This window comes from Glycine soja, chromosome 9 (genome assembly GCF_004193775.1).
Source record: "Glycine soja cultivar W05 chromosome 9, ASM419377v2, whole genome shotgun sequence".
In the NCBI taxonomy this organism is placed as follows: domain Eukaryota; kingdom Viridiplantae; phylum Streptophyta; class Magnoliopsida; order Fabales; family Fabaceae; genus Glycine; species Glycine soja.
This window is the reverse complement of record NC_041010.1, coordinates 35035036-35096347: the sequence shown is the minus strand read 5'-3', so window position 1 is coordinate 35096347 and position 61312 is coordinate 35035036. Positions and strand designations below refer to the sequence as shown.

At 34.9% G+C, this 61312-nt stretch overlaps 2 long non-coding RNA genes and 1 pseudogene across 2 annotated transcripts; 1 reads left to right on the top strand and 2 right to left on the bottom strand.

The window, feature by feature from the left end:
* Nucleotides 1–8142: 8142 nt before the first annotated feature.
* LOC114367521 lies at nucleotides 8143–16251 on the bottom strand. Its single transcript, XR_003657231.1, has 3 exons — nucleotides 16221–16251; nucleotides 13945–14770; nucleotides 8143–8638 (listed from the first exon to the last, which is right to left on the bottom strand). It is a non-coding gene; the product is annotated as an uncharacterized LOC114367521 (long non-coding RNA).
* Nucleotides 16252–29508: 13257 nt separating this feature from the next.
* Nucleotides 29509–32053, bottom strand: LOC114367131. Its single transcript, XR_003657124.1, has 3 exons — nucleotides 31972–32053; nucleotides 31481–31536; nucleotides 29509–29538 (listed from the first exon to the last, which is right to left on the bottom strand). It is a non-coding gene; the product is annotated as an uncharacterized LOC114367131 (long non-coding RNA).
* Nucleotides 32054–36307: 4254 nt separating this feature from the next.
* Nucleotides 36308–47956, top strand: LOC114368401 (annotated as a pseudogene).
* The last annotated feature ends 13356 nt before the right edge of the window (nucleotides 47957–61312 follow it).

Below are 61312 nucleotides of genomic sequence, written 5' to 3'. Positions count from 1 at the left end.
AAAGAATTTTGCAGTAATTTTAAAAAAAAATCAGGACCTTACCACACTATACTCACGTGTTTCTCTCTTTGATGGTAGTTCACTCGTGTTTGATGCTCTCAATATAGGCTTTTGTGTAATGTATTCCCTCTTGCCTTTTACCACTCGTGTTCACTCTTAAGTTACTGGATGGACCAAATTAGACACACAAGGTAATATAAAATAAAAGGAAAGACAATATAATTATCACAGGCCGAGTAACAGATTTGATTTGGGATAACAACTTGGATTTGATTTGGATAAAAGATCAGATTTGATTTGAATAATATATTAGATTTGATTTGGATAACAGATTAGATTGGATTTGGATAACAAATTAGATTTAATTTGGATAACAGATATGATAACAAATAAGATAATAGATAGGATAACATATAAGATAATAGATATGACAAGTAAACTTCAAATGCTCATAACTTTTGCTACGATTGTCCGTTTGAGGCCCACTATATATCAAAATGCTCATAATTCAGAGGAGAATCCAAATAAAGGGATTTGGTACATGATTTTCCACCAAAAAAAAAAGCCTCTAACTGCCTCAATTTCATGTTCAAAGATCAAACACTCGCTTTTTTTTTTCTTCTTTTCTTCTCTTTTTTTTTTAAAAAAAAATTCTGCAACTTTTTTTTTCTTTTTTACTTGAAACAAAACTCAAACAGATTTTTTTTTTACACAAAGTTTGAAAGACACATGAACAAGAACAAGAACAAAAACGTGACAAGAACAAGAACAAGAACGAAACAAAGACACAAACAAGAACGCAAAAAAGATGCAAACAAGAAAACAAATAACAGAACAAAGACAAAACACGAACCTGGACAAATTACAAAGAAAAATAATAGGATAGGATAGAACCTGTATCAAGAGCTGAAGCTCTGATACCAGATGATGTGATCCTGAGTAGGAGCGGATCGCTTGATACAGGCTATGGAGATTTGGATGACGCCACTTCCAGTGAAGGAAGATAAGTTTGGGTAGACGCCACAAGGATTACCTTTATAAGTCTGAGATTGGTTCAACAAGGAACCGAGAGAGAAGCTCTCACCAAATTTTATGAAAATGCCAAAAGTTTCTTTTATTGAAAACAAAAACCAATACTTATAGTGTATTTGAACAAAAAGATAAAAATAGACATGGGCCTTCTAAACAGTGTGGGCAAAAATAACATAAAATAAAAATTATTAATAAAAATAGAACATATTTATCATGGGCCTTCAAATTAATCTGGGCCTTCAGCAACAATTAATAGTCTGGATAATGTCTCTGCCTCTGGGCCTTCATCCTTCTCCACTCAGGGGCTTTGTCCTTCTCCACTTGGGCCTTCGTCCTTCTCCACTTGGGCCTTTAGCCTGTATTTGGCCAGTTTTAGGATTCTCATCATGCACTCTCTGGGAAGATTATTGCCTACAAAGAGTACTTAAATGAGTGTAATACTGAAGGACCAATAATTATTCTGCTTACCCATGCTAGAATTAAAGAATCACAAGGTATTGTGTTATGTGCAATTATTACATTATTATGTTGCTTAAATGTCATCTTATGTTCCTCTTTTTTCCTTTATAGGGTCATACCCAACAACAATAAGTAACTCATTAAAAGCTTCAAAATTACTTATAAACCAACCAATGCCCGAAATTGAAGAATTCAAACAAAGGTTTTTAGTTTTATGGTTGGGTTGGTTTGATTATGTTTGTTTTTGCCTTTAATATGAATTCTCATTTTGTAGACTTATCGAATTAAAAATCACAGTCCGCCCAGTTCTCACATCTTGCAGTCAAGCAAGTTCTCAACTTTCCGGTTCTAGCCAATTTTCAGCAAACGATAGATTTTTTTACAAAGCTGAGGCAAAGAGTCTTTCTGATATAAACAAAATCTTAGAGGTACTAGTATTATTTATGTTTTGCATTATTTTGTAAAAAAAAATCTTACTTATCAATCCAATTACTCTTTTCTTTTGCCCAGGAAATTGTTTGTGTAACCGTGGGTACCATTGGTATAATTGTTATGGAAAATCATTCATGGTGTTATGCAACTTGCATCTAGTGTAACAAGAAAACTAATATAGACAATACTCCCTTCACATGTACATGCGGAAAATATAATCAGCAAGCTATGTTGAGGTGATTGATAGGCTTTTTTTACTTTACATTGCTTCTATGTACATGTTAATTTTTATCTATTCTTTCTGTTGTCAGGTATAGGCTTGAGGTCATGGTTTAACACAAGGAAGAATGCACAAAATTCTTGCTCTGGGACCGTGAATGCACAAACCTAATTGGTCAGTCAGTTGACGAAGTTAATAGGTTAAAGATAGCAGTAAGTTACTACATAATGGAAGATACGACTGAATTCTAGTTTTTTTTGTTTTTTTTTTCATGATGGATAAATGTAACTATTAACCTATCTTATAAGCTCTATGAAAGGATGGTGATGTTGATTTGAATGCTTCTCCAGAAGTACTTGATACAATACTGTGTTACACACTTGCATTTAAAGTCAAGGTTCAGCCAAAGTTCAGGAATTCTGTTGTTTTAGAATACTCATTTGACTCATATGTGATAAACACCATAGTAGACTTACTACTAGATGCTGAAGTACTATTTTGTGGAAATTTTATATTGTGTAAATTCAAGCTATAATTTATAACATGTTTAACCGATATTTTAATACTCAGCGCCATACATAAATATTATAGTTATATTCATTTAATCTTTTTTGTTCCCACTATGTTTATGTATATGATGTAGGCACCTTGCAAGGTTCATTTTCCACTCTCTGATACTAATGATCATGAGACCATATGTACAAAATTTAGCTGTAATGTTATTTATAGAGCTTAATAAAGATGTATTGATAGTGTGTGAACCTTTATATTATCAATTAGTAAAAAAATTGTTACTTCACATTGTGCATGCGGCAAATATAATCAACAAACTGTGTTGAGGTGATTGATAGACTTTTTTTTACTTCACATTGTTTCCATGTGCATCTTAATTTTTATCTATTTTTTCCGTCGTCCAGTATAGACTTGAGGTCATGGTTTTAAAAAGTATGGTTAACATAATTTGTGACATAATTATTATAAAATAAATCAAGTTATCGTATACAATGATTTATGACTTCTCAATATGGTGATTTATAACTTGGTGACTTCAATTGTATGGGTATGGGCAAAAAATTGGATGCATCTTTGCATGTATTATTTGCTTATTTATATATTAAATTTTTACAATAAACTGATGAATTATACAAATTATAAAATTGTAAAATAAAAAATTTTAAAAAATATATAATGGCATAGGCAACGTAATAAAAATTAAGGACAAAAAAGTAGTGAATAAAAAAAATAGATACAATAATATTATCTTTATTATTTTATAAAAATTTAGATAGAATAATTTTATCTTTACTATTTTATTTTTAAATTATTTTTGTTATAACAAATTAAATATTAACACAAGATTTTAGCACAGAGGGTAAATAATATATTGATAAAGTGTACACAGTTTCATTCTCTCAATCCAACACAATCAATCAAAATTTAGTGTGCGTATTCCTAAGTTTATTTTAGGACATTTTAGTATTATAAACCTAACTTTTGATAAAAAAAAATTAAAAAGAATTTATTTATGTTTGAAAGTTTATTGTTAAAAAAGAAAAAAACATGTTTGCAGCTGGCATACTTCTGCCATCCACAGAACCTCCTTTAATTTCAGTGTCAACAAACACATGCTTGATGGAATTATTGTTAACAATAAACCTTATATTATTTATGTTTTTCTCCTGATAAAAAAGTAGGACAAGAACATTGTAAGAAACAAAAAAAAGAACATTAAAGCTTTTATCTTATTTATATTTACATAGATTTATATAGATATATTATATGATTCACATTTTATAAAGTTTAGCAATCCTTTCATACTTTTATCATGCTTATAGAGACCTGTGTCACCGAGCAAATGTGCACTGTATTTAATTCCTTTCCATTCTCCATAGTAAGTACGTTTGCCTATGCCGTAGCGTTGAGACCTCCTAATTCCACTAGCCCTTCTAATACCACAAGATGACCACCTCCTTATCCAAATCCATAAACCAACTATAATAATATATACAATAGTTTTTAGTAGTATAAGAAATTTTATATAATAGATACAACAATTTAAGTAGTATAAGAAATTTTATATGAAAGTTTATTCAAAAGTTTGATTTCTTATCAAAGATTTTGTATTATTAATCAATTATAAATTTTTTCCAATATAACTTATAAATAATTATACTAAAAAATAAATAAATTTATCATATATGACAATTTTGTGATTAAATAACAACATAATTTGTGCAAATATGATTCATTTATTAAATTATAGTAGGAGAGAGTTAAATTAACAAAGTTTATAAGTCATTTTCATTCATTTTAAAAGAGTATATAAATATATAAATAGTTTGCTAAGACCTTCTAATACCACATGGTAGTCTTCTTATACAAACCTAGAGATGAAATATAATAATAGCTATGACAGTTTTAGTAATATAATACATTTTATATGAGAGTTAACTCAAAATTTTGATTTTTGTTAAAGTTTTTGTATCATTAATCAATCATAATTTTTTTCCCAGTATAACTTATAAAACAATTGTTATAAAAAATAATAAATTTATTATGATAATTTTGTGATTAAATAACAATATAATTTGTGCACATCTTATTCATTAATTAAATTATAGTTGAATAAGGTAAAATTATCAAAGTTTATAAGTTATTTTCATTTATTTTTTTAATAAATAAATTGTTGGTCCAATTATATGGCTTCAACTATCCTATGTTGTTGACACGTTTCTTAAATAAGGGCAAAATGAGAATTTTGAAAACTGAGAAGAGAAAGAAGAAAACAACACAAAAGATGCATTTTTATTCATAAAAAAATAGTTTAAAAAAATACAAATAACTTTTTATACTAAACAAAAAAAATAGCGGAGCGAAATGGAGCAACCCGTGTGTATGCACGGGTAAATGACTAGTTTAAGTATAAGATTGATGAATAATTATATAAACTTTTGGATTGTATATCCTCAATAATAGGGACATATTCAAGACTTTGTTAAAGGGAAGGTTGATTTTTTCTTTCTTTCTTTGATCAACACACAATGAAAGTATGTAAAAAAACATTATGTATAATGATATAATTTTGGTTATATAGAGAGAGTATAAACTAATTAATAAAACAAAATATACAAGATCAATTTAATTGATATGATTTCTATAAAATAAAAATCATAATCTCATATTTATGCAATTCTTATTATGACTCTATCACATCATTCACATGTGAGATCAATCAGAATTTTTTATAATTAAGTAATCATGTTAACATGAATATATGTGTAGAATAAAAAACTGTGAAATCAATCATCTTAGAGGTTTCAAAAAGCAAGAGAGAAAATAACTCTAATAAAAAATTAATTAGTTTATATCAATGTTCTTAGAATTGAACTGGTCATTGAACCAATAAAGGTACTAGTTCAAGGGTCAATGGTTCAATTGGGATCGAACTAGTTTTAATAAAATATTTTTTCAAATATTTTAATATAATATCATAGAAATATTAAACAAAAAATAACATAATGAGTATAAATTGATAATAATAAAAAGTAAACTTTAGTTAAAAGTGTCATAAGTCATAACATATAGCAAATCGAATCCAACATAATATCTAAGTTCACCAATACCAAATAAAATTCAATAATAACTTCAACTAAAGTCTAAAAGTAATTGATTCTTAAAAAATCACTATAATATGTTAAGGTTAATTCCTTCAAATTCAGACATGTTAGGAATAACATCTTCATTAGTTGAAGCCATTGAACCACTAACATCACCAGTGTCAACTTGAAACTCCATAGTGTCAAGATTATCATCATCTACTTAAATAACAAGTATAACGTGTTCAATTTAACTAAGCAAGTAAACATTCACCTTCATGATTTATTGATGATTCACCAAATGGAATTGCACTCTCATGATACAAAGCATTCTTAAATTCATCTATATCAAGGTTAGGAGGTGTTTCTTCCTCAATTACCCAACAATCAACATGGTCAATGGATTCATAGTCAATAGGAACATAACATGTCTTCTTGTATCGGGACCTAGAATATAAAATCAAGCATCACAAATATAAAAAGAAATCAATTATGCTAAAATAATGTAAAAAATAAATGTTTTGAATTTTGTTTTGTCATAAAGAATTAAAGATACCTATCCTTCAAATGCAAGTTATAAGTAACATAAACTAAATCATTTAGTATTTGATGTTCTAGTCTATTTCTTTTCTTGGTATGGATGTGTTCAAAGACACTCCAATTTGGCTAAGAATGCGAATTGTCATCTTTTGCAAAATTGGAGCACTAGTCCCAAACACTAACCACCATTGATCTACAAAAATGTATTTAATTATATGACAATAAAACACAAATATACAAAAACATTCAAGTATAAAACTATAAATTGCTAAATTAGTGCTTACCGGGTTGTACTGTCTTTGATATCGTAAAAGCACTTGGGCGACCAAAAATTTCTCATCGCTCCTAATATATCTTAGTCTCACTAATGGCTTTAGTCAAGTCTTGACAAAAAGCTCTTTTTTCAAGTAGATCAACAACTGATTCCGTGACCCTTCTCTTGTCACAAAATTTCTCATCATACCTGAATATGGGGTTAAACCAATATGTTGTTGCATGAAGTTTGATCTTCAAATGTTTATCCCATCGAGCCTTAATAAGATTTGTATAAGGCTCATACAAAGCTCTTTTTTGCCTAAACATCTCCTTTATGACATTTTTGGCCTTTTGCACGCCTTTATAAACATAACCAAGAGAAGGTTTTTCATCCCCATCTATAATTCAGAGTAAACAAATGATGGGAGCCACAAGTTTTGCTATCACAAAACAATCATTCAGAGTAAACAAATGATGAGAGCCACAAGTTTTGCTTTCACAAAACAATCATTCCAAATTTTTTGATCCAAAATAGTAGCACTAACAGTTTGTCCTGCTACAGTCTTTTGTAACTTGTGGCTAGTGAAATGCCTGTCCACAACTAAGGCTTACAAGTCTTGCTTGTGGTCATAAATACTTTTCCAAGTAATGAAAGTAGTAGCAAACCGTGTTACTCTTGGACATACAACTTTTTTTTTTCCAACTATCTATTTTCCTTAACCAGGATAAGAAGACCATGTGATTATATACAAATACAGTTATCTTGGAAGCCTTTGAGGCAAGCTAGCAGTGCCCTTCAAAAGAAGATTCAAACAATGAGCAACACGAGGAGACCAAAAAATTATCCCATATTTTTCATGTATCAATCTACCAATAGCTACATAATTAGTTGTATTATTTGTCACTATGTGAACAACATTTTTAGCTCCAACCCACTTAATAACTATTAACTCCTTGGCAAGTGTATCAATTCATCCAAGTAGTATTTTAAAATGGAAAGATCAAGTGTCGAGTCTACAAGGACTTTGACTGTACTTAGAGTTCGTACATGTCCAACTTTTAAGAAAATAATGAATTGAATTGAATATTTTTTGAGTGATGACGCATAAATATAAATTCGACGTGCAATAAACTACAGAGCAAAGCATGTGCAAGGGTGAGAAAACAAACACTCGAAGCAGTGAAATGACGGTTGATGCAGAATTATGAACATGTTGGGGGCTCAGACTATCAGAACTACTCTTGATGGGTTAAGGATTTTTCTCTACTTAATGTTATTCCAATTATTACCTACATTCACTAACCTACTCTAGCCATGATTCCTCATGTGAGAGAGCCTAAATTACCTTATTTCATTCGTAATTCCTTAAGAGTTACGTCAGACAATTTGCATTACGAGAAGAGATGCATAATTTAGGCTAAATGATATCATTCAATCCCTAGAGATGGACTACCTAGATGTTCTTTTCAAGTTCTTGGGAAATAAACATTTTCCAATGCCTAAACCCTATAACACTACATGAGCATGAATGATCAACTCATAAACATGATAATGAACACAAAAAAGAGATATTAATATCAAAATAACATTAAATAGATAGTTAGAATCATTACATCAAGAGTGTTTGGTTGTTGAGCTCCCAACAATGGGAGGTTAGCCTCTCATTGTCATGAGAGGCTTGCAAATACAAAAAAGGGACTAGAGGAAATGGAAGTGGGTGGAAGAAAAATGGAAGAGAGATGCTTCAAAATGAGTGGGTTCCCTTTCTTTCTGTGCCTTAACGATCTCTTCCATTGCTAAATGAATGAATTTTAAGTTCCATCCTTTGTTCTCTTTAAAACACAGCACAATCATGTTTTCTGAAATTGACTGTGCACTAAGTCAGATGCACGTGCTGAGTGCGCATGTCATGTTTAGCTGGCTTAAGTGACCATGCACTAAGTCGTTGGGTGCACGCTTGCACATGATAGCTGGCTTCCAAGGTGACTTCTTGCACAAAGCGGGACTTCTTGGGCTAAGTAGTCCTGATGCGTTGAGCGAGGTTGTCATGCTGAGCGTGAAGCTCCAATTTTTCAATCCTCTTCCAAGCCTTTTATTGTATCTCTACAACAAAATACAACCAAAAACACTATTAATTGACTAACTTTAACATCTACTGGATAAAAACTCAGAAGAAACTAAATTCCTAATGTTTTAACACAAAATAAGTAATAAAAGAAAGAAAAATTAGATAATTACTATGTGATTTAAATATATAAATTATGTATGCATAACAATTATCAGTAACTTCACAAAACAAATTGCACAATGTCTTAGCATCTTTCACAACATCTGATGTGTCAACAGATTTGACAAATGTTATACCTATGAGAAGTGAAAACAATAAATTAAAAAGTTGGGAACCGCATGTGTTGGGACTACTAGTGTTAGAACTAAGGTATTACTTTCAGTGTGAGGCTTTTGAAGAAAGCATAACCTAGGTTCCTTCCGTCCTTGGGTGTTGCCCAGTGGCTTGGCCACCGACGGAGTGGATCTTTGCTCTCTACAAACATTGGGGTTCCTTCTTCGATCCTAGGGAGTTCTAACTGCCTCGGTCTCTAAAGTTTTTCCTTGTTTTTCCCAATCGCGTGCCGTATCACTTTTTCTCATCTTGGGCTATGAAATAGTTGCCAGTTAAAACTGCTCTTGATGGGGAAGAACAAGGGTCGTCAATCGCACTTAGCTGTAAAGCAAATTATGGTGAAGGGTACTACCTCAGGTTCACGTAAATCCCAAACATCTGATACTTCTGGTCTGGCTGGTTTCTTGGATGTTGTCCAAGCAAATCAGAATGCTTATACTGCTTCACAGAATAATCTTGTAGGCAAGGTGCTCGTAAAAAAGGCAGGGACAAGTTCTGCAAAAACTGATGATGTCGCACACCAAGTGTTTGATAATTTGTCAGAATGCAATGCTAAATCTGAATCTTTCCCAGAGGTTTCTTGCACCTTAGGGGACAATGATTCAACCACTGATGATGATTCATCTCACTCCTGTGGCTCTAAGTCATCACCGCAGCTAGATGACAATAAGGCTCCCACTCCTTGGGTCAATCTTTTCAAAGATAACAGAAGCCCTTCCAAAGGTTTTGGAATGAAGTTCTCCCCTCCACCCTCTGATGATGAAGTGCTGTTGGAAGAAATTGATTTGCAACCCCTGGAAGAGGCTTGGGGACATAGCCTTATTGGCTATGTGGCTGGTTGATTCCCAGGAAAGAAAGCTCTGCTGGATTGTTGCCAAAAATGGGGAGTCAAGTTTTCATACTCAGCTTATGAAAGTGGTTGGCTGGTGTTTAAATTTGAGTCTGAGGACGATCTGAACCAAGTCCTCCCTGCAGGCCCTTACTTCATATTTCAAAGACCCCTACTGCTGAAGGTTATGCCAGCATTCTTTGACTTTGGCAATGAGGAGTTCAGCAAGATCCCTGTCTGGGTTAAACTCAGAAATCTACCTCTGGAGCTTTGGAATCCTCAAGCCTTAGGGAAAATCCTGTCCAAGATTGGTTCGCCCATTCGATCTGACCATCTTACTGCTTCTAAGTAGTCTATTTCTTTTGCTAGAGCTTTAGTTGAGGTTGATGCTTCTTTGGAGCTCATCGATGAAGTGCGATTTAGACTTCCTACAGGGAAGACTTTTGTGCAAAAGATTGAGTATGAAAATAAACCTTCTTTTTGCACTCACTGCAAGATGATTGGGCACCGCCTCACTAATTGTAAAACTGTCACTGCAAATAAGCATGTTCTCATCACAGCCTGCCCCACCTTGGATCAGCCACAAGTGGGTGATTCAGCAATGCCCCCACATACCAATACAGCAGGCCCCTCTGATAATCCAAAGAATGTCCAGACTAATCTGTTTGTCCCACCTCACAGAAAACATGTTATGGTTGCAAATCATGTTCCTGTCCTTCAGAATTCTTTTGACCTCAAAGAAACAGGGAACATTGAGATGGATGATCCTATAGAAGAGGGGTTTGTTCAGGTGAAAACAAAACACCAGAAAAAAGGTAAAAAAGTGCAACTTATAAAGACAACCCGTATTGAGGATATGCAAGCTGATAAAGAGGAAGAAATCATAAAGTTGTAACTAGGGTCGAGGAGGTTTCCTCTTGTCCAAATCCATGATCATTGCCTCTTGGAACATCAGAGGATTTAATTTGCCTCTGAAGCATCATACGATGCAGAGCTTCCTTCGCTGCAAGGAAATTAACGTCATGGTTGTGTTGGAAACTAAGTTGAATAAGGCTTCAATTGAGGAAATCATGAGAAGAAATTTTGGTGATTGGCACTTCACCCATAACTTCGCTTCTCATAATGCTGGCAGAATTCTTATCCTCTGGAAGCAGGATAAGATTCATCTTTCTGTTTTGGAGTCAAATGCCCAATTGATTCACTGTGCTATTGATTGTAAAACCACTGCCAAGCGCTTTCATGTTTCATTCATCTATGGTCTTCACTCCATTATGGCAAGAAGATCTCTTTGGATAAATCTGAATAGTATCAATGCTAATATGAATTGTCCCTGGCTCCTCATTGGTGACTTCAACTCCATTATGTCTCCCACCAACCGTTTCAATGGAGCTGAGCCCAATGCTTATGAGTTGCAAGATTTTGTTGATTGCTATTCTGACCTGGGGTTGGGGAGCATCAACACTCATGGCCCCTTGTACACATGGACTAATGGCAGGGTGTGGAGCAAACTGGACAGAGCTTTATGTAACCAGGCCTGGTTCAATTCCTTTGGAAATTCTGCTTGTGAAGTTATGGAGTTTATTTCTATTTCAGACCATACTCCTCTAGTTGTCACCACTGAGTTGGTAGTGCCTAGAGGTAATTCTCCATTTAAATTCAACAATGCTATTGTGGATCATCCAAATTTCTTAAGAATTGTTGCAGATGGCTGGAAGCAAAATATTCATGGCTGTAGCATGCTTTAATCAAGCGCAACAGACACAGCCAGTTTATTGCTGCCATAAGGCTAGAGGATGGGCATAACACTTCCTCCCAAGATGAAATTGCCCTTGCTTTTGTGAATCACTTTAGGAATTTGTTTAGTGCTCATGAGCTGACCCAAATTCCTTCCATTTCGATCTGCAACAGGGGTCCTAAGGTTCCCACCGATTGCTTTGCGGCCTTACTTTGTCCTACTTCTAAGCAAGAGGTTTGGAACGTTATTTCTGTGATGGATAACAATAAAGCTCCTGGGCCAGATGGTTTCAATGTTTTATTCTTCAAGAAGGCTTGGAATATCATTGGTGATGATATCTTTGCAGCGGTTAATGAATTCTTTACAACTGAAAAAATTCTAAAGCAGCTCAACCATGTTATTATTGCACTTATTCCTAAGCATGATCAGGCCTCCCAGGTTAACCATTTTAGATACATATCTTGCTGTAATTTGTTATACAAGATTGTGTCTAAAATTCTGGCCAACCGCATAGCCTCAGTGCTTGAGACTATTATTGGGGAAACTCAAACTGCTTTCATTAAGAACAGAAAGATGATGGACAACATCTTCCTAGTTCAAGAGATTTTGCGCAAATATGCTCGGAAAAGATCCTCTCCGAGATGCCTCCTGAAAATTGACTTGCATAAAGCTTATGATTCCATTTCCTGGGAATTCTTGGATTGGATGCTTAAGTCCATTGGCTTCCCAGCCCAGTTCTGTACTTGGATCATGGAATGTGTTTCTTCCACTTCCTTTAGTGTGGCAGTCAATGGATCCATTTATGGTCACTTCAAAGGACAGCGGGGTCTTAGACAAGGGGATCCTCTCTCCCCTTATCTGTTTGTGCTCTGTTTGGAGTACTTTTCCAGAGATATGAACAGCCTCAAGGATGATGCCAATTTTAAATTTCATCCCTACTGTGTAGGTATTCAGCTATCTCATTTGGCTTTTGCAGATGATATTATGCTTCTATCTAGAGGAGATATCCCTTCTGTGTCAACTATGTTTGCCAAGCTTCAGCACTTCTGTAGGGTTTCAGGGCTTTCCATCAGCTCTGATAAATCTGCCATATACTCAGCCGGTATTAGGCCTCATGAGCTTTCTCATATTCAGTAGCTTACTGGATTTAGCTTGGGTGACTTCCCTTTTAGATACTTGGGTGTTCCCCTTTTATCATCTAGATTAAATGTATGTCATTATGCTTCCTTACTTTCCAAGATTACTGGCCTGATTCAGGGATGGAGCAAGAAGTCTTTATCTTATGCAGGTAAGTTAGAGTTGATCAAAGTAGTTATTCAAGGAATTGTGAATTTCTGGATGGTGATTTTTCCTTTGCCGCAATCTGTTCTGGACCGAATCAACGCTTCGTGCCGTAATTTTCTGTGGGGAAAAGCGGATATTGGCAAAAAAAAGCCCTTGGTTGCTTGGTCAGTAGTTTGTTCTCCGAAAAAAGAAGGGGGTTTAGGCCTTTTTAATCTCAAGGACTGGAACCTTGCGCTTCTTTCCCGTATCCTGTGGGACTTTCATTGTAAGAAAGATTCTCTATGGGTTTGATGGGTTCACCATTACTATTTCAAAGGGAGCGATGTGTGGAATTACAATACTTCTTCATCAGATTCAGTTTTGATAAAGAAAATCATTCAAATAAGGGACTTTATATCTCCAAAGAGCTAAGTACGGAAGAGGCCAAAAAGAGGATTCAATCTTGGAGCACCAATGAACAATTGCTTGTTGGCAAAGTCTATGAATACATTAGAGGTGTCAAGCCTACTGTTAGTTGGTGTTCTGTTATATGGAACCCAGCAATCCCCCCTAAGATGTCTTTCATTCTGTGGCTTGCTAAAAGGAACCGGCTGCTTACTCTTGACAAAATTGCTTTTTTGAACAAGGGTTCCCTCTGCCCTTTATGTTCAAATGAGGCTGAGTCAAATGCTCATTTGTTCTTTTCTTGCAGGAAATCTCTCCAAGTTTGGGCTTACATTCGTGATTTGGCTCCTTTCCGCAGGCGTTTCACTTCTTTACAGCGCATTACTGACTCTTTAATTAGGGGCAGATCCACATCAGGTGTTCAAGGAAAATTACGTTGTCCGGCTATAGCAATTACAGTCTACTGCATCTGGCTGTCTAGGAACAAGCTGATTTTTGAAGATTATCAATTTTCTGTAATAGAGGTTATTAGCAAGATTAAGTTTCTTATGTATAGACAAGCGCACCTGTTGCATTTGTTTTAGCATCTTGATATAGGCCTTCTTGTATTAGGGAGGCTTTTGATTTTCTCTAGCTGCGGGGTATGTCCCGTTTATTGTTGTATCATTTTGGGTTTAATATAATTTATATTTTCCCAAAAAAAATAAATTAAAAAGTTGGTGAGAGATATATGAAGTAATTATGCATCAAATATAAAAGTTTTACATATATTATACCTGTTGGACAATAAACTAGAAAGTTAATCAAAGTTCTTTGTCTTTGATTAGTCCAGCCATAATTGTGAATCCACCGTTAGCCCAATTTGCTTGATAACCTTCCACAACTAATTAACACTCTCTCTTGCAATTTCCCAACAGGATAATTCTTAAATCATGATAAGATGGACCTTTAAAACCTGGACCAATAGCACTAATTGCATCTAAAATAAGTGCATAGTATGGTGAATGTATTGCATTAAGTGGGATGCAAGCATCATACATCCATCAAGCACATGCCATGCTAGCTTTGCATTTTGCTTCCTTAGTTGTGAATACATTTTCATACCTACTTGGGAGCCAGGAGTAGTCCTTGTAGCAAAATAACTACTAGCTTCAACAATGGCTTTCTTTTTTCCTCTGTTTTGAGTAGTTAAGGGTGTCTTACTCTTACCCACATTTGTGGAAGGTTGGACTTCTTGTACTTCATCTTCAATAGTGTCATCTTTGTATGCATCTTCTAGTTAAACCCTCTTATTTTTGTCTTTGATTTATTTAATTAGTTGCTACATTTGGTGACTAATATCATGAAAGACTTTTTTGCAAGGAGCTATTTCACCCGGTATGCCCGCAAGATGTAGTTTCATTATGTATAAGCCACCTCCTCTAAAAGACTAAACACAATGCATACAAGTGTACACATTAGTTTTTCCCTCTTTTTTATATGTAAAATGCCCCATGCGGGATCAGATTTCCCACGAAATGCACATGAATCTTCTGTAGATTTCTTTTCAGATGACACATTATTGGGATTATTATCATCTGAATGAGCATTCACACTTGGGCCCTACACCACAAAAAGCACATTCAGAAATTCCAAATACCAAATCTAAATACATTTAGAAATCTAAATAGCAAATAGTAAATACATTCAGAAATAACCAATTGTAAAGTGTGTATTTCAAACACATTCAAAAATCATTAAGAGGAGTTAAAATCTAAAATTTGAGCAAAAACAAGAGGGAAAAGGATTCTTTTTTCATGCTTTATGTAGCAAAAACAACCATTATATTCTAAATAGAAAAAGGATTTTATTTCATGCTTTTTGTAGAGTCAGACACTAATGTGGCATTATTATGGATCTCCTTTTGTTTTTGACTTTTTGCTCAGACTCAAACACATTCAAGTATCAAATCTAAAATTCTAAATACATTCAGAAATACAATTAGAAATAAAACTCTAAAAGTACTATTAAAAAATTCAGAAATCTAAATACATTCAGAAATTCCAAGTTTTAACTGAATTATGAATTATCTCTCACAAGTCCCGCCTCTTTTCTTTTTAGAGCAAATTAAAGTTGATGTCTCTTTTTATTAAATCCTAAAAGTTTTTAATAAACCTAAATTACTAAATCCTAGATTAAGATGTGTGTGGTGTGGCTTTTATATTTTCCTAAACTAAAGAAGAAGAAAATAATGAGCCAACAATTATGGATACATAATAGTGGATGACATGTGAGAAATACTGGTAGGTTTGATTAAATATATGAATCTTATAATATTGAACTTTATTCACAACTATATGAGCTTAAGTATTGTCATAGATTTGTTTTCCTCTCTCATTGTTTCTTTGTTGATAATCTAACATTGTTGTGATATGTATGTTGAAATTTGGAATAGATTAACTTGAGATCATTGTTAGATAATCTTCATAGAAGCACCATTGCATTAACTTGTGACTTATTTGTGTATACTATCCTTATTAATAGGATATAGTGCTTAAATTAAAGAGTTTTCGAATAATATGTAGTTGAAAATATTTTAACTTATTTTGAGTTTATTTCTTTCATTTAAAAAAAAATTAGTTTTAACAAAATCTCTGTTGACTATAGCCTATTCTTTTGAGTTGATTATAGAGTAGTAACTTAACTACAACTTTTCCAATAGAAGGATATGGCTCTAATTTTTAAATTGCTAATTTGTTTAATACTCTAGTGATCTAAAAATGAACACTAACATCTTCACATAAAGGGAACAACAAGTTATGAAGGACGATTAAGTTGTCATAGGGATTGAAAATGCAAACTAGCTAGGGAGTATTTTGCATAAGACAATGGATTTGGTTATGAAGGACGATTACACACACAAGGGGTGAAAGCTCATTTCTCTATAATTGGGTCGAATAGAGATAACATAGTTGCTTTGCTTTGGCTACCCACCCTTGCAATCAGTGTTGATTCTATCAACAGAGATAAAAAGTAAAAATTGGCAAAAAGAAAGCCCTCATTCAAAAAGTACCTTGAAGAGATTCATGAAAGAACAAAAAAATCACTACTAGAAAATACACTTTCAACATCGGTTATTTAGAACATTCTACATCGGTTCTACAACCGATGTTGAAAGTGACGATGTTGAATGTATGAATGTTAACATCGGTTTTGGAGAACCGATGTTAACATACATATGACAACATCGGTTCTCCAAATACCCGATGTTAAACACAATGAACAACAGCAAAAAAAGTGTAGGCATGATGAACGTTGACATCGATTTTCCAGTAAAACCGATGTAAATATGTTAGTTTAACATCGATTTTCTAGAAAAACCGATGTTAATATATGCCCTTAACATCGGTTTTGCTAGAAAACCGATGTCAACGTTGATGATGCATACACTTATTTGGTGTAGTTCTTTGTGTATAACATCGATTAATTATAAATAACCGATGTTAATATTCAAATATTCACATCGGTTATTTATAATTAACCGATGTTAATGTACACTAGTTAACATCGATTTTCTACAGATAACCGATGTTAAAATAGAAACGCTGACATCGGTTATACACAAAAAACCGATGTTAATATACAAACGTTAACATCGGTTTTCTATTATAACTGATGTTGGTTATGATATTAACATTGGTTTTTGTTAATAACCGATGTTGTTTTCAAATATTTTTTTTTATATATACTTTCTGTTTTTACAATAAACCCAAAATTGTACCTGTCAAATGCAATTTCAGGAGACCCAATTCACAGCAAATAAACATTTTATTCTGCTTTCAAGCAGTTTTAATGATAATAAACATCAAATAATTGATTTATATATTATAAAGAACTATCAACAAATGAATTCAATGTTCACGTTACATAGAAAATGTAAAAAATGTCAAAAATGTTAAAAAATGTCCCTAAATCCTAGGCCTGATCTCTAATTCGGAGATAAAACTGTGCCCACTGGATCCGCAATGCTTTTAATCTCTCAGGCTCCAATGGTCTAGGGTCGTTAAAATACTGCATGATTAAATAAATCATATTAAGTTAATAATGTAATACAAATTATAAATAAATCGATTTTCTTTGAAATAAACTTACCGCTTCCCAATTATTTCTAAAAGTTCCTAAAATGATGGTGGACATCCAGTGCATGACATAGTAGCCGCACTCAGTAGTTCCTTTTTGTCTATTACACTAAATACATAATGAAATTTGGATATTAATTAAACAACTAGTGTACAGACACATAAATAAATATATATAAGTAGAAGTTTTATGTAAATGACGTACCTTGACGACAATCCACCTAGCAGGAGCCTTTGATTTAGGCTGTGGAGCATCATCAAGACCCTTGATAGCACTGTTCCATATGAGTAACAATTAAAAACTGGTGTTGTACGTTGAGGTATTACAATGCAAATGTATTGAAAACAACACTAACCTATTAATAATCCCCTTAAGGTAGTTGTCTGGCCTATTATGCAATGAACAAAACCAGACAACTAAGTGTTCCTTGGGCAGGATGACCACCATCTGCCAGTGTCCGCTACAGTGGAACCTAAAATGGGTTAGTACATTAGTAAACATTAATTAAATTTTGTTATTTTGTGACTTACCCATTTAGGTAGGCTCCAAGATACACATCGCGTTGTGAACTCTGCATCCAACTCTTTATGTAACTTTCAGATTCAAACTGCGATTGCCCAGACCTCTGAATGGACTGAGGCTCGAGGAATCCATAGATATCAGAATTCCCCGCTCGCATACATGTTTCAGTGAGATGCCTGTTTATGTTAAGTCAAAGTTAAATATTTATGAATTGAAAGCCATAACTTAGGTAAATAAAAGCCTTTTATATAAAGACTTACAGAATCCACAACTGTAACACTGATATGCTGAGACATTGACCATCGTGTACGATTTCGGAGAGGTCTTCGTGCTTTATGTACAGGGGGAAATCTGGATTAACGACCCCGAACACGGTGGCATCCCATATAACCTGATAAGGCCTCAAGAAAAGCTCTGGGATGGTCAATGTCATCAGATAAAGCGGATCATCGACCTCCGGATCGGGCTTCGGAGGTGGTTTTGGCGGAGACACAACTACCTGTTCATGAAACAAAGTTAAATAGCCTAATTTGAAAAGAAGAAACATATAGTAAGGACAATAAGTACCTGCTGTGATAAAGACTTGACCAGATGTGTCGGCCAAGCAAGGAAGGTGTGAAGTGCCTGCCCCACTAAGGAAACCTCATCGGTGGGTACAGGAACTGGAGCATCTGCATCTCTAACCTCCTCCACACTCACCTTTACTTGGCCAGGCAACAAAGGAGTGTTATGAACAATAGTGGATCCCTCATAAACTCTCCCGATGGCAACCAGGCGGGCATGATCTGCTTCTATGTACAAGCCGCACCTGTCAGAGTCACTGGTCTCAGGATCGTTTCCCGAGGGATCAACACAACTCTCCTTTGTGCTCACTCGAGGACCGGAGGGACCAGGACCAACCAGAGGCTCAGGAGGCACTGCAAGTCCCTGAGATTGCATCTGCGACTGAAGGTGGCTGAAGGATGCCATGACCTGCCTCATCACTTTCTCTGTGATGGACACCTCTAGCTGGTCCCTGATCTGCTGAGTCAACTGGTGTAATTCGTCAAGAGGCAGGGAGGAAGCGCTGCGGGACGTCCGTGGAGCCGATCCAAAGTATTGCTTGATGGTGACACCGGCTCCAGTACCACGGACACATCCAGGGTGCTCTGGACGTCCAATAGCAGCGGCCAGAACATCCTGATGTCCATGGGGGACGAACAATCCCTGTGTGGCCTGCTCCTCAAACGAATCCTGCACAGAAAACACACAGTGGTCATGGCATTCTCAAAATATTCAAACATAATTGTAATGGTTAGTTGAACATGACTTACAATCTTCTCAGCGATTTCCTTTGCGGCCTCAGTCGTCATCTCCCCTGTCTTCTTCGTGTGGGCCATCTTCCACTTCACGTGGCGTCTGACCGGGGATGGAGGGTCGATGACGCAATCAACGCTTCCTGACTGTGCAGCTTCCAGCATCTTCTTCTTGGTCTTCTCAGCCAGGAGCTTCTGCTCCAAATAATCATAACCCCCACGAGACAAAATGTGGGGGGCAGTATTCTGCTTCTGGATGGTCTGTGCCTTCATGCGCACATCCTGAAAAAATTAAACAATAATGTTTGAAATGGGTAGAATGAAGTATAACAACATCATGTTTAATATGAAAAACAACTTAAATGGCAAAGGAACATACCTCCCAAGAAGGGTCTCTGCGAGTCTGGCAAAACTGGGCCCACTTTTCCTTACTGATGCCGTATTTGTCACAGACAGTGTCCTCGACACCGTCCTGATCGGCTGCAAGGGCTCATTTCCTCGTGAGGTCTGATTTAAACTGCCTCCATCTCTCCCCCATGGTCTGTAATAACTTCCTTTTTCGTCCTACTGTCAGAAGCCTCTGGGATATCAAATTCCGCCTGACAACATGAAACAAAGTTTATTTGTTACAATAATGAAATTTTTTGGCTATTAATTACACACAATCAAATAAGAAAAGAGAAATACCTGAATATCCTCCCAAATCAAGTCCTTCTGAGCAGTAGGGACCTCCTTCCAGTTCTCGTAGGTGATGTCCACCTTATCACGTGCCACAATCCCCAAATATGTTCTTAATTTCTTCTTGTGGGGACCGTCGGCCTTTCCTTTAGCAGGATCAACATGCACCACTGGTCTTTCAACACCAGGTGGTCTAGTGGACAATGATCGTAGGCGTGAGGCTTTGCGTGTCCGCTTCACGGTAGACGTCGAAGCCGATGCGTCCGGAGTAGGAGGAGGAGGAGAAGGAGGAGGAGGAGGAGTAGTGGAGGCAGGTGGAGAACCCATGATCTTTTATACAATAACATACAAAATTGGATTAATGAAAAGAGGATTAGTGATAAGTTTTTTGTGGAAGGCAAAAGTATAAGATTATTAAACAAAACCCCACCACATAAGGAGACAAGACAAATTAACCAAAGGACTCTGAAAGATAGGTAGTTGTGCTTTTTAATTGTGATTTCATCCATGTTTTCTTTGATATTGATTTTCTTAGGACTTCATCCATGTTTTGACAGCATTTGATTTTCTTTTTTGCAGAAAAGAAAGAGGGGAACGAGCAACAATTTGAAGGTTGTACATTCAGGAACTAAAGAATTCAAAATAGCTAGTAATAAGAGGGATTTGTTTTTGGGATTTTCTGAGCACCAAGAGCGGCTACGCAAGAAGCTTGCACTCGAGGAGGGAAGGATATTTGCAGCTAATGAACAACTTTCTTAACTATTTGTCCTTCAGATTTTACTGTTTTTTTTTCTTATATGTAAATATAAATAATATAAGGTTATGCCATAGGGACATGGTCATTTTTACCCCTAACAATCTTAGAAGTAAATATAGACCATGTTTTTACGCCATACCCTTATACCATTTATATTTACATATTAGCAAAAAGAAATAGTAAAATCTTAAGGACAAATAGTTAAGAAACTTGTTCATTAGCTGCAAATATCCTTCCCTCCTCAAGTGCAAACTTCTTGCGTAGCCGCTCTTGGTGCTCAGAAAATTCCAAAAACAAATCCTTCTTATTACTAGCTATTTTGAATTCTTTAGTTCCTGAATATACAACCTTCAAATTGTTGCTCGTTCCCCTCTTTGAGAATGAGGAGGATCTTCATAGGACTTCATCCAGCTGATGTTTGTCGGCAGTTTCATCATCCACCACCCTTTTCTTCTGTGCCTTCTCACGTTCATTGTTGTTAAACCCATATTTATGCCTTCTTCCCTTCATGTCTTGTTTTATCACAACTTTAGCTGAATCTCCCATCTTCAGCATAGTTGAATCTCCTGTCTTATTGTCCAATGCCACATTTTGATGGCCTGTATCACTTTTCTTCATATGTTCTACTACTTCAGCTTCACAATGTATAGAGCAATCAGAATTTTCCAGTCATCACCAAAGGCTTCTGCATCAGCGTTGACACTCTCCACCCTCTTTGGTTTATGCTTCTGTGTTTTCTTCCATGCTTCCTCCTTATAATTCTCAGATTTATTGGAGGTCCCACTAGAAGGATCAACACCAATCCGTGCATGTTCCTCCTCTACTAGTTCAATATCTTTCGTTTCACCTTTGCTTTTGAAAACTACACTGTAATTTACAAAACAAAAGTTGAAAGGAAAGATATTGACCTGATAGACGAGGAAGAAGCACAGGTTGGTGGTGATTGTTCTAGTGCAACCTCGAATAAAGCTGAGATTTATAACGAGGAGGCACGGAAGAAAACACAGAAGCATAAGCCAAAGAGGGTGGAGAGTGTCAATGCTGATGCAGAAGCCTTTGGTGATCACTGGAAAATTCTGATTGTTTTATGCATTCTGAAGCTGAAGCACTAGAACATACGAAGAAAAGAGATACAGGCCATCAAAGTGTGTCATTGGACAATGAGACAGGAGATTCAACTATGCTGAAGATGGGAGATTCAAATAAAGTTGTGATAAAACAAGACATGAAGGGAAGAGAGCATAAATATGGGTTTAACAACAATGAACGTGAGAAGCCAGAGAAGAAAAGGGTGGTGGATGATGAAACTGGCGACAAACATGAGCTGGATGAAGTCCTAAGGAGGCAAATTGAAACAAAAAACCAATGCCTCAATAAGAGAAAAATGTAGTTGTCACTTACTAGGTTTGGTGACCTCTGTCTCTGCAGAAAATTACATTAGCCGATGTTAATCAATTCTCCTTCATCATGATCATTTCGATTTGCATGAACGTCGTCAGCTTCTTCTTCTCCAACAACGTTACCAGTGATTTGAGCGATCAAAGGACTAACATAGGTGTCCATGTATGAATCATCATCTTCTACATTAACACCAACTGTTTTGCCCTGCAGAACCACGCACCACCTTTCATCACAAGGGTCTTGCACGTAAAATACTTGTCTAGCTTGTTCTGCCATGATGAAAGGGTCATTGTGGTAACCAAGTTTCTTTAGATCTACCAGGGTAAATCCTATATCATCGGTGCGCACACCGGTGTTGCTGTCAACCCATTTACATTTGAAAACACATACTGTAAATTTCACATAATTAAGCTCCCAAATTTCACCAATGAACCCAAAGTAAGGGATGGAAGCTACATAGGGATTGGCGTCATTGACACTTGCAAAGTGTTGAGATTCAGCCCTTAGGGTGACCCCGCTGTTCTGCATTGTACCTTTGTCATCTTGTGCTTTTGTGTAAAATGAATACCTGTTTATGTCGTATCCTTGCCAGGTTATAACATTTCTTTTAGGCCCATCTGCTAGTTTTCTTAATGTTTCTGAAGCATTCTCATCTGCAAAGATTGTATCTTTAAACCAATCACAGAAAGTTTTGTTATGCTTTTTCAACGCCCAATTCTTTGACATTTTCGGATTATTCTGTTTGACTAAAGCTTCATGCTTAACTATGTATGGCAAAACTTCATTACTGTTGTTCAAGACATACAAGTGAGCTTGTAACAAATCTTCTACACTTGGAGTGATCACCTGCAATCCTCTTGAACCCTTACCACCCACTCTGTCATCATGTCGACACTCAGGAAGCCCAACAGCTTTAGCCTTCTCTAAGTATTCTGAACAAAATTCAATGGCTTCTTCTGCAATGTACCTCTCAACAATAGATGCTTCCGGACGATATAGATTCTTTGTATACCCTTTTAAGATCTTCATGTATCGCTCAACCGGGTACATCCACCGTAGATAAACAGGACTACAACATTTGATTTCTTTGACCAGATGCACAATCAAGTGAATCATGATGTCAAAGAAAGCAGGGGGAAAATACATCTCCAACTGGCACAGTATAATTGCGGCCTCATTTTCCAACTCATCAAACATTACTGGATCAATCACTTTGCTACATATAGCATGGAAGAAAAAGCACAGGCGAGTTATGGTGAACCTGACTTTGTTTGGCAAGATGTCTCGTATAGTCACGGCTAACAATTGTTGCATGAGCACGTGACAATCGTGAGACTTTAACCCTACAAGCTTAAGCTCCTTCAACTTCACAAGGCTCTTAATATTTGAAGAGTATCCTTGTGGAACCTTCACCTGACGAAGACACTGACAAAAACTTATCTTCTCCTTCTTGGACAAAGTATGGCAGGCTGGGGGCAAGTAAATTTTCTTCCCATCAGACCTTGGATGCAACTGTGATCTTATACCCATATCAGCTAGATCTTGACGGGTATTCAAGCCATCCTTCGTCTTGCCTTGAATGTTAAGGAGCGTCCCAATCACACTGTCACAAACATTTTTCTCCACATGCATAACATCAATACAATGTCTAACGTCAAGATCACACCAGTACGGAAGATCAAAGAAAATGGACCTCTTCTTCCATATGCAACTCTGACTTTTATCCTTCTTTTGGGTCTTCCCAAATACAGTGTTCAGGTGTTGAACCCGCTGATATACCTGCTCACCAGTCAACGGTATCGGCGCAATATCATGCTCTTGACTTCCATTAAAAGCTTTTCTCAGTTGTCTGTAAGGATGATTGGGTGTTAGAAAGCGGCGATGCCTACTGTAGACTGTTTTTCTCCCATGTTTCAGTTGTATGTAACTTGTATTTTCTTCACAAATGGGGCATGCATGATGACCCTTAACACTGTAACCGCTGAGATTTCCATATACTAGAAAGTCATTAATGGTACAAAAAAGCATTGCACGCATTTCAAACGTCTCCTTGCAAAACGCATCAAACACTACAACCCCCTTGTCCCACAACTTTCTCAGATCTTCAACCAACGGACTTAGATAAACGTCAATGTCATTTCCTGGCTGTCTTGGGCCGATATCATCATACACAACATCATATATTTTCGCTTCATGCACAACCAAGGAGGCAAATTGTAAATTACTAGCAGAACTGGCCATGAACTGTGTTGAGTGCTTAAGGTGCCATATGGATTCATTCCATCACTGGCTAGTCCAAGTCTAAGATTTCTTGGCTCATTCCTGAAATCCGGATACAAACCATCAATCTTCTTCCACTGGGAGCAATCAGCCGGATGACAGACCATTCCATCAGAAATCCTTCCATTTGCATGCCATGCAAGGTCTTTTGCGTCGTCCTCGTTAGCAAACAGACGCTTAAACCTTGGAATGATTGGAGGATACCACAAAACCTTCGCTGGGGGGGCCTTGTTGCAGTTTTCATCAGAATTGCTTTCCTCTTCATCCTTCGCTTTGTACCGTGAAGTCCCATAGACAGGGCATTTAGACATTTCTTGGAATTCATGCCTGTACAATATGCAATCATTGGGGCAAGCATGAATCTTCTGATACTCCATACCCATGGGACACAATATCTTCTTCGCCTTATAGTAACTTTTAGGCAATGTGTTGTCCTCTGGAAGCAGATTGTGCACTACCTCAAGCAGTGAGGTGAAACTTTTGTCACTCCACCCATACCTGGCCTTCACATTAACCAGACTTAACACAGCAGACAACAGGGTTAAGGAATTCTTGCACCCTGCATACAAAGGCTTCTTAGAATCACTCTGCAATCCTTCATACACAGGGGCGTGTGCTTGCTGGAAAGACTCCTGTCCAAGGTCACGAATCATGTCCTCTAACCGATCTCCCATTTCTACATCAAACGATTCAGATTGGTACTCACTCTGCATGTCTGTCACTTCACCATGCCATATCCACGTCGTGTAATTCTTCTTAATCCCATCACACAATAGATGGTCCCGTATGTCATCGAGTAATTGTCATCTTCCATTCAAACAGTTGATGCAAGGACAATAATATTTTCCTTCTTCATTCAGTCGACCTCTTTCTGAAGCAAATTGCAAGAACTGTTCGACACCATCCTCATATTATGGGCTCATGCGACTTGCATTCATCCAACTTCGATCCATCTACGCAATTCCATGCATGAAAATCTCACTTTTTTATTTATAGGTGTGGCCCTATCCCATTTAGGAAAAATGTCTTTTATGTTAGCTTCAATCGTCAAGGTTACCATTATTTACAAAAATTTGACTAAATTTCGGCAGCATTTCGCATTGGTCTCCAAGTACACGACATGACATCGGTCAAATGAATTTCCCGATAATCAAGTATGCACTCGAAGAACAACTTGAAATGCAGTGAACCGAAATTTAATCAAATTAATGAAAATAATAATAACCTTCACGAATTAATCTAACATAAAAATACCAGTCTCCCCAAACTATCCAAACGGACAATTCAAGACTAAATACAATGGCTAATGCAAACTGTCCGCAAGAGTCATTGCATTCAGTCTCAAACGGGAATCTAAGGTTCACTCACCATGAACAACAATTGTTTATATAGCAAATTACACTGATCACATACAAGAACATACAAAAGGTCAAATTCAATTACAGACAAATATAGACATCAACAATTGTTTATGTAACTAATTTCAAATGCTGGGTTTGAAGGGTGCTTATGGTTTACTATTGTAGTTGGGTATATGTGTGTATCATGAGGATCTGTGTGTATCATGAGGGTTGAGACAAGGAGACCCTTTGGCTCCATTACTCTTTGACTTAGTGGCTGAAGGACTGACAGGGCTAATGAGGGTCTGTGTGTGTGTGTGTCTATTTCTGTGTGTGTGTATGTATATGGCTGTGTGTGTGTGTGTGGGTTTCTGGCTGTGTGTGTGTGTGTGTTTCTGTGTGTGTGTGTGTGTGTTATGGTTGTGTGTGTGTGTGTGTGTGTGTGTGTCTGTTTCTGTGTGTGTGTGTGTGTGTGTGTTTCTGTGTGTGTGTGTGGCTGTGGCTGTGTGTGTGTGTGTGGGTGTGTGGCTGTGTGTGTGTGTCTGTGTTTTTGTGTGTCTATGTTTCTGTCTATGTGTGTGTGTGTATGGCTGTGTGTGTGTGTGTGGGTGTGTGGCTGTGTGTGTGTGTGTCTGTGTTTTTGTGTGTCTATGTTTCTGTCTGTGTGTGTGTGTGTGTGTGTGTGTGTGTGTGTGTGTGTGTGTGTGTGTGTGTGTGTGTGTGTGTGTGTGTGTGTGTGTGTGTGTGTGTGTGTGTGTGTGTGTGTGTGTGTGTGTGTGTGTGTGTGTGTGTGTGTGTGTGTGTGTGTGTGTGTGTGTGTGTGTGTGTGTGTGTGTGTGTGTGTGTGTGTGTGTGTGTGTGTGTGTGTGTGTGTGTGTGTGTGTGTGTGTGTGTGTGTGTGTGTGTGTGTGTGTGTGTGTGTGTGTGTGTGTGTGTGTGTGTGTGTGTGTGTGTGTGTGTGTGTGTGTGTGTGTGTGTGTGTGTGTGTGTGTGTGTGTGTGTGTGTGTGTGTGTGTGTGTGTGTGTGTGTGTGGGTGTGTTTCTGTGTGTGTGTGTCTGTGTGTGTGTTGAAGAACCTGTGTGTGTGTTTGTGTGTGTGGGTGTGTGTGTGTGTGTGTGTGTGTGTGTGTGTGTGTGTGTGTGTGTGTGTGTGTGTGTGTGTGTGTGTGTGTGTGTGTGTGTGTGTGTGTGTGTGTGTGTGGGTGTGTTTCTGTGTGTGTGTGTCTGTGTGTGTGTTGAAGAACCTGTGTGTGTGTTTGTGTGTGTGGGTGTGTTTCTGTGTGTGTGTGTCTGTGTGTGTGTTGAAGAACCTGCCCCAAGACACAGCAGACACTTGTGCATACAGGATGTTGCTACTACTGTACCGAATTTCTGATCAACAGAAACAAATTATTATGAATATGGGGAATAACACCAACGACGGATGGGAGTGGAAGCTATCTTGGAGGAGGGCTCTTTTTGATAGTGAAATTCAAATGGCAGATAATTTCCTTGGAGAACTATCACAGCAGCAGATTCAGCCAAATACGGAGGATAGGTGCAGCAGGAAGCATGATCAAACTGGATACTACTCAACAAAAAGCGGATATGACTTGATATGGGAAGCACAGATGGGAGCTAATCAGAATTTGGACTTTGTGGACATTTGGAAGCTCAAAATACCAAGTAAATCACTGGTTTTTGCTTGGAGGCTAATTAGGGACAGACTTCCAACTAGGATGAATCTTAGAAGGCGGCAGGTTGTGATAATTAAATGAGGTACAGTGCCCATTTTCTATCTGATGAATGGCTATCCCTATGGCCAGATTCTACCCAATTTGTGCTTAATAGAGATTTCTCTGACCATTGCCCCATCCTCTTGAGGTCTACAACAGTGGATTGGGGGCCTAGACCTTTCAAAGTAATGGACTGGTGGTTGAAGGACAAAGATTTTCATAAAATGGTGTCTCATAGATGGGGCAACTATCATCCTAGTGGTTGGGGTGGATATGCTTTAAAGCTGAAACTGAAGTTCATTAAGGGATGCATCAGACAGTGGAGCTTGCAAAATGGTGTTATCAATGCTTCTAAAATTCAGAATTTAAAGAAGGAGCTGAATGACTTGGAAGCTGGTAGCAGTACTGGAATTCTATCTCAAGCTGAGGTGGATTTAAAGAAATCCTTGCAGGAATGATAGTTTGAGTTCAAACTTAGCAAATGGAAGCAGAAAAGCCTATCCATGGGAGGAAGGATAACTGTCATTAATTCTGTTTTAACAGCTCTTCCCATCTACATGTTGTCCTTCTTTAGAGTCCCTAAAAAAGTAGTGCACAAGCTAGTCTCAATCCAGAGAAATTTTCTTTGGGGAGGAGATTCTGAAGTGGCTAAGATTGCTTGGGTAAATTGGGATACTATTTGCCTTCCCAAGAACAGAGGGGGTCTTGGGATTAAAGACTTGGCTAAGTTTAATGAAGCCTTGCTTGGTAAATGGGGCTGTGACTTGGCAAATAATCAGGATCAGCTTTGGGCCAGAATATTAATGTCCAAATATGGAGGGTGGAATACTCTTTGCTGTGGCAGAAACAAAGCAGACTATTCTCCTTGGTGGAAGGATTTGAAAAATGTTTTCCAACCGCACCATAGAAACTGCATCTCCAATAATTTGAAGTGGAAGTTAGGTGATGGGAACACAATCAAGTTCTGGAAAGACAAGTGGAGGGAAGAGGATGATCTAAGTCTTCAAGAAAAGTACCCAACTCTATTTCAAGTGAGTACTCAGCAAAATCAGAATATCAACTCTATGGGCATCTTATCTGGTAGTAATTGGGAGTGGAAGATACAATGGAGGAGGCATTTCTTTGACCACGAAATTGACACCTTAGCAGCATTCATGGCTAACATTGAGGGTATCCAAATTCAACCTTTAACTCGGGATTTCCTCAGTTGGGGGGCTGATCCTGCTGGTTATTACTCCACAAAGTCAGCTTACAACCTCCTTAAGGCTGAGGCCAGCTCTAATTCTAAAGACAGCAACTATAAGACCATTTGGAAATTGCAAATTCCCCCAAGAGCATCTGCTTTCTCTTGGAGAATCTTCAAGAATAGACTACCTACTAGGGATAATCTAAGGAGGAGGCATGTCGAGCTGCCCTCTTACAATTGCCTTCTTTGTGATCAGGAAGAGGAAACTGTTGACCATATTATGTATTCTTGCAGGAAAACTTGTGTTCTTTGGTGGGAGATTTTGAGATGGGTTAATAGGATGGGTCCTTTCCCTCTTCAACCCAATTGCCACTTCCTGCAATTCTCTCAATGGAGTGGAAACAACAAGGTAGACAATCGGTGGAAAGCTCTATGGATAGCTCTATCCATGACTATTTGGAAGCATAGAAATGCCTTGGTGTTTAATAACCAGAATTTCTGCACCGAAAAAGTCACTGCTTCAGCTTTATTTCACACTTGGTCTTGGATCAACTGCATGGAGAAAGACTTTCACACACACTTTAATCAGTGGTCTACTTGCTTAAAGGAGGAAATGTCTTAGGGGTTTTTTGTTGCTTGGGTAACCACCTATTGTGGTTTTATCTTATGTAGATGGGGATGGCAGATTTCTGCCTTGTATATTTTGTTATATTTCAGTACATCTAGTACTGACCCTATTAATATTATCATATTTTTGCTGTGCAAAAAAAAATTAATACAAATTATAATTTTGCTGATAAAAAAAAGATAATACAAAAGAGACAGAAGGGCAGTGGCAGTCACAACATATATATAGACACAGTTTAAATCACAGTAAATACTTCAAAGATATCAGTCCAATGAAACAAAGGTCATGTAGACAGGCATAGCATAAGTTACAAATATACCAGTAATGCATACAACAACAATTTCAAATTAGTTTTCCAATCTAAGATATAAATACCTGACTTTGAGGCTTCAAAGATATAATCAAACCGCTTCCGCAGCAACGCCAATTAGCAGTAGTAAATGATAGCCCTAAAAAAAACCATACAGAAATTAGCCACAGTGTATTTAAAGCCTTTTATGAACAATATGACTCTCACTTCATGGTGATAAATTGACTCTCAAAACACATTATACTGAGAGTGTATTTAAAGCCTTTTTAAGTCATTCTATCAAACAGCTCATTGACAATTTTTTAAGAATACATATCATACTTCTATCCAGTCAAACTAAAGCAATAACTAATTAATTTAATTAAACATGGACCAATTTAGATGTGAATCATTAAAGGTAGATGATGGCATTCAAAGAATGATAGCGCCGGTTCAAATTTTAAGAAGAAAAAAAAACAATTACACTATATTTCAATTATAGACAATAATAGTGCCCATCTTAATACCACCACATGGATAGCAACAGAATTAGTAAAACTGCAACCTGCCTGTCCACCCATTAACCTAATTACCCAGTCACTGTAAAGTTTGAAATGTTCTGAACCATAAAATAAAACTGCAACATGCCTGTTCAGCAGCAGTGGGGCAATTATCATCCTCCAGGATGGGGAGGATATGTTCTGAACCATAAAATAAAACTCCTCAAACAGTGCATAAAGCAGTGGAGCTTAACAAATGGTGAAGCTAATGCTAGAAAAGTTACTATGATTAAAAAGGAGCTAAATGCTTTGGAGAATGTTCTAAATGACAGACCTCTATCCCAAGTGGAAGTCACTCTTAAGAAATCTCTTCAAGTTCAATTGTGGGAGGCAGCTTATGCATATGAATCTATGTTGAGACAAAAGACTAGAATTAAGTGGCTAAAAGAAGGGGACAAAAACTCTACTTATTTTCACAGATTGATCAATCATAGAAGAAGAAAAAATGCTATTCCAGGTATTTTCATGGATGGTGTGTGGATTCATGAACCTTGCAGGGTTAAAAATGCAATTGTCCTTTATTTCAAAGACAGATTTTTGGAGGATTGTTCTAACAGGCCAACACTGGATGGTGTTTACTTCTCCTCTCTGGATCTAAGAGACAAAGAAAGCGTTGTGTCCAGATTTAATGAATTGGAGATCAAATCTGCAGTTTGGAATTGGAGATCAACTGTGAAAAGACTAGGAGTCTTTGGTGGGAGACAATGAGATGGGTTAATAGAGTGGGTTCCTATTCCATAGATCCAAAGAATCATTTTTTACAATTCACCCAGTGGAATAGCAAAGATAGTACCAACAAAAGATGGGAATTTCTATGGCTAGCCCTGTCCTTCTCCATTTGGTACCATAGAAATGCCAAGATATTCAAGAACCAGCCGTTCACTCCTGAAAAGGTCATGGATGATGCCTTGTTCCACACCTGGTCCTGGATAAAATGTGTGGAGAAGGACTTCCAAATGCACTTTAATTTCTGGTCAACCAATCTAAAGGATGTTCTTTCTTAGAGGGGATGGGTTTGTATTTTTGTGGGCTATATTCGGTCTCTCCTAATGGGATGCAGACTGTAATTGTCTTGCTTTTTAACTTTGTATCTTCAGTACACCTAGTACTCAATTTCATATATAATATATTGATTTTTGCTGTGCAAAAATAAATGTCTCTTTGTAATATGTAGTACCACTACTAATTATCAATATAAATTATCTTTGCAGTTGAAAAAAATAATATTAAACAGAATAGTACCACAGGTACTGAAAATAAAAGATACAAGACACAAAAGTGCCACCTTCCAAAAAGCAAAACAAACCCAACAATAACCCAGCACAAGGACCCCAATACATATAATCAGAAATTTAACCAAAGGCCATCATAAGCACCTTTTGAGGTTCAAAAGGAATGCCATGAAATAGCAAGGAATTCCTATGCAATCAGCAGACCTTTCTATTTCTATTTTTTACACATTTAAAACTCAAACATATAAAATAAAAACTATATAACAAACTAACAAAGATAAAGACAAAAAAAAAGGAAATATAAACTCACCTCAGTTGGTGCTGCTGCCCATCATTTCACTCTCACAACAAATAGGAATCATGTACCTGCATGGAAGAAATAATCACACAACACACAATGATCAGAATAAGCAAATGCATATAATTAAGCATGATACAATATCAATATTCATGGAAGTAACAATGACTTGTCAAAAATTTGGATGAAATTCAATATGTAAATCAAAGCTTTTTCCCTGAAACCCTCTGTGTAAATCAAAGCTTTGTCCCTGAAACCCTCTATGTAAATTTGACAGCCTCATGTCTCCCTTCCTGAAAACCCACTAAAAACTGCCTAACCCCCCTGTTGTTACTCCATAATTTATTCTACAATAACTGCTTAAGGCAGTTACATATGGTCCTAAATCACTACACATTCAGTTACGATTAACCCTTTGTGCCTAACTAGGGTTTCGAAACATCACAACAGAGACAGACCATTGAACAATGGATTTTCATCATTAACATACAATAGAGACATACCTTCGATGGAAGCGCAGACACGAACTCCACAAACGCGAACTCGACAATGTGGTTGCAGTCACAGAAGCGCAGCCCAGTTTGCGACAAACACGAACTCAGGCAGAAAGAGAAACAACAATAAAGCCCTGGGTTAAAACGACGAACGCCTAATGTTAAAACAACGAACGCCTAATGTTAAAACGAAAGGACGTACCTCAATGGATAAGTGCCAAAGACGATCTCCACAAACATGATCTCCACAATGTGGTTGCAGTCACGGAAGCACAGGCGACTTTGACACAAGGAGAAAGAAGAAGAACGATATGGTTCAAGCGTAAGGAGAAAGAAGAAGAACGATAGGGTTCAAGCGCGCGGGTTGTGCAATTTCAGAACTTTAATATATAATGATAACATCGGTTTTTTAAAAATAACCGATGTTAACATCAACTACGTAACATCGGTTATAATAAAACCGATGTTAACATCGACTCGATAACATCGGTTTTTACAAAACCGATGTTAACAAAGGCATACTAACATCGGTTTTTCCAAAACCGATGTTAACTAAGTCTACTTATTTACAAAAATGCCACCGTACTTTCGTTAACATCGGTTTTAGCTATAACCGATGTTAATTGGGCGATGTTGAAAGCTTTTTTTTTAGTAGTGAATACATGGCCTTGTTGAGACATAATGTCTCGTGCGGCTTGTCTTCCTTGAAGCTGCTGTGTTGCCAGAGAGGGAAACACCACGTTGCCGAAGAGTGAGGCACTGCCGCAAAGTTCGTTCATGACTCGTGGGATGGTGAGAAAACCTAGACCAAAGAGCATGAAATTGTGAAAGGAAAAAAGGCTTATTGGCTTAATGTGCAGCCAACGATAAACCAAAACGTCGTCATTTTTGATTATTTTTTAAAAAAAATTACAGTTTTAAGTAAAAATCGGTAAAACCAATTAATCCATCAGGTTTTATTGGTTTTCAACTAGTTCAATGATTTTTTAATTGGTTTAAGGACATCCCGATTTTTAAGAAGCTTTGGACCGGACACATGATCAGTTCTTGATCAAACTGGTCGATCTGGTTTGGGTTTCAAAGCCATGGTTTATATAAAAGTGGGAAGGTAAACCGTAATAGCTATCAACATATCAAAACTAAGAGTAAGAAAAGACAACGTAATTGTTTTGTAGCTAATTAACAAAACCAAAAATCATATACAACAAACAAAGTTACCATTATCTTCAAAATAACTTAGTTACAAATCTACTATAATAAATATAAGAATGCAAATCCCTAATGAAATTACATTTATAACCACTTTCAAAATTTTGACACTTTTTCCATTTTGAATAAATACGTAATTTTAATCTTTTGTCCTAACCTATTAAATTTTGAATTTCCCTTTTCAAATCCATTTTCTTTCCTCCCTCTCTTTCTCTTTTTTGGTTCTTCTTCTCCTTTCTTCCCTTCTCTCTTTTCTTCCTACCTTGTAGACCTACACCTTCCTCCTCTCCCCACTCCCTCTCCATCAATAACTCTTACTCCCGCAAGCCCTTTTCATCGCGCCATTGTACCGCAATCAACAAACTCCAAAAAATGCTCGCAACAAAAGTATTAAAGGAGAGGGCTGGTCTAAAACAAAACAAATCTCAGAAAACAAAACCCAAAGTGCATCATCGAAGTGTCATTTCTCTCTTTTTTCCCTCACTTTCAGTTATTCCATTCTTCCTCTTCTCTGCATGTTTCTTACCATTTCTCAAATGAAATAAAACAAACAATCATCAAGGTCATGTTTGCATTTCGACTCTTAGTTTTTTTTTGTTTTTTTAAAATGAAATTGTAACTGTAACATCCCATTTTTTTGTAAAATAAATAAAAAAGTTTTATTTAAAAATTGATAGAGTTTTTAGAAATTAAATAAATGAGGGGAAAAAGTTTTTGTTAATTAGAATAATAGTTTCATAGTATTAGAAAATAAATAGAGTAAAATGATGTTTTAGAAAATAAATGAATGTTTTAATTGATTATTTATTTAATGAAAGAGTAAAACAAAATTCCTTTTTATAAAATAAAAAAAATATAGTAGATAATAGGCTCAGAGTACCCTAACTATAAATAAAGATTTATTAGGTCAATTTTTAGATTTACCATATGTTTCAATGCCCTGTCTTCACCCCAAATTCGTTCTCCCTTCTTCCTCTCCTAAAACCCTTTCTTTTTTCTACATATTACATTTTTGGAGTTTTTAACCGTTAGATTGTCCTGAAATTTGAACACCACCTTTGAAACACATTCTCTCACACTTTCACCGTTGGCGATTGTGAAATAATGTTTGTGGAGAGAGAAAATCCCCTCGCACAAAGATAGTGAAATTAAGGCTCACATCCCTTATCCTTCTCTCTAACGCTTGGAAATTTTAGTAGAGTAACCAGATGAAAAGCTTGAGAAATCTTAGGAAACCACTAAAGACACCATTATCACTGCTAGACTACACACATGAGCCCGCTTAGAGGTAAGGGATGAGTTTATCGTAATTGGGTTAGAATGAACATGTATAGGAATCCTTAGAGGATCAAATTGGAGTTTATTAATTTTGGGTTGTTTACTGTATTGTAATTCTGCCTTTACAATTATAATTACGAGATTGTTATGTTTGACAGTCCAATTGATGCCTTGATGCAAATTGGTTGATAAAATTGAGTGTTCTTGGTGTTTTTGTGTTTTTGACATATGATTTTGATTCCTTTGATTTTGATATGATTATGTGAAATTTTTTGAGGGGTTTAATCATATGAACATTACATATTAATATTATTACTGTGTGGCATGTATATGATGCATGAGACGTGATAACGTGTTGTCTTAGGATTATGAAAATGTAATGAACTGTGTGTAGGTGACAAGTTAAGTATGTGTTAAATTGTAAGATACATGTGTATTGATATATTGTACGCATTGAGTTGTGAGCTATGAATTGTACAATCGCACAATTGTAAGACTTTTTAAGGGCTACGAGTTAATGCACGACGAGTATTGTGATGGAATCCACTGTGGGAATCTAACGAGTTTAATCACTTTGAGGCGTGACAAGTTAAGATTATTTTGAGAATAATTAAGGAGTCGTGTGTTTTATATAGTTCATAGATAGAGTTTGCGTGGTAAAATTTTTTGAGTTTAACCTGAATCAGGAGGGAGATGCCCTGATGGACTCTTCAGAGTCTAGTCTTTGGAGGTAAATACATATGGTTTGAGTACTCCTTTAAGCTTGTGCTAATCCCACATGGTTGAAGCATTCTCTCAAAATAACATGACCCTGACTGGTCTCCCTATTATTTTACCTAGTGAGAGTGACCTAACTTACTAGTGTGTAGTATGTTTTGTCATGTACTCCTAGACGCTCGACTAAGTTTTTCACTGACACGGTACCACATTGCATATAGAATTAAGTCTCAGTGTATCTGTTGCATAATACTTGTGTAATGACCATTGTGACTTGTCACGTGATGATGTGTAATGAATTGTGTGAGTGTGAGATGTTAGGTTGTACTTGAGATGTGTTATTTTGAACACATGATTAATGTGAAAGTGTGGAATATGATTTTGTGATTAAATCCTTGGGACAAGTGATGTTACACAATGAGTCATAAAATAATGCAAATTGTACTAAGTTGAGCTTGTTATACTTATATTATATATGTGCTTTCATTTATCTCTATCTGTTTAGGAATGTGATAACTCACTCTGGTGTGTTATTTGTGTTTATATCATGTGATAATCTCGAACCTTGTATTTGTGGGAGCAGATGATTAGATGAATGACTTTAAAGAACCTCGTGCTAGAGAACGCTGGGACACAACACTCTAATAGGATATGATATTGAGGCATGAGTTTCTATATTATTTGCATAATATTCTGAACATATTACTTTATGTTATTCTGCTGCTTAACTTGTTTACTTTTGTAAAAATTGAACGACCTTATTTTGGCCCGGAGATGTTTTCATACCTTTATTTGATAAATTTTTAATTTGATGATTAATATGGATGTGAACCTTTTATCCACGTGAACTCTTTTATGTTTATTGAATAAAATCTCTTTAATTAATTTTATATTTTCATGTATGATATTATATAAATATGTATGTCGGGATAGATAAATGGTATCACAATAATTGTCTATAACTTTTGGTTTTGATTTTATGTTTCTCTATATTTTGTTAGGGTTTAATTATTTGACATATATTTTAGATTGAGAAGAATTAAGGGCTAGGTGAATGTTGTTGTTTGTTTTTGTTGTGTTTGAATTGAGCTTTTTTGTTATAATTATAGTTTCAATTTTTGGTATTGATAGGAGATCGTCAATGGCGGCCACACCCACCGATGTCGATGACTCTGGTGACGGTGAGGTCTTTGAGGAAATGGCCGTTGATGACCAAGGTCGATGCTGTCATAGGGTCCAATCGTAGGTGAGTTCCTATATGTTGGATATTATTTACGAAAAAAGGATTTTGTTCATGTTTTAAGTTTTTCCATTTTGATGTTTTGGTCTTGAAAATTCATTTTATGATTTTTGTTGGAGGAAGTGGAGTGAGGGGTTTAAAGCATAGAAATAGTTTCATTGAAACAATGATTTCTTTTAGTACACTTGCAGATTCTATGTTTCCTTTTTCCACCTTTTGTAAAATTATCCCATTTTGATTGATGAAAGTTTAAATTTTCTCTTGGTAAAATAAGGGGTTAGAGATGAAGTAAAGAAAGTTGCAAAGCATTCATATAGGAAAGATGAATAAGAGAAAATGACTGTGGAGATACAAAATTATAGTGTAGATCCCTTTGCATCACAACTGTTGGACAAAAAATCTAGGAGACTATTTGAGTCAACCATTAGGTGACTAAAGTTTCAAGAACCTTTTTGTTAATTTCATTCAAATGGGGGACTAAATTGAGAGTGCTAGACAAATTCAATGACCAATTTGGCAATTTACTTGAGTAATGTTTCACTTTTTCCTCTTTTCAGTTTTTCTATTTTTGTTGCATTTTTCTTTCTCCCTTTCTCTTCTATTTTCTGTTCATATGTTTTTTTCTATTTGCAAAGGAAATTGATGTTTTAAGTCTTCTAAATTGTTCTATTTCTTTAACAAAAAAACTAATTGATTGTTTTTAACTTAAATATTTCAGTGCAAAGATCTTAAATATTTCCGTTTTTTGATTGCTTATTTGTTGACACATTATGGAATGGCATGGAAGTTTGATATGGTCAAAGAAATTCATGCAAAAGAGAAACATTGAAGCTTGCAATTAGAATAACATGATTCTACAAGTGCATGTAAGATGCAAGTCTGATTTGTATACCTTTAATATAATGGTGCCCGTTGATATGGTTTTCAAGTCTTACTTAAGTTATTAATTGAGTGACAAGTTTAATTTGATACACTATTTTTTTGAGTGAATCTTTTATATACTATTTGAGTTTTATTATATTATAAAGTTTCAACTTCTCTCATTTTTATTTTTCTTCTTTGATGGTTGTGTGGCAGTTGAGATTTAGGAGATCATGAAAGGAAGTTCATTGTGGCTGTAGTTGCAATCTTGATATATCTTGGAGTGTGGTTCATAGGGATTGATGGACGAATTACTTGATAATTTTTCCCCACCTTAAAGCTCAAGTTTAGATGTATTTGTTTGTCATGATTTTTGGTCTCTTCTATTTATGTTATTTTTTTCTCATCGAAACACACACACACACACATACGCATGCATGTGTGTGTGTGTGTGTGTTCTAATATATAAAATCGAACCTTTGCCCATCTTATTTGGAATTATGGTTATATGTTCCTTAATTTAATTATTAAACTCTTAATAAATGTCTTAAGCCAATTGAGCCTTTTTTTTTCAATCTAATTAGTTTTTTTTATTAAAACATTGTTACTGGTAAGAGATTAAGCTATTCCTTTCCTTTGTTAGTGATACAAGATTATATTATTCTTATCTCAAGTTACTTTATTAACTTTGTTCCTTTTGGGACAAGGAAAAAAAGGAACTACTTGAAGATGGTTACTTGAAAAAGGGAATATAAATAGTATTCAAACAAGAATTCACTAGCTCATAAATAGCTACCAAATTTAGAGATTAAGAGTCAAAATTTAGAAATATTTAATTAATGCAAAGAGTTAAACCATTTTAATAAAGTATTAATTCTTTAGTTTGACCTCTTAATTTCTTATAAGACCGCTTAAGCCTTTTGGAGAAGTTGAATGATAAAGCCATTTGGAAGGTCAAAATTTTGCCATATAAACATGCCATTAAGGTAACTAACTTTTAATTTTGCTACTGGAACTGTTGGAGATCCATTAAATAATTAATTGCATAGAAGTTATGTTAGACTAATTGATCGTTAATACATTTTCATTTATAGATTTTTGGCATGGTTATCACATTAAAGGCAATATATAAGTCAGCATACAATGTCGATGATGTCGGGGAGTTGTTATTGGTCTGCCAAGATTTATTAAATGCCTTGCAAATCAATGTACTTAACTCCCTCTACATATTTTTAAATTTTAGTATTATAAGGATGTCAAGTTAAGTAATAGGGAGTGAATTCTAGGTGTTTATGACCTAATTTATGGTATACAATGTTTTAACCATAGAGAACACCATAATCCCTAGCTAGCTACTTTAATTGAAGACAATGATCAAAATAATAAAGAAAAATGTGGTTGCTTCAAACACATGTATAGCATTTTAAATTCATTTTTAATAGGACATTGTTAGGATTTTTTTAAATCTTGGATTCTTTGAGGAAAATGCATTCATTGTGTATATGAACAAGTGGAGCTCACTAGATATGACTTCTTCCTCTTTGTTCTCTGATTAAATTAAAAGGGAAATAATTGATTGCATCAGGAAATGTTTGTTTTATTGTCATTAATAGCAAAAATTTCTTGTGTGTTGAGGTGCATTTTATTTCAAATTCAATTTGAATTGTGTTTTTAACTTATTTCTAGGATCTTAGGGATGTAAATATAGCTGGAGGATATTCATGAGTTTTTAGATTAGGCTTAATTAGGTGAATGGTTATCATACACGGGATGTCATGCTAACTCTCTTATTATTTATTTTGACATACAAAAGAGGCACAAAGCTTGACTTCATAAAGGCATAATTGCCTTATTATTGTTTCAGTTTCTTTAGCAGTTGTTTTATAAGTTGTTATTTCTTGACTTATGTTTATATCAATTTATACATTATATTATTCTTTATTTTAGAAGCCTTTTCTGTCAATGTTGATCCAATTCCTAAGGATATCACAGAGCAATTTGGACAACTAAGTCATGATGATGTAAGGATCTCCTAATTTTAAAATTCTTTATTCTACATGAAAATATTTATGTGCCTGCCTGCCATATGAAAATCTAAGTATTGACACCTACTTGGTAGTATAGAATTTTGCTCATGTGCCTTAGTATACCAAACTAGAATCTACTTCCACTACATAAATTGAATTTAGTCATCAAACCTCTTTTCGCAGTCCCTATATCATTATAACACCATGATACCAAACTCCTTATGTCAGCACTGTTGCACTACACCACATCCTATTGTACACCAATTATTCCCAGATAGTCTTCCAACCTCTTCAACCTATTTTCGACAACCTCTTCAACCTTTTATTATCTTATCACTTAATTTGGGAGAATTCTTATGCTATATAATAAGAGAACAATATAATCTTGAATCACAATTGTTTATTTTATTGGCATGTGCTTTAATTGATTTCTATTTACAAGTTCTAGATTTTGCATAACTTTTTGGAAGTGTTCATCTATGTATTCTTATATGGATACATCTGCGCTTCATAAATTTTTTCTAAGTTTTGGACATCCAGTCCTTAGAAATGAGGATTCCTTAAGCATCATGAAGGAAATAAATTATATGAAATATTAACATATATTCTGTTAGAAACCAAGTGTTGTGCTTTTCTCTGGTGTGAAGGCTTGCATTGAGGTGCTATTTATGGTGTGTGTATTTCCAAATTGCTGAGATGAAGACACATTTACCATTATGATGTTTTCATGATCATGATATAATGGTTAAAACTGGTAAAATGTAGTTGCATTCTGGATTTACATATGATATTTATAGCTATGTGTTCTCCTTATAGGGGTATGTTAATTTGTGGACTTACATGTGATATATAGCATTCTATATGTATCATGTTTTTAAATTGGAGTGTGTTTTTGCAAGCTTGAAATTGTACTACTACGTACACATTTTTGCCAAGGAGTCTAAAAGAAGCTTATTAAAGTGAGATGTAATATCTAAATTATTGGAACAGCTCAAGGAGTTTTACCATTGTTTCTTCCTTTGTTTTTAAACTCATTTTTTCCACTTAAAGCAATTTGTGGTAGGATGATTGATGTAGCATTAAGTTTATATAGATAGTTTATTTTATTTTATTTTTTTTGTCTAATTAGGGAACTTTCATTTGTTTCCACTGAATGTATGAACTCTTCTTTTAAGCTATTGTTAAGAATACCCTTTGTAGTGAATGTATTCTTTTGGTTCTATGTATTGGTTACAAAAAAAATTAAGTTAGAGAATAAAGAATTCTACTTTACTTGAATTGCCACACATATGTATTGGGTCATATGTGCTTTAAGAAAATTAAAATGACATATTTTATGTACTTTTAATCATAATTTGAATTGTTTTACACTCAATCATTTTATTTATTTTGCTTTATTTAAATGCAATCTGACTTATGCATTATATTAAATTGACACCTTGAAAGTATATACTTTTAAATGAAGTATCTAAGAAACAAATTAAAAGTGAAAACATTGGGTTGAATATACATCACCGGGTGATAGAATATACCAACTATTCACGAAAAAATAATATATCAGTTGGAGTTCATTTTGTGAGTGATATATTTGACTCAGTGATTGGTATATTTAAAACCTTTGACTTTTTATTTAAGAGGCATTGAGTCATTATCAGTCGCTTGGTATCGAGTACAAAATCTATTAGGTGCTATTGTGTAAGGTTTCAAGTCGTGGCAAGGCAAGTGGAACTTCATGTTACTAAACTCATATTGGTTGTGAAATATTTTGGTGTTATTTTGAAGAGTAGCCAAAGAGTTAACAAGCATGAGAGATTCATGCAGCAACACACCATACATTTATATGACAATGGCTATTTTATTTTTTATTTTGTTGTATGTCTCAAATATGGTAGTTGATATTTGTATAGGGAGGTGTTTTTCCTTCAACATATTGGGGGGTTAGGGGACTTAGACACAACACATGGATTATTATTTTTTATATGCAATCTAAAAATATAAATATATTTTGTGTTTCAAATTGAATTTTATTTTCTTCCGTGTCAATTTTTTAATTTTTGATGGAGAATATCCCGCTTTGATTGGATACAAGTATAAATATTACTCGACTTTTTAAAATGAGTACGAACAAGGATGGGTATGTAATTACTCTATGTCCCTATCCCTAAAGGATATATTTATTATATTTCCCTTATTTATTTAATTTTTTTGAGACTTGACATTTCTTATTGTAATGGGCTAAGTTTGCTATGAATCATTGCACTTTTATGACTTATTCATCTTAATGACATCTTAAATTAGTTTTAAATTTAAAATTAGACAAAAATATATGTACAACTATATTGTCATAAATCAATAGTCATTTTTAGTGGACAAGGATGAGAACGAGACAAATATATGAGCACAAAATTGACCCCCGAAAGGCAATAGAGAACAGGAACAAGAATGGGGATGGGACGAACGGGAGAACAACATACCCATGTGCTTCTCAACTGTTTGGTTAGTTATAATTTGACATACTATTTTTTATGTTAAATCTTAAGAGCTATTTTGTTATAAAATCTATATTAAATATAGATCAGGGACGAGGGTGGGGATGGGGACCGTAAAATAGCATACCCGTATGCTTCTCGATTGTTTGGTTAGATATAAGTGATTTTTTAAAGATAAATATGAGTGATTTTCATTTGTGCCAATATACTTTCCATAAAGTCATGTACCATCTACTCGTACTATGAGTTTGCAATATGCAAACCCATTAATGCATGGACCAAATGACCAAAAGACACGTTTAAACATTCTTTTGCCCGGTACGATTTCTCTTTCCTCAAACACGAATTCTATTTGAGTAGCGACCACAGTCCCAGGAACACAAGATTACAAAGCTCCCAAAATTTTTGGCAAGTTGGTATATGATTCTTTCCCGTTTCCATGGATCATCTCCAATGCCCTTTGCTTTGCTAACCATGTCTTTCATAGGATGGGGTATAACTCATGAATGTTTTGATCTTTGCAATCGATGTCTTGATGGAGACGGTTGGGTTTGTTTTGAATACACCAAATTCTGCAGCATCATATTTAGCTTTTTTACAACAATTTGATGCTCCACATTCGTTTGGAGAACAAGGACAAAGTTCTTCAACTGCAGCAACCCACATTGAATATAATGACATAGAAAAACAACATCATCATGACGTAAGAGAACTAGTCATACAGGAAAGAAGAAATACACGACATAATCGGCGTCCACCGCCCTGTGGGACTGATCATCGTCTTGGTCATTGAAGTATAAAATGTTGTGATAATATGATCAAATATGTTTAAGTACCCCTGTAACGGTTTAATTAACTATGATTTGGACCCTTGCAATTATGCTTAAGTGCCCATATTCTGCATTTTTTTAAAAATTATGTCCAACATAGTAATGATATTTGTGACACACTTTTTCCATAGTTTGAACATCAAAGAATAAAAAAAAAATATCGTGCACTAGTTCCATGGACAACAATCCCAAAATAGAAACACAGAATTGAAAAAAACTATGATTTGGACCCTTGCAACTATGAAAATTATAATGGACGTATCCTATATCAGTTACCAGGGGAAAAGAAACATTGGATTCTAGAGAAGTCTTTAGCATGAACACAACTCTAACCTTGTGAGATTCCAATACATATCAACATGACAAACAAAATGCTCATACAGCTATAAATAACACAAAACACCCTTAATACAAACAAACTCACAATTTCACACAACATACTCTCATAAACCAAATTCAATCTTATTACTATGCCATTTTTGGGAGAGTCAAGCAGCTGGACCATTGCTAACTTGAGATTAGCCTTCATTTTTTCAAATGGATCAATTACTCACAACCAAAGTGGTGTTTATTTTTGAAATTCCACTTCAACACCAAGCGTAGAATGCAAACACCCTTCCGCTAACCAATGATCAATTAGTAGATGAAATCTACTATCAACAACCATTCATAGATGTAGGTTAACAATATTTTTTTCCATCTCTCCAATTGAAAAATGAGGATGATGTTTGCACAATGTTAATGTGCAATGAGCAAAACTCGTGTGTTGCCCTATAGAATTATTATGTACCATCAATAATGAGCAAAACTGGGTGCTATACTCAACCTACTTCAATCCACTATCACTCATTCTCATGATGCAATTATGTATTACAACGGGGAGTGGAACATACCACACCAAGGTGGATTTTTGGGTTACTCCTTCACTGGAACAAATCCAATAAGATTTGGCATTACTTCAAGATGTAGCATGGAGAAACTCAAGGATTTAATCAAGCAAGTTGCACCTATAGGGGTTCTTCCTTATGAAATTCACAAAAAACCAGGTCATGCTAAGTATTTCGAAAATTTAATTGAATATGAAATAACAGAATTGAAAAACAACAAAGACATGTTAAAGGTGTTAGCACAATCCAACTATTGGAAACGATTCTGCCCAATAGAAATTTTGGCTATTTTTAACAAACCAACAACCGAAATAGAAAAAAGACAAGTATCCTACGCAGCGTATTTGAGATTATCATTAATTTTGTCATATTTGCATTGTAATTAATTGTATTTGTTTAATATGTTTCATTATTCTCAGCTATTATCTCATTTATCACACATATGTCTGTTGTATAAGACAAATGTATCAATCATTTTTTCACTGTAATTTTTAATTTGTTCTAATACTACTAACTAATTTTTTTAACAAACATAACAATAAAACATTAACGGCACATAAATTTAACTAAAAAATTACATACAACGTAACTAAAAAATTTATTATAATTTTATCTAATTTTTTCATTTTTCTTTATCTGTATATATCTCTTTAAATAAATATAAAAACATTAAAAAAATTAATTTAATAAAAAAAAATTAAAATCAATTAAAAATATATTTATATAATATAATATTTATATTATTTTAATAATTAAAATTAAAAACAAAAAAAATAAAACATCAAGCACAGGAGTTGAGGGGGCCAAACCCGACTTCCTTAGTGTAGTGGGCAACTAGTGTCCTCTCATAAATACTTTCTCAATAGGTAGTATTCAACTAGTACTCTCTCGAAAATACTTTTTCAATAGGTATATCGTGGAAAAAATCAAGAGAGAAAAGGGCACACTAACCCTTAAATAGTCCACCATAAACCATATGAAATACTTCTCCCCGGTAGATGTCATGGTTCTTTTGTTAGACTGATGTAATCAAACTAAATAAAGTAATTTGTAACGAAATGAACTCTGGTGTAGTGTGGTGAAACAAAGAAATGAATTTTGAAAAGACACGTAGAATGTGTTTGTGTTTAGGTTAAAGGGAAAGCAACAAAAAACACAACTCCCACGTTGCTTTGTTATTTTTGCATTGGAATGCATTTTTCCCCTTCATCATAATTTTATGCGTTTCCAACACACTCATAAGCATTAGCTCTACGGTAATGTGAAATTGTCTGAGCGTATTTTGTGTGACTTGCTTTTAGTAATGTTATACCTTTTGTGATATATTTCTTAATATTCTGTAGAGTAAGTATTGACTAGAAAAAAATTGATATCTTAAAAATATAAATATATTTTTTCTTCATTCAGTAGGAATTCTATAAAGTAAGTATTGAATGAAAAATAATATATTTAATATTTTAAAAAGATAAATATGTATATATATATATATATATATATATATATATATATATATATATATATATATATATATATATTCTATATTTAGTAGGAATTTTATAAATTAAGTATTGAATAAAAAATAATATATTTAATATTTTGAAAATATAAATATTTATTTTTCTTTATTTAGTAGGAATTTTATAATGTAAGTATCAAATGAGAAAATAATATACTTAATATCTTGAAAAGATAAAATATTTATTTTTTCTTTATTTAGTAGGAATTTGATATATTAAGTATTAAATAAATAAAATACATTTAATATACTGAAAAAGATAAATATATTTTCTCCTTATTTATATAGTAGGATGGTTTTAAAGAAAATATTTTTTTGGAATATAGTAAATGAAGTCAAAACTTATAAATTATAAAATGATTATTTTAATCTAGTTAGAGTATAGTTTATATATTAAAAATATTTATTTATTATAATTTTAAATGATGTAAAAATAAATATTCTGATTTTTTTGTGTTAGAAGCTCTGAAATAATAAGGACAAGTTCATGCTTCAAAAGGCATGCAAATTTTTTTAAAAATAAAATAAAATCTAAAAATGTAGTTCTAACATATTTAATTCATCTCTAAGAAATATTCAATTTTATTAAAATTAACTATAATTAAGTGGATGATCATTGGTCAATAATAATCTCAGGATTAACACCTTGTAGCAAAGAGAATCATATGTATTCCACTTGACATGGTAATCCAATGACTTAACAATTTTCTCTCTTTCATTCAGTTGAGTAAGAAAATAAGATAAAAGACAAAAAAAATATATAAAATAACCTAACAAAACAAGATAACTATGTCAAAGTAGTAATAGTTCATTCTTTTTATTGTGTTAATACACCTTAACTTCTTTTCCTTCCCAGTTGGAATAATGATAGTTCGGAACAATGATGCTCATTCTATGGATGATTCAAACTACGAATTTTCTAAATAAAATAAATTTAACATCTTAAAATAATAGACTTCACAGTTTTTTTTACATTAAGTTCTAACTATCAATCATAGTATTTAGTCTTAATTGTAATTTTTTTTTGTCATTTATCTATTTTGCTTTTGTGAATTCTATCATCAAACTACAACTACAAAATGTGATTAATCAAATTAATTATTTTTTATTAAAGAAATTAGTTGAAAGAATTTTTAATTATTATAAATTTTAACTATGGATGTGAAGTTGAAGTTGAAGACTATTTCATTAAACTAAATTAGAAGTCGGGCTGTTGGGAAGCCTTCAATTTCAACAAGTCACAACCAAACAAAGCAGCAACAACATCAAAGCACAATGAAAAGATTTTTGTTGAGGTAAGCAAATTGAGTAGTTACATAGTATATTTCTTTATGTGTTGGGGAGGGAGGAAATTGGTATAGCAATGAACCTTACTTCATATAATTATTATTACAAAGTAGCAACCATATTAGACACAAGCCACATCTCTAGTGTAAAAGATCAGTACATTCTCGGTCAGCAACTGGGTTGGAGCAGTTTGGTGTGTCATAAGGGCATGTTACATGTTATCACAGGTTGACAGGAGAGGTTTTGACATCAATTGCTAAAGATAGGTTGGTTACTTCGGATGGGAGTGTAAACATGAGAGAGATAATGGCTAGGCTATCTGACACCCCAATGTTGTGGATCTCAAGGTGGTTTACGAAGAGGAAGGTTTTGTTCATTGGGGATGGAGCTTTGTGCTGGAGGCGAGCTGTTTCACAGATTAGAGAAGCATGGATGGTTTTCGGAATCTGAAGACAGGGTTCTCTTTGGGCACACCTTATGCAGGTTGTAAGCATGAGAACATTCTCTTAGCAACAAGATCCTCCTCATCTCCTATTAAATTGGCAGATTCTGGGCTTGCAACCTGAATCAAGCCGTACTTACTTCCTCCACTTCCTTTTCAATTTGCATATCATAATCTTCTTTTCAATTTTGGTTACTCCTAGTCTCATGAACATGTGTGGTATTAATATTCAAATATTGGTATTTGTCTAAGCATGTCAGAGTTTGCATGGGTTAATGGGGAGTCCATTCGAGTCCACAGGTACTAGCTGGTGCATATAACCAGGCTGCTGATGGGTGAAGGACTAGTGTTATTCTTTACACTTTGTTGAGTGGGATGCCTCAGTTTTCGGGGAAGACCAAGTCGCTGAAGCCATTTAAGCTACATCCCTGAAGTTTCCTTTGGAACCTTGGGATCGCATTCCTGAATATGCTAAGGATTTGATCAGGGGAATGCTCTGCACAGACCCTTCTCTTAAAGGCTCACTGTCCAGGAGGTAGGTTTTAGGTAAGCTTACTGATTTTTTTTCTCGCTGTTAATGCCTATCTGCTGAATTTGTTTTATTTAGATCTCACATTGGAGTTAAGAGAGCATTTTGGTCAAGCAGGATAACGACAGTTCAACTGATGTATAGACTATTAAAAAATTGAACATAAAAAGATCATTACTATCTATTGAATACGTCATAACTGAAGCTTTAAGAATATGCTAATTCTACTTATTGAATCAATAATCTGACAATTCTGAACATTTAGATTATGGCAAATATGGCTCAGCAATAAAGTTATGCCATAACATCAAAGAGAAATGCTTGCTGACAGCACACTCTAACTCCAAAAACTATTAAAACTAATAGGGCTTGTTTACGGTATAAAATTCATCATATTATGTCATTTATGGTGTGTGTTCAAATGAATTTGTTTCTCCAATTTTCTTCTGAACTTTCCCTTTCTAGATCATATCATTGCTAGATGGAAAGCAACCAAACAAATCCTGAACAACTAAGTAAACATAAAATCCAAAATTGTGAAGAATGGGATGATGGTGGCAGCTCGTTCTCTGCCTCTTTCATGTCCAAGAGTCAAGACATTAGCTTTGGTGCCGGCTCACCTACTTGTGACGCTCAATTCCCCTGCTTTGGAATTTTTTTCTCCCATCCCCTCAATGCTTAGGTTTTCATCCCTCGACCACATCTGCTGATAGCACTCGGCACTAGAGGCCCAGACACACTAGCTAGCAGAAAACCCACAGGCGGCGAGGAATATATCCATTAGGCTGCTACTTTAAGAAATTACTCTAAGTAGTGATAAATAAAGTAATTATGTTACAGTGGAATTGCACCTTTTTGCTCTCTGTTTTAGTGGACCAGGTGTCATGCAATGATAGGATTTGTTAGAATTTTCTGTTTTATGTCTAGAGGTGTAGAACTATATATATGAATGAAATTGGCAGAAAAGATATCAAAATTTTACCCAAAACCTGTTTGCTTTATCTCTTAGCTTCTGGAGCCTGACCTCTAATACAGGGATTTTTTCTCTTTATTCACCAACACCCTAACATTCGCTGTTGAGCAAAAGAGTTGTAAATTAGAGTGCTCAGCTAACATGGCAGATGTAAATGCAATTGCTGGAGGTATGCTTAAAGCCTTTTATTTTAACCGTCTTTACTATTTCTTAGCTTCATGGTCTGATCTTGTTAGCAAATTTTCGCAGAAACAAACTTGGGAAGACTACTTTTGCTACAAGATTCTCCTCTTTGGATTGGACGTGATGTTAAAGAAATGGATCACAAGCAAGAGAAACAGAACAATTGAACATGGTGAGTGTGAGCAACTTGACCTTATGGTGATTGAATCAGTCATCCGTTGGTCATCATGCACTCAACTACCTACATCTTTCAGATCATCTCTTCTCTGCTAAGTGGATAGAAGACTTGACTTGTTAAACGAATTGCTTCATGCTGTGCCTAAATTGCAGCATACTTGTGCAAATTTTATTTGGCTAAAGCTTTGTATATGCTTCGCGCATCAAACTATAATAATAAATAAAGTTAAAAAAAATTAAGGTAGACAAAAGAAAATAACTAATGTTTCTAAATACCGATTAACACCAATGCCATATGTGCACTAAGGTAGACAAAAGAAATTAATTAATGTCACACTACCTGGATTGATCCACTCAATTTATTTCAACTTCTAAACGTAATTTTATTTCATTAGATGCATATGAGTCTGGAGTAATTTTATTTCAATCCTAAACCCTAAGGCTTAAACCCTAATCCCCCAAACCCTAAGGCTTAGACACTAAACCCTAAACCCTTAGGCTTAAACCCTAAACCCTAAACACTAAGCCCTAAAACCTAAACCCTATGGCTGAGACACTAAACCCTAAACCCTCAGCCCTAAAACCTAAGACTTAGACACTACACCCTAAACCATAAACCCTAAACCCTAAGGCTTGGACACTAAACCCAAAACCCAAAACCCTAAACCCATAGCCCTAAAACCTAAACCCTAAGGCATAGACCCTAAACCCTAAGGCTTAGACACTAAACCCTAAACCCTAAGACTTAGACCCTAAACCATAAACCCTAAAGCTTAGACCCTAACACCTAAACCCTAAACCCTAAGGCTTAGACCCTAACCCCTAACCCTGAACCCCTAAAGCCTAAACCATAAACACTAAGGCTTATATCATAAACCCTAAACCCTAAGGCTTAGACACTAAACCCTAAACCATAAAACCTAAGGCTTAGACCCTGAACCCTAAACCCTAAACACTAAGGCTTGGACACTAACCCCTAAACCCTAAACCCTAAACCCTGAGGCTTAGACCCAAAATCATAAACCCTAAGGCTTAGACCATAAACCCTAACCCTAAACCATAAAACCTAAGGCTTAGACCCTAACCCTAAGGCTTAGACCCTAACCCCTAAACCCTAAACCCTAAGGCTTAGAACCTAAACCATAAACCATAAGGCTTAGGGTTAAGAAATTAATTAATGTCACACAACCTGGATTGATCCACTCCATTTATTTCAACTTCTAAATGTAATTTTATTTCATTAGATGCATATGAGTCAGGAGTAATTTTATATCAAACCTAAACCCTAAGGCTTAAACCCCAAAACCCTAAACCCTTACCCTAAGCCCTCAAACCTAAACCCTAAGGCTTAGACACTAAGCCCTAAACCCTAAGGCTTAAACCCTAAACCCTAAGACCTAAAACTTAAACCTTATGGCTTGGACACTAAACCCTAAACCCTAAACCCTAAGGATTAGACCCTAACCCCTAACCCCTAAGACTTAAACCCTAAACCCTTAGCCCTAAAACCTAAGGCTTAGACACCACACCCTAAACCCTAAGACATAAACCCTAAACCCTAAACCCATAGCCCTAAAACCAAAAACCCTAAACTCTAAACATTAAGGCATAAACCCTAAACCATAAACCCTAAACCCTAAACCCTAAACCCTAAACCCTACACCCTACACCCTAAACCCTAAACCCTAAACCCTACACCCTAAACCCTAAACCCTAGACACTAAACCCTAAACCCTAAGGCTTAGACCCTAAACCCTAAACCCTAAGGCTTAGACCCTGAACCATAAACCCTAAGGCTTAGACACTAAGCCCTAAACCCTAAACCATAAAACCTAAGGCTTAGAACCAAAACCCTAAACCCTAAGGCTTAGACCCTAACCCCTAAGCCCTACACCCTACACCCTAAACCCAAAGGCTTAGCCCTAAATCCTAAACCCTAAGGCTTAGACCATACACCCTAAACTCTAAACCATAAAATATAAGGCTTAGACCCTAAACCCTAAACCCTAAGGCTTAGACCCTGACCCTTAAACCCTAAACCCTAAACCCTAAGGCTTAGACCATGACCCCTAAACCCTAAACCATAAACCCTAAGGCTTAGACCCTAAACCCTAAACCCTAAACTCTATACCCTAAACATTAAACCCTAAACCCTACGGCTTAGACCCTAAACCCTAAGGCTTAAGCCCTAAACCATAAACCCTAAACCCTACGGCTTAGACCATAAACCCTAAGGCTTAAGTCCTAAACCATAAACCCTAAACTATAAACCCTAAGGCTTAGGTGTTATTCTGTAGTGTTTAGGGTTTATTCTGTAATGTTTATTATGTTGGGTTTTGTCCTTGTTTCAGATAGTCCATAGTTTGTCATTGTAGATAGTTGTCCTTTAGTATCAATTTGAATACTGTTAAGTACAACATTGTAGATAGTTCTCCTTTAGATACAATTTTGAAAATAAGTAATGTATAAATTTCCTGACAAAAGTACACATTCAAAAATAAGTAACTGACGATTTCATTGAACACCACAAAGTAAATACATTGAACAAAACCTCAATCAATACAAGTCACTCATCTAACATACATAAATCAATTAAATGAATTACTCCCACGGTCATATTGCATTGGACATCGACGCCTATTATGCCCTTCTGCTCCACATCTACTACATTTTTGTCGGTGGTCAGATGGTTATAGCCAATCCATCTCATTCCTTATCCTTGTTGATTTTGGTTGACTTTTCGCACGAATTGTAGTTGGGTCAAGGATAAGTGTCCATGCATCATCAAAAGGAGGAATTGCTGCTTCATTCCCAAGAGGCCACCACTGTGCGGATTATGCTTTTAAGATGTGCTCATTTGTGTAAACAACATCTATATATTGGTAGTAGTTCATGCTCACGTAACCACAAGCTGCAATAATGTGTGAACATGAATAGTGAAGCACAGAATACCTTTCGCATTGACAATAATAGTCATTCAAGTTAACTGCCCACTTTTGTCCGCTACATTGCGTTATAGGATTGAAGGTCTCCTCTACTTCAAACCTTGTCAAGTGGATATCATACACGCGAACGATGTGCGAACAAGCTTGTTCTTGATTTTTCCTAAGTTCTTTAACAAGCTTAGAACAATATACTTGGCCTTCATTTAATTGTCTTTGGGCTTGGCGACCACGATCAACAAAGTACTTTCGGCACCTACTATATGTTGACTTGACCAACACTGTTATTGGAATGTTGCGACAATCTTTCAACACCTTATTCACACATTCTGAGAGGTTGGTTGTCATGTGACCATATCTTCATCCAAATGTATCATAAGTCATGCTCCATTTTTCCTTTGAAATGCGATCAATCCATGTTGCTATGGCTGGACTGAATTGACGAAATTTTTCTAAGTTTTGATCAAACATATGCTTGCAAGGCGTGTACGCTGTATCAAATTTGTTACCATCAAAAGTTGTAGGTTGATATGAAACTCAAATTAACTTCATGTATAAAATAAACCTTACCCAATTTCTTGAACATCTCTTTTAGTTTCGCGTTGTTGAATTTGCAATTGAAATTGCTCGCTATGTGTCGAACGCAGTACACATGATAACCGTGGGGAGGTTGCCAACCAAGTGCTTCGTTAGCGACAACAGACTTTATACTCACGTGACGATCAGATATTAGACAAATTCCATTCTTATTTGTGGCGTGTTCACGCAAGTAGGCCAAAAACCATGATCATGCTGGTAACGTCTCACCTTCGACCACGGCGAATGCTAGAGGAAGAACACCACCATTTTCATCTTGTGATGTGGCCATTAACAGGGTCCCACGGTATTTCCCGTATAAATGCGTGCCGTCAACTTGTATGATTGGCTTACAGTACTTAAAAGCTTCTTTACATTGACCAAATGTCCAAAATACTCTATGAAACTGACGATGTTCGCGACTCACCCTATTATCAACAATAAAATCGTCATGTAGTATTTGAAAGTAAGAGCTAGGAGAATGATTTTGCATGTGTGTTAGCCATGACGAAAGTTTCACATATGACTCTTCCCAATCGCCATATTCAATTGCAATCGCCTTTTGTTTCGCCATCCATGCTTTTCTGTATGAAACCTTATAGGAAAATTCACTATTTATCCTTTCTTGAATCAAAGAAATTTTTATTGATGGATCTTCTCTGATCATGCCTTTAATTCAAATAATAAATCAAAATAAAAAATTAAAATAACAAATAACACAAAAGTAGGATAATATGAACATCAAAAACGTACCTACTACGCAAGTCGCAATTAAATCTGAATCAAGCTTCTCATGGTCTTGTGTCATAGTCATATTTAGACATGTGTGCAGTCCACCCCATTGTGTCACTTTCCATGCATAAGTTTTTTTAGATAAAATTGCCCTCATATAAAAAGGGCAAGGAGACTCTGTGTTGTTGTTGGGGCAACAAACGATATATTTGTGCGATTTCATTTCAACAACCTTAAAACTTTGATGCACCTTCACCACATATTGTTTCAGTGCATTTTTTACCGCATCTTTACTGTCAAAATCCATGCCAACATATAATTCTTGTCCAACATTAAAAGTCGTTGGCATGTGCAAACCACAAATGTCCTCCTCGTCCGGATGACTCCAATTGATATTATTATAATGCAAAGCATCATTCCAAAATGGATTTTGAATTCCTGGTACACCTAATAATTTCAAAAAAAAAAATCACGTCAACAAACTACTCGTATTTAGTTAACATTAAATACAATTCTCATAAAAAGATAGATGTATTCAACTAATTTTGTATTTCATAAAATTTACCTTCAGTTGGGTGAACAATTGAAACTGGTTCAATGATGTCGGTGACTTCATCGTCTGTATCAGATATTCCATCAACACTATCATCTTCATCGAAAGACTCTTCAACGTATGAGTTAGACGCAAGATAATCATCATCATCATGTAAATTGCTTATATTTCTTGGCAGTTCCGACTCATGATGAGATTCATTATGTCCACATGACGTAACAGAATTTGCAGCATGAAACATAGAACCACCAGCAACTTCTTTTTCTACGTACAATTCTAGAACTGACATTTGTTGTTATTGTTGAAAACTTTCTATCATACTTTCAACATCTTTGTCATCACAAATTTGCAACACAACATATTTTCCTGAAACTAAAAATCTACAACTTATAGTAGAAATAATTTCATTATTTTCTAACTTTACCTTATCTCCAATTTTTTTTTCAAAGCATTGAAACTAATTTCGCGTTTAATCTGAATCGCCTTTTTACTGCCTTTAAATATTACACCATCATTGTCTTCATATACTCTTCCGTTGAAATACAACACTGTAATAATTGAATTCATGATATACCTACATGAACAAAATTAAAAATAATTAATCATAACAACAGTAGATTTAAAGTAAATAAGTGTATTTGCTTGCTTCATCTACTAACTTAAACTTAAACTTAAACTACAGATTAAAATTTCATTCTAACTTCAAAAAACTAGAAGGGAATCAGGTAATTATTTGTAAGGTATGTCCACCCATGAACAAAGGCTTGTAAATAATTAAACATTATTAAAATAACTTCAAAGTAAAAAACCTAATTACAAAAATTAATAAGCTTAAACTTCATGTTAAAATTTGTTTCTAAATCAAACAATTATTACTTCAATTAAATATTTTGTGAATGATAAAAATAAAAAAATCTATTTGCTTCCTCTATTAAACTTAAACTAGACATTGATACATCATTCTAACAAAAAAATTATTACTCCAATTAAATAATTCAAAAAAAAATCCTTAACTTCAAAAACTTGAAGAGTCACCTCTAAATATTTTTAACTCACAAATAGCATCAACAAAAGTTTATAACCAGAAGGGTCACACGTCAAATTTCTAAGCCACAAAAACCATGAACAAAGACGATTACAAATAATTTCTCATAATAATTTTAAAATAAAATTCTAATTCAAAAAATTAATACACTTAAACTTTACCTTCAAATTTTAGTCTAATAAAAAAATTATTACTTCAATTAAATATTTTGTCAATGATACAAATAAAAATATTTATTTGCTTGCTCTATTAAACTTAAACTACACATTCATACTTTATTCTAAAAAAAATTACTCTAATTAAATAATTTATGAAAAATTCCTCAACTTCAAAAAAATATCAGACACAAAATGGAAGGGTTATAAATGGAAGGGTTACACTTAAAAAAAATTTAGACACAAAAACCATAAAAAAAAGGCTTACAAATAATTACCGCTAATAATTTTTAAATAAAAAATCTAATTCACAAAATTAATACACTTAAATTTGAGCTTCAAATTTGATTCTAACCACAAAATTTATTACTTCAAAATAAACAATTTGTAAATGATAAAAATTATTCTAAAATTTAAGTTGAAACAAAATGAAAGAAGGCTTTCTTTAAATAAATACAAAATATCCTTACTTTAAATAAATAGAAGATGGAATCAGCAGACTTCAAGCAAAACGAAACGCCTTTCTTTCTCTCTTCACACTACTTTGTTACTCTCTTCAGTGTCAAATTTTGCAAGTGTTGAGTGTCAAATTTTGCAAGTGCTCTACTTAAAGAAAATTTACACCAAAGTTGAAGCATGCATGTGCTCTGCAACGTAAATTTACACGCCATTAAAGCATGCATGTGATCCTAAAACTGTATGCATGTGACCCTGCTGCATGCCTAGCCTGCAAATGAGCAATGCCCTAACCTTGATGCCCTAACCTGTAACCTGTAATGCAAGAACAATGCCCTAGCTAGTAGTCTGATGGGACTTGCAAATTCACGGGCAAATTTACCTCAGTGGGTCACACAGGAGCCAATGGCGGGACTGTCCACATTGGCACATGTCCCGCCATTGGTATTGGCTGCATGGGGTGTATCGCTATTGGTGCTGGCGGCACCCAGCCACATCAGCACCATTCTCACTATTGTTGATGGCGGTATCAGTGGTATCACAATTGCAGGTGGCGGCTTCCATGCAAAAACTAACCCCCTCCGTAAATACTTAGAAAAGAGACCCCTTTGCGTAAATAGTTTCTAAATGTGACCCACTGAAGTAAATTTGTCGTAGGTTTCTCATCATTTGTTTGGCAAAAAGTCAATGCCACCTTTTGTTATTATACTTTTAAATGGTATGTATTAAGGTCTAGATGGAAATGATTATGACAACCATGACGACTTCGTGATTCCAACACCCTTTTTTTTAATGCTATTTTCTTAGACACGTTTTCATTTGTACGGGTATTTTAGTGTTTTTTTTTAATCGAACGTGACATGTGTACATGATTTGTCTTTGTAATCTATCGCAGACTTCTAGATAAATTCATATGGGTTAGTCTTGTGAAAATGATATGATGTTATGATGGAGTTGAGGTGTTATTCAATATAAGGCAGCCTGATTATTTTGTAACGAATTAACGATAAAATCTCCATGATGTATATTTGAAATCCAAGATATAAATTTACGAGTGTGAATTAGAGATCACAATTAGACTAAAATTTAATTAATATGTATAATTTTTTTTAGAAATAAGTAAATTATTTTATCCATCAAATGAGTTTGAATTTGTACCTAAGTAATGATAGGTAAAAAATTGGTGGTATGAGAATGAACTGCTACAGGGATCTACTGTTATAGAAGATTTTGTTATCGTGTTCGTGTGATTTTCCTTCAGAGTGGGGTGGGGTAGTGAAATTTATGGAGAATCCAAAACTCAAGTTAAAATTTGCCAAAATAATGATATATTGATGTATGAATAATGCATTACGGGTGTACGCTTAAGGTTGTACGTCATAGTAGTTTTTTTTTCTTTTTATGTTTTGTTTTTTTAGAGAGAATGCAGATGCTGTGTTAGGTGGGTTTTCATATTGGGTTTGTCACTTCCCATCCAAAATATCTGTTGTACAATTCTCAATGCTTTGATAGTCAGATTATCATGTATGAAGGTAAGTCGAGTAGCTAAAAGTCTAAAGGAGCTAATAGTTTGCCAAACAGAACAATTATTATTCTTGAGAATTCCATACATTAAAATTTATTCTTTTATAAGCATTTTAATAGTACATATAATGTTAAATTTCGAAAATTAGTTTGATATAAAGAATATATGTTTATTTTGAAAAAAAGTAAGTATTTGCATCAGAATCAACTATCCTTATGCAAATAAGGCCCTGACATGGCTGACGTGGCTTGTTTTTGCTTACGTGTCACCATATGATGCATTTCAATTCCCACCAAAAAATGTCAATGTCAGGCTTTTATTATTTTTGTCATTTTGTAATTAATGCGGTGCCTTTACCGATGCGTTAATTTTGTTCCCAAGACGTTTGCATTTGCAATTGCAATTAGCTTCTGTACCCGAAGGGTTTTGGTGATAGACTGCTATTTCACTCTTCTCCATATTCCAATTTTGTTTCCCTACTCTGTCCAATAATCTTATTTGCATAGGGTTTTCTTTTTTGCCGGAACAACAACGAAGGTGACCGAACCACAAGGTTGGTTTTCTATACCCTTTTGTTGGTGCAATTTTTATTTCATGGCATTTTTCTCAGTCATCTGTGTATGATTCCCTAATAATTTTTTTATGTGGTTTTGTTTACCTGGCCTTTTCTCAGCTAACATTTGTATGCTTCCGTTAATTTTTATTTTATTTGTTGAGGGTACACGTATCGTTTATGCTGAACAATTTTTCAGTTCAAATCTATATGAGTGAGTTAATTTTTGTTGGATTTTATGTGTTTCCCAAATGTTTATGCTAAAGTATTGTTGTTCTTGTGTATTGTTATGGTTACTTTAGGGTGTTCATCGTATCCTAAAACTTTTTTCGTGGGTTCATTTTTTGTTTCCCTTTTTCACCTCAGATTTGCATTACAACCCTTTTTTGGTATTTTATATACCATTATGCTGAAATTTTGTTGTTGTTGTGGATTACTTTGGTTACTTTAGGGTAACAATGTTGCAGTTTTCCTTTTTTACCTTATTTCACCTCAGATCTGCATCATAGCCCTAATTTTTTATTTATATATGTTTTTATGTGTTTGCGACACCTTTATGCTAAAATCTTTATTTTGTGGTGGATATCTTTGGTTACTTTAGGGTGTTTATCGTATCATATACCAATGTTGGCGAAATGGCAAGTTAGTTTTTGGGTAATAATCGTGAGATTTTTCTTTTCCATTTTCTCACCTCTGATCTGCATCGTAGCCTGAAATTTTCCTTTTTATTTTATGCGTGTGCAACACCTTTGTGCTGAAATCTTTTTGTTGTGGTCGATTTCTTTGTGCTGAAATCGTTATGTATACCCTGTCTCATTAGTTTTTGTTTTCCTATAATTTTTTATTAGTGTTTGATTTTTTTATTCTTCTTTTTTGTATCCCCCATTTAGCGTTTTCTACACATGTACGCCATGTCGCAAGTATTTTTTTTTCTAATAATGGTGCCGAATTTTTTTCCTCCCTTTTTTTGAGGTAACAGCTGCATGGTGCGATTTTTTTTTCTGGCCTTTTTTCAGTTAAGATTTGTAATGTTCCCTGAATTTTTGTTGGATTTTATGCATAGAGGAAAACTTTATGCTGAAATATTTTTGTGTGTGGATTTCTTTGTTTAATTTAGGGTGTTTATTGTTTCGTATATCTGAATTGCATACCAAGAAAGAGACATGGAAGATAGCAGTGTGTATCACTGATATGTGGGATGTTAAGAAGCACAATGGGAGACAAGCCATTGACATGGTGTTGATGGACCAAACGGTAATTGTTATGTTATTTGGTTTCATTGTTTTTCGTAATTTGAATTGTATATAACTCTGATTTGTAATTGTTCCAGGGTGCAAAGATTGGCGCAACTCTGTGGCAAGAATTGTTCCCTGAATTTCAGCCGAAGTTGCATTTGGGTTGTTCATATTTGATTTAGAACATCAAGATTGTGGGCAGTTTGAATACAAAGTAAGTCCAATTCCATTTTTGGTTTATTTCGTCAAAACTACATCTGTGAAGGAGGTTGAACGACCTGAGATTCCTCCTAATGTGCACGTCATTACTGAAATTGTTGATATTATTGTTGGCGTCGCACCACGGCATACTTTAGTTGGTAAGTGTATTAAGCTTTTTGTTTAGAGAATAGTATATATATTCAACAAAACTTACAATTGTGTTTTATGGTGGTTTTAAAACTGATGTTGTGGGTGTTGTCGCTGAAGTTATTGAACGTAAAACAGTGAATCCTGCATATAGAGTTACAGTGAAGTTGAGAGATAACAAGTATTTTACATGCCATTTTGTTTAAATTCGTATTAAAATATGTAGCATGACAAGTAGTTTTATTTGTGTTCCATATTAAAATTTTGGTTTAATGTTCATGTTTGTATTGTTTGTCATGATCACAGTGTAATACATAACGAATTGTTCGTCAATTGTAATATGTTTGCAGATATACAATTGTAATCAATGTTGTAATTAATTGTAATAGTGTTGCAGATATTTTAATTGTAATAGGCCTGCAAATATACAATTAAACGTTATTAATATTCATATGTTAGTAATGGGAAAATAAAAAGTCATCATAAATTTGACAGGATTTAATTTATTTAAATCAATCCAATTTATCGGATAAGTAAAAGTCAAGCAAGTAATGTAGTTATTGTAATTATGGTCTGGGAATAGTAAATTGAATGCAATTATTATTCTAGGAAGAGTAAAAGTCTGCAATTTTTATTAGTTAAAATTATGTTCTGTGATGAGTAAATTGAAGGGAAATATTATTCTGGGAAGAGTAAAAGTCTGCAATTTTTATTCATTAAAATTAATTAATAATATGTATTTGTTATGTGTTGATAGTGAAGCTAAGATCATCATGACGCTGTGGGAGGATTATGCTCATCAGCTTGATGATGCTATTGAGAAAAACCATTTTGTTAGGGAGTTGTTGGTCGTTATGTTAACCCTGGCTAAGATCAAAGATGCCAAAGGTGACTGTAATGTAAATTTATATTTCTTACATTTTTTGCTTCAACTTAATATATCAGTGCATTTTACATGTAACCATAATACTTTTTGCAAACAAGTATCCCCTCAGTATCCAAAATATCAAGAATGGGTCCAAGTTGTATGTGAACACTGATATTGCCAAAATCCAGAAATTTCGTAATAGGTACAATAACTATAAACAAAAAATTTATATATACTCTTTATAAAACTCTAATTTTATGACGTTCACCAATGCAGTTTACATGTGTCATTTTATGTTGACGGAGTAACAGATGAAGTGTTTCTCAGTCCTAGTATAGCAATTATTCACAACGAAACTCACTGGAAAAGTTCTTGCATAATGCTCAGATGGTCAACTTAGGTGAAATAAGCAGACTGAGAGAGGTAACAAGAACAAGTTTTAAATTAATAACCATTTTAATTGGGCGTCATTACTCATGATTAGGAGTTTAATATAATGCGCTGCACTTATTTTTGTATTATTGTCATTATTGCGCTGCACTTAGCGATGCGTTTCTTCTTGTCCAATACGGTAAGTATTTCCAAATGACAAACTCAAAGTATATTAATGTTTGTATTTTTGTAATTAATACGCTGCACTTACCGGTGCGTTTCTCCTATTTCCAAGATAATTGTAATTCTAAATGTCAACCTCATCCTTTAATTATTTTTTTATTTTTCTAATTAATACGTTGTACTTACCGGTGTGTTTTTCTGTTTCCAAGATAATTGTAATTCCAAACGTCAACCTCATCCTTTAATTATTTTTGTAATTAATACGTTGTACTTACTGATGCGTTTCTTCTGTTTCCAAAAAGTTTGTCTTTCCAATGCCCTTTGGTAATCGAAGGGGTTTCGGGTTAGAGCATCATTTCCTACTCGCACCTGTGACCACTAACCCATTAATTTTTCGCTCCTGTGACCAATCCACTTTCATTTGTTATATGATTTAACTCATTTAGGACTGTTACTGTTTGACCATTGTTACGGTGGATGAAGTGATAATTGATACACCATGGAGTTATGATAGTTGTCCCTACTGTACTACAACATTTGATCCATTAAAAATAGGTGCAGCCTATCGTTCGTGCCAGAACCAAGTTACTCATACGGTTCCTAGGTAAAATGTATTTCTCCCCAAATGAGTTATAATGTAATTCACATTTGAGTTGTTACTAAAATGAATATTGTTCTGTTAGGTATAAGTTAGTTGTGAAAATGGAACATAATGGGGAGAAGGCTAACTTCCATTTTTGGGATGCGACGTGTATCAAAATGTTTGGTAAAACGGCCGAAGAATGTCGATAGGAATTGATTGCAGTATGTTCTCTAACTTACACTCATCAATTAAATGACAATTCAATTCATATTGCATTTAATTTTTTTTTTATTTATTAGGGTGGCAACGAGATCAAGGTATTCCCTTCGTGTGTAGATGAATTGTTGGTACTACAAAGTGCGCTTTTTACATCGGTCAAAAATAGCATTCTACATCGGTGGTCAACCGATGTAGAATATGACGTCGTTGTAAGTGTAATGTTTCGACATCGGTCCAATATCGACCGATGTAGAAATACAATTTTTTCTACATCGGTCCTAAACCAAGCACCGTCTTTGAAAAGTTTTTATTGAAGATGTTGTTGACGTCATAAACGACTTAAAAAGTGTGTTATCTACA